Below are 66,487 nucleotides of genomic sequence, written 5' to 3'. Positions count from 1 at the left end.
TGTGGTCTCCTCGGGGCAGGCGGGAATTGAACTCATGCTGAAGTGGCTTTAGCTTCTCAGTGCTGTGCTTTAACCCGCTGCACCACCAGGGAGGGACCAAAACACGCTTTTTAAGCAGCAAAGTGTTTCTTCCCTTCCGCAACCAGGCTGAGATGGATACTTTTGGAATTTCCACTAAAAGTCATTAAAGGACTCTTTCATATAATCTACTTCAGTATCACATAACCTTCCTTCATCAGACTGATGTCCTTGAAAGAAAGGATTGGATCTTGCTCATTTTGTACCCCTTATAAAGCCCTGTTCAAAGAGGCTGCTTCCTCAGCCCTCACTGAATGAATGAATTGACCTCGTCAGTGACTAGCAACTGTAGCAAGTGCTACTGGAGAGTAAAAATGAAGAACCAAGTGATTTTCCAGTGACTACTTTAGAAGAGTCTTGGGAAGAGCTGATTAAGGGGAAGATTTTTACCAAGTACAGAGGCTGATTAACTGAACCTGAGTTCTGAGTAAACAAGCTTTTACATTGTATGCCCTCAGTCCCGGGGTTATGACCTGAAAAATAAACCAGTTTATATATTTGAATAGGTAGTATAAGCACCTATATAAAATTCTGCATACGCAAAAGATGGCGTAAGGACTCAAACCTCTTCCCTTCCAATGCCTATCCCCCACTGCTTCAGTATTCTTTTAGTATTAAAATGTACAGCTGACCTCCAGTCAGTCAGTATTGTTAAGCCAGAGGAAGAATAATGAACCTCCTGTTGCAGAAGAAACCAGATAAATAACCAATTGAAGTGCTTTTGCTTTCTCTCTTAGATGCCATTCTCCATAACGTGGTGAAGATGTACAGGAAGTAACTGTAAGCCTATGATTCATAATGTGGAAGCATAACCAAGATGAAAAAGACAAGTAAATCCTATGGTTGCATTTTATTTACATAAGCAAAATGCCAAACTCATGCTTTGTCCTGGTGACTACAGCAACCCTATCTACACTAGATGTTTAGATTGCATTTTAATTGAAATTCATAAGAGTGGGTCCTAAATAAGCTTAGAAATATGTAAGTAATGACACATATGTCTCAACATAGGTGATCAAATGAAGATTTAATGTAATTTGAACTGATCTACATTTGTAAAATATCCTTGTTTTATGCCTTATTCTTTTGGAAGTTAAAGCTATGGATCACGATTGTAGACTTGGTTGTAATGAGTTACCCATTAATCTTCATTCCCTGGTGCTTGCTGTGGAAAAAATAAATTTACACTAATTTGCTTTCTGCAAATTAATCTATTTGATTTAATTTTTAATTCTCCATTAACACCTGGAGATTTTGAATTATTATGTATGAAATTTGGACATGCACAATAACAATTCACCCTTACTACACTGAATACAGGACTGATATGTGTCTATAAAATAAGTTAATTACGACCATTTGGATATAGATTTAAAAATTAGGTAATTTTTATGAAGTAGAAAGTAGTCAAAAAAAAGCTTATTTTGTGTAATTTTACAAACCACAATATAATTAGTACAAATCGAGCATAAAACTTACTTTGGCTGCTACAAATTAGTCTGACTATTAACAATAATATCCCTGTGTTCCCCACTGTTCCTCCTACAGTTTAAAGCACTCATTAGTGCTTCTAAATTAGATAGATTTTTTTTTCCATCCCAAGGCTTCGGGTAAAAGTACTTTACTTTTTTAAAGTGTATTATGAAAGAAAGGCTTTAGGACTGTATCTTCAGGCTTTGGAGAGATATGGAACTTAGGGAAACTAATCACTACAGCAAACAGAGACTGAAAATAAAAGGTAATTTAATCGGAATGAGATTGCTTTTACTCTTCCTCTCTGAGAGTGATTGGTGGAAGTGACATCATGTCTTGTAAACAGTATCTGTGATTCTCATGTGCTTGAAAGGGCAGTAGAGAGTGGAATTGGTGACTAGGAGTTGAAAGCTCAAGGGACTAGCTTGGTCGAGGACTCAGGAGTGGCCCCTGGAAGATGAATCAGCCCTGTCACCCAGGTAGCAGCTGGCCTGCGTGGAGAATACTTTGAAGATATGATGCACCTGAGACCAGCACTCGCCTGGAAATCTAACCCGGCAGCCTGGCCCAGCATCTGCTCACTCTGGCATCCAGAATCCAGGCCAGCTGCCCCATGCTGCGGTGCTATCTTTTTATAGTCCCCTTCTGTGAATATAGTGAATATTCTCTTAAATGTTCTTGGCAAACTGCAGAACTCTGCTCATTTTAGATTCCAGTTTTCCCAAATTTATTCTTAGCATTAGGCTACTCTTTGACTTTACCCTTGGTCCCAAGACTCTCCTTATCTCATCTGTTTATATCTTTGTAACCAACAAATCTCCAAGAAAGTTCTCTAAGTGGCCCCTTGAGATGCTTCTGATCCGTTCTCAGTTTCCGGCTTGTCAAGGCCATTTTTTGTCAGAGTGTCAGGGACTCACTCCCAAGTGCATTTGAGTCATTTCCCACTTTAAAGTTCCTGCCAGAAGGTCGCATTTATCTTCAGTCTCCGGGTTTTGAACTCTGCTTCCTGACACCCCTGGTCTTGTCAGTAGGGAGGACCTAGCTAAAGTGATCATTTTCTCGGTATTAAATGCAATCAAATGAAAACAATCATATATTGATCATTTACTTAGCTCCAGGTATGTTGATACAAGGAGCTCACAGGGTTTGTGTGTTGTGGCAAGTTAAACCATAAAATGAATACTTTCAACACAATGGATTAAATGAATCAAAAAAAAAAAAAGTGTGCAATGGATAGAGACAGTGGGAAGAATGACACACTGACTTTCCAGGCAGAAGAATGTTATAATGTACATTTTAGTGCTTGACCAAGGAACACCCAAGGACCCCAACTGAAGAGATGCATGCTCTAAAATAGGGTCCTGCCATCGGCTGTATAAAGATAAAGGAAGAGGACTCTTAGTATGAAAGATCTTTAATAGACTAGTGTGCATAGAGAGGGAAGAGAAGAAAGGCTATTCCTAAAAATAGTTTCCCAATAAAATTCACAAGTTCCCCTTCCACTTATAGACAAATACCTAGTAAAACAGGGTCCACCCAAAGTAGGGCCACTAAGGCCCAAAAACTTGTCATAAGTCTAAGGTGACATCTGGTGGAGAACAGAAAAAGGAGCTAGGGCAGGTGTTAGAGAGCTGGGAAGAAAGGAGCTACCACATCAAGATAATGGCCACCATTGTCAGCATCCCCAAGTGCCTCTCACCTACATGTCTCTTTCAAGTGTCTCCACATGTCCCTCCTCCACATGTGTCTTCAAAGTTCCCTTCCTATTGGTTCCAGGGTGTGAGTAACTAGAGAGCAGGCTGCCTGCCATGTTACATACTCCATCCAGCTCTGCCCCTCCCCCAAGAAGCTCCCCTGTGCAGAATTCTACATGGCATACTGGGCCTTGTAGTCAAGATGCTGCATGTAAGTGGGGAGGGGAGAATAGGGCCTGTTCACTGCACTGCAGTGCTCCTCCCCATTTCATGGAGATGCCTCTGCAACAGGGCGGGTGGGGTGCAGTGGGGTGTTTTCCAGGTCAAGAAAGTCCCAACCAGGTTTTCTTTCTGCAGAGATTCAGTACCCAGAAAGTAATGCTGAGCATTGACAGGAAAGCGGCAGGAAGGTTAGGATTTGAGAGGTGAAACAGTCAATGAGCCTGTCTGAAAATAAGCCAGAGGAGTACAGATGTCTAGAGATAAGCCTGAAGACAGAGAACTCAAAAGGATGCCTTGTGCAGCATATATTTTTAGACCCTCTTTAAGATACTTCACTATATATCGTTCACATCTACCTGGAGACACCAATGAAGCCATGTTAATACTAAATCCAAAGTCGCAAGGCTTTCCCGCTTCTTGCTCACACAGAACTCAGCTTCTTTCTCCCAAAGCTTCCCTGGGCTATTCCTGGAAGGCAGGGTGCTGGGGATTTCACATGCATGAGGGCAAACTTACTCAAAGTGGCCTGCTCTGACCTCCAGACAAGATGCCTCAGTAGTCACAGTCTCAGTGCCGGAGAAACCTGGAAGAAATTGCTCCCCTCAACCCCAAATCCAACGGCAGGTGCCTTGCTGTGCTCTTTAGCAGCATAAGAGTATGTGTGTGGTGGTAGGGTGAGGGGAGGGGTGATAGTGGGGGTTGGGGGGTTGGCTAGAGGGAAGAACAGCCCCATCTCCAAATTTGGAGCACTGATGAATTGAACTCTTCATATTTCTCTCCCTGATCGCAATCTCTGCTGAAGTTCCAGACTTGTTCCCTGAGGCTGAATTGAAAAAATAAAGGTCACCAGTGAGGAAAATATTTATCAGCCACCCCCTGCTGTGTCCTTTCTGTTTTATCTTTCTGGTCACTCCAGAGCAAACATTGACCAACATTATAATGGACTGAATGTTATAACTAATCTCAACTCTCTGCCCCTTTCTGTATCCAAGTCCTTTCCAGTGAGACATTCAGGTCCTTCCAATGAGGAGCAGAATCTACCCCTAGCCCCTTTTAATCTGGGCTGGTCTAAAACCAACTATAGTCTACTGAATGTGGCTGAAGTGACTGTGTGTCTGATTCAAGCTGCACCTCAAGAGACCTTGAGCGATTTTACTCACTCTCCTCACCAGGCCCTGAGAACAGCTCGGGTTTGACTATTGGCTGATGAAAAATTACCTCAGCCCATAGCCAGCCCTGGGCCCAGTGGATCCCACTAGAACTGTCCTGCCACACCCAACTAGATAAGCAGAGCCCTGTGATGACCTGCTTTAATGAGTGAGGCCAAGGAGACCAGAGGAACCATCCAGCTAAACGACATACTTGTGAATAGTCTATGTCTTTTGAAATTTCTAGGTTTTGTGTTTATTGCACAACACTATTGTAATGGGAGGCAACTGAGGCAGAAGATAACCTTCTGTCTGACCTTCCAAATAAAAGATTTTTGCAGATTCAAGAATCCTTCTGAGAAGCTCAACAAATAGCCAGGTTGAAATCTCAGTCTAGATTCAGCCAGAATACCCCACTCCACTTTCCTTAGTCTGTGAGAGGGACTTTAGCAAGATGGAGCTATGTTAATTAAACAGATGACAGAAAGCCAGTCAGCCTTTTGGGTGGGACATGCATGAGTATGATTGTAAAAATGTCTGATTGATCTTCAATAGGCCCCAGAAATCACTGGAAACCTGGTAAATGGTGTTTTGTTTTTGCTTTTTGTGAAACTTTCCAGAGAGGTGAATCTCTCCCCATTTTAACTGAGTTTGGACTGAATTGAGACAAGAAGAGCAAGAACTACAGGGAAGAAGCTGAGCTGCCAGAAGTCAAAGCTCCAGTCAAGTTTTATCTACAACCTCTGAAGGGAGGGAAGCTCTCCGGAGGGAATCCGAGTGACATATTGTTAACCTCAATTTATAGCCTGTCCACACTCTTTCAGTGTTTTGAGTTGCCTGGTCTAATGTAAGCCCCGTCACACCTGCCGCTCAGTGATAACCTTCATTTGGAGACGTTAAGTGGACAATATTGTGTGAGTGATGACTCCTGGTGAAAGACCCTGACTTTCTTCCACTCTGATTGTCAGGCAAGTGTTTATCTCTCAGATTCCCCAGGCTCTTCATTGTTTTTAGAAACTTAGGCATTTTCCCACCATGAACAGATGAATTGAGGTTGAGCCACCTGGGAGTCTCTGGAATGTTCTTCTTAGGCTGTGCTGATGAGTTCTCTGGGGCCTGCTGGTCAGAGCCCAGCCACCACAGCCCAACCATGGCTGCCCTGGGGCAATAGGGCAATAGGATGGAAGTCTAAGCATCCACAGTTGGGAACACAGCTACAAAGAAAGCAGTTAAAAGTTAGCAATGCCAGATTTCTAGTTATACCTATCATTTTGGGTGACTTTTCAAAAATAATGTGGACCATACTTTTTTTTTTAAAGATTTATTTATTTATGCATACAGAACTGGGGTACAGGTCAGAGATGCGGAGGGTGAGAGGATTCACCAGGGACAGAGTGGGGGGACAGAGTGGGGAGCAGAAGGCAGATCCACAAAGTACACTGCTGGGGGGAGCAGCGGGCGGGTCAGGAGAGGTCTGCCACGCCATGTGGTCACCTCTGGGGCAGGCGGGAATCAAACACATGCAGAAATAGCTTAAGCTTCTTAGTGTTGTGCTTTAACCCGCTGCGCCACCAGGGAGGGCCTCCAGGTCGACCATATTTTTAAAATGTCCTTCTTAATAGCTTAGAGGCTTAGTCTGTTTGGCCAGGAGTGAGGGTTGGGCTGACTGAGGCTCTAGAACTGGTTAATGGGTGTCTTGTTCCCTGAGAACCTGTTATGGTCATTTCCACTATGTCAGAGTTTACATAGGTGTCCTCCTAATTGCTTGGCATCTGGTCCTGGAGTGACTAGATTTGAGGGAACATGAACTTGGTGTGTGTTTTCTAAAAGAGGTGTTTGTGGTCTAGACTCTGATTTGTCTAGTTTGCATGTTAAATTTGTGCTCACAGATAAATTGGGAATTAGCTAATCCTGGAAGGGGCTCTCCCTCCACCCAGATGGAGAGGCCCCTGCAAATCAGAGCAGCGGGAAACACTGAAAATAAATGTGATTAACACAACAAGCTAGGAGAGTAGGCATTCCTCTCCCATCCGCTGGGGCTCCAGAACTGTCAAGGACATTTCGTAGCCTCTGGGCTTTCTCTCAAGGTCACACAGTTCAGGACTCAGTATTCTGACCTCTAAGTATTAACAAAAATTTTCTCCCACTTCTTTTGAGGAGGAGCGATTCTTTGCTTTTTCAGGAAAGGAACTGGATGAAAGTCTGGGGCTGGGACTTCCTCCAGGGGGTGTTTGACTAATACTGACGTCCTCTAGTCCCTTTGAATCCCGGAAGTCCAGGACACACCCCACCTTGAGTGCAGCGTCCAGAGGGCTGAATGCTGCAGTGTAAGGAAAAGAACAGAAGCAAGAAGCATTTCAGCATGAGGGACCCTCTGATGCATTGTTCTGTGAGTATTTGGGTGTGGTGTGGGCATGTGTGTGTGTGAGTGGCTGAGGGGTCAATTTATTTATTAATGGATTTTCACTTAAGAAACTTGAGACGCTCAGCAGCCAGACATGTTTGGATGTTGGCTGTGGTATAAAAGTGTTGTGGTTTTTGTTTGATTCAATTTGAAATAGAACTTTCTAGTAAATGACAAGGCAGGTAATTGTCATCTATTATTCTCATTTTCTTGGAAAGCCTTTGAGTGGGCATTGTAGTTACACAAGCCCAGTGGCTTTGGAAACCCTTAAGACACACCAGTGGCGCCAACATCGTGGGTAGAATAATACAGAAACAGCCAGAATGTTTGCAGGCAACTTTGGACTCTGAGGATGAAGTTAGGGTGGAAGGTGTTTGCATATTTTTTAATAACATTTAGAGTCAAGAATTGCAAGTCAGGCAGAGGGAAGGACAGACTCCCCACGCTAGCCAGTCTGTGGTGGTTCTCAGACACATTTACCAATGTGTTTGTTTTAGTCCTAGCAACCTCACCAAATACAGAAGATTAGTCAAAAGTCCAAGGGCACCATGAGGTTGTTAGCATAAGTATCAGACATGTAATTTAGAAAACAAGAAGCAATTTCAATAAGGGGTGGAGGGAGGGAAGAATGCTTAATTTGGAGGAAAGTAACCAAAGATTGTCAGTAAGTTATCCCAATAAACCATGCTTAAATAGGTGGCATCAAAAATAAAAGATTACATTCATTCTCTCACTAAAAACAAGCAAAACAGAAAAACTGTAGAAATCTAGATAAGTGGAGCTCCAATAAAGTTTTAAAGAGAAAGATCAACAGAGGACTACTGCTTTCATTTGTGTTTGTGAATGAGGAACACATGGGTTTAAAGCTGGTGCAACTGTGCTATTTCACAAAACTGGTTCATGAATCAGACCCACTAAATAAGATAAAGTCACAACGACTAGTAATACTAATAAATGACAAGATAGTAACAGTCTTTGCCCATTTTACGTCTCTAAATACAAAAGCAATGTATCTAATGTGAAAACAGATTTCAACAGTTCAGTAGTATATAGCTTTTAAAAGAAACTTCCTTGCTTTTCTGCCATCCCAGTGTCCTCTCCATTGGTAAACACATATCACTTTTTTGAAGTCTTTCATTGTTTGCTGATTTGTTGTTTGTTCCCCCTTGTGTTGTGTTGAACAAACCACAGAGAGGTTTTATGGACCCTACTGCCACCCCAGACCAAAGAGATCTAAGAGAAGGACTATAAATCTCATAATGTCACTGCCACAGAAGGGAACATTGCTAGGAACTGAAGGTGGAGTTAAGCTGCCGGGTTGGGTATAAAACCAGATATGTGGGCTATGGGGGTCATTTTTTCCCACTGCTTTTCAGGGTGCTATTGGAGTTTCAATTCAGCAGAACTGAATTTTGTCTCTGCCTTTTCCTGAGTTATTTATTTCTTTATTTTCCTTTTTTTTTTTTAGTAAATAAACCCTTTTGAACCAAAAAAAGAGAGACCCCAGTTATGAGGTAACCATTTTTTTGTGTGTGCCTACAGTTGAGTCTTACTATAAGTTCCTTTCAAGTACACGTGTGAGGGTCCAGTCAAGTAACCCATGTCACGTCAGGGTTGCCCTCTAACACTTGCATCTGCTTCCTTAGTAAAATGTTGACTCCTTTCTTGCCAATGGTGCTTTGAGGATGTTTGTTTGTTTGTTTTTAAAGACTTATTTATTTATGCATACAAGAACTGGGGTGTAGGCCAGAGGTTCATGCTGCAGTGGCTGATGAGCTTGATAGTGCTGGGTCTTTAACCCCAACACCAACAGGAAAGCTCCTAGTGTTGATGATGTTTTGGCATAAATTGATGGTGTGAGACAAGAATGGAATAAATGGAAACAGAAACTTGGCATTAACAGTCACTAAAGAAGAAAGTCAGCATCAAGGCAAGATTAAGATAGAGGGAAACCAAGGCCAGGTTAAACTAAAACAGTAACAACAACAAAGAAACTGACAGTCTCACATCCTTTTCTAAAGCAGCCTTTGTTTGAATCCAGATGGGGGAAAATTGTTTCCTTCTAAGCAGACATCCCATCATCACATCTCCGTGTCATGCTCCCTCTCTGACATGCTGAAGAGTTTGTCCTTAAACCAAACTAAAGCCTCAAAGACTCCTCTCCTTGTACACAATCTTCAAGGTCATCTATGTGGGCCCAGTGCCACCAAAGTCTAGGAGGCGGATATCCCTTCAGTCAGTTTCTAAATTCTTTAAAGTCACAATGTCTTTATTTATTTGCAATTGTTTCATCTTGGTCAAGCGTTCATGTTGATTTCCTGGTTCTGTCCCAGCTTGTGCTTAGGGAACAATGTTGTGTTAAGATGAGGCTGCAGTTTGTGAACAATGTTGTGTTAAGATGAGGCTGCAGAATAAACAAGGGTGCACCAATGAAACAAACAAGGGTGAAGCAATGAAATCCTTAAGTAGTTTCATGAAAAGAAGCAGAAAGAACCCAAATTGTCAACTACCTGCAAAAGGTCCATTGCATGGCCACTCAGATTGCACAGAAGTGAAATTAATTTACAAAGCCCTAGCTCAGCCACCTGGTCTACCCCATCAGGCCCATGGATGAAAAACAGACCTCTTCATTTGTACTAGTTTCTACTGAAATTTATAATATCCTTTAATTCTGAATATAAACAATAAACTCTAGTTCTGCTGCAATGTCTGTGACTTTATGAACAATAAAAATCACGAATATTTTTATATAACATTATGGTAACTTATAGAAAAACAAATACTGTTTACATTCAGTGTAACTTAAAAATTGGGGTTCATACTTAAGACTCACTCTTTAAAATGTTAAAAAGCTCAGTATAATTCAACAATATTTAAAATATTTAATCTTGAGAATGTCAGAACTTATTTATTTTTAAAGATTTGTTTATTTATTCATACAGAACTGGGGTACAGGCCAGAGGTGCAGGGGCAGTGAGAGGATTCACCAGAAACAGAGTAGGGAGCAGACAGAGTGACTGATAGGGTACACTGCTGAGGGGAGCAGCAAGCAGGTCAGGAGAGGTCTGCTGTGCCATGTGGAATCACCTCCAGGGCAGGCTGGGATCGAGTTCATGCTGAAGTGGCTTTAGTTTCTTAAAGTTCTGTGCTTTAACCCACTGCACCACCAGGGAGGGCCCGTCAGAACTTATTCAAAGGAAATTTTTAAAAAATTCTGTTTTTGAAAAGAAAAGAATTGGCTCTGGGCCTTGATGCTTTAATGCTTGAAAGCTTCATTTTTAAAATTATGCCAAAGGAAATCATTTTGACATTCATATACAAAGAAGTAGACAGGATCAAATTATCTCCAAATGAAATAATCCAATTATAAAAGTACTACTTTTTTTATGAAACAATAAAAAAATAAGCTAGAACCAAGTTTTTGCTTTTACTTGCTCTCAAAGTTTTCAGATCAGGACCTGTCGGCACTGACCTTCTGGGTTCCACTCTGGTAGCATCTACCCTTAACATCATCAAGTAGTGAAATACTACTGGGCTGTGGGGTCATTTCTCCAGTTGGCTTAGGTGACAACCTGAGTTTCAGATGCCAACCAGCTTTCCCATCTTGGGTCATAGGCGGTTGGTAGTCATGAAGACAAAAGATGCTGATGCAGTGGTTCAAGACTCCTGAGGGACTATGGTTTCCTTTAAAGTTAAGAAGACAAGTTGGGTCTGGCATGGATGTTCTATGAGCCAGGTATCTGCATGTGCATTAATCAGATATGCGACATATCAGCCCATATTTTTCTGGCCATTTTCTCTCATTTATAAAGAGGGCACAGTAGACCATGTTCTTGCTTGTTCTTTTTCTCATAATTCATGACAGTCCACTGGGGGCACTCCAATTGTCGAACACGTGCCTAATAAGCACAGGTAATCCTTCAGAGGGACAGTGCTTTGAAGAAGTATCCCATCCCTCGTAAATCAGACTTAACAGGAAATGAGTGGCACAGTGCCTAGTACCTGAGAGAGGCAGGCAGCAAATGTTCATTTAATTAAGGGGAAGGGCTTGTTGTGGCTTATTTAACATTATCGATAATCTAGAATAAAATATGGATTTTTGTGGAATAACTGAACACATTAATCATTCAAATTGTGAAAAATCAGAAAGAGTGGCTATCCCAAGTTGATAAAGTACAGGTCACATTGTTGATAGGTCATCTGTCTAATCATTTCATGTGCCAATTGCCTACATTGCTAAGCTTGTATGCAATGACAAAATTGATACAATAGAGATGGTTTACAAGCACCAGCAGAAACATTTCCCTAGTGGCAGGATGAGAAATAACTCTATACTAGTTTACTATGTGAAGGGATTTTGAGGAATTCAGAAAGATATAAAAGACTACATCAGCAGACTGAAGATACCGTATTAGGGGGGAGGAGGAAACATGTTTTCCCCTAGTAATTAATGACCCAAAGGGAGCAGCAACATGCTAATGTAAATTCATATGGGTACATAAGATTCTTTCCTAGGGAAGAAAAAATAAATAGATTCTTCCCTAGAATGGGTATTTGGTAGAGGGTGGAAATTTGAAAGGTCAATGGGTACGCAAAGGACACCAAAAATTTGGGCCTCCCTGGAGGCATAGGGGCAAAGTTTCAGCGCCATCAAACTATCACTAGCCACTGCAGCATGAGTTTGATGCCTAGCCAGGGAGAAAAGCCACATGGTGCAGTAGCCCCTGCCTGTCCTTGGTGAATCGTTTCACCACTCCACACGCCTTTGGCCTATACCCCATTCTTGTATGCATAAACAAATATTTTTTTTTTTTAAAGAACACTGAAATTTCATCTTCCACATAACTATGACCAGAGCAAACCCTTTTAGTGCTGACCTCAGGAAGCCAGCTGTACTTCTCCTAGCACTTAAAGATAGATGCCTGTCTGAGTTAACTTATTACTTATTAGCCATTTATAAATCTTTCTGATGGGTTCCATAGTTGATTTACTCAACATTTTTAAACATAACTCTCTCCCTAACTAATGAGATTATCCTCAGCTCATTGGGCCTCGACTATGAAGTAAGGGCATTGGACTTTACTGGTTGCCAAATTATACTCTCTGGAACCCTTCAGAAGTTCCAGAGGCCTCTCTGGAGCATGAGAGTGGGATGGAAAAGAGAGGTAGGATAGAAGAGGAGAATCAAAGAAAGCCATGGTCAGGAAATTTTTGTCCCCTCAAAGTAGATATGCCCATGATTGATTTTCTGATCCCAGACACACACACATACACAAATTCACACACCTGCTGGATGAGAGGAGATGGTCTTTGAGATCTGCTTTGATAGTTATTTATGTAAGACTATCTTTTTGTCTTCAAGTGTTTGTAAAATGTACATGATGAAATATATAGAATCAGGGCCTCCCTGGTGGTACAGAGGTTACATCTCAGTGCTATCAAGTTATTGCCAGTCCCTGCAGCATGAGTTTGGTCCCTGACCAGTAAACTAGACTACATGGCACAGCAGACCTTTCCTGTCTCACCCACTGCTCCGTCAGCAGTGTGTTTAGGTGGATCTGTCTGTTCTGTTCCCCTCTCTGTCTCTGGTGAATATCCTCACCCCCACACCCCACAACTCTGACCTATACCCCAGTTCATGTATGCATAAATAAATGAAAATAAATGTTAAAAAAAATACAGAATCGTTGATTCTAAAGAAGTTAGCTAAAAAAGAAAAAGTTAGCAAGCCCTTTTTTTTTTAATTGCTGTTACCTTTATCTCAGTATATATCAGGGAGTGCCCAGTATATTGCACACTGGATCAAAGATAAAGGTTCTCCCCAGTGCAGGAATAAGCAGCGCATCCTGCTCTTAACTGGTCACTAAGTTAACTGAAGTGCATCACGACTGGTGCGTGCTTGGGTGTACGGGGGTTCTGGGAGTGAGTTACAGGTAATCCTGAAACACAAATCTTCAGCCCTCGCTTGGCAGGACTCACAGGTCAATTTCTTCTTCTTGGAACAACTTTGTGTATATTGTCTGCATACAAATATTTCATTTATGCCATGATGAGAAAAAAGCAAGTGTTATCAAATGATAGAAAATCATCTTCTTGAACCTAAACCAACAGCTCAGGGTCCACTGAAGCCATAAGATGTACTTTGAGCAGATTCTTGTTTCCAAGTTGAATTAGAATGCTTTTGGAAAATGCAGACTCTCTCCTCTCAGCCACAGTCTGCCCCCCTCCTTCCTAACTGTAATTGAGTTTTGACTCAACTGGTTTATACATTTCAGGGCACTATCCCATCTAAAATTCCTCCCCTAGAGACAGTATTTTAAAAACATGTCTTGGAGAGTTTTAATGACTCAGTAAGGTTAGGAAATGCTGCTCTCCCTGCAGCCCAGTCTTCTCACATCTATTTGGTTAGAGATGAGGGTTCCCTGACACCCGCATTCTCCCACATGATGCCTGTGAGCTCCTGCTTCCTCTCTAGGACTGAGGGATCCAGGCTGTCTTCAGGTGACAGTGCGCTGGTAGGGATGATCCCTGGGTCAGGACTCAGCGCCCCTCACTCTTACATCTCCAAATCCCACCAGTCCTTCTCTCTGCTTTGTCTTCTCCCAGCTGGAGGCCCAGCTTTTGCATGTTCAGAGCAGAAAAAAAAACACTTGCAAGCATGCATCCAAGCCTTTCTTCCTTGCCCAGGGCCTGTGATATTTGTTGGGTCTTTGCTTCTGCTTTATTGTAAACTGTAGAGAGAAGCAGTTAGGACTTGACATAGATAATACTCAGCTTAGTTGTGAGATATTTCTAAATAAATCAAATGAGAATGCGACAGAACCTGCAGAGAGATCTCATAAAATTGTATTGAACATAAAATAAGACTTGAAAAAATGAAAAGGCTTGTTATGTCCTTGGAGGGGAAGTCTAAATAACATTAAAAAATCAATTTTCCCAAATGTGTATGTATACAAATTCACATGAATATATATTTAATGCAATTCCAACTAGTATCCCAAGAGGATTTAAACAAATTATTTAGCTTGCTATTCACATGGAAGATTAAATGCTCAAGAACAACCAGAGAAATTACAAAATGAAAAAATAGTTGTTTAGAGAGCAGAAGCAAGCATTACTATTTCTGTGACTTAGCAATGTGTATCATTTTTATTTTCTGTTATTATTTTGTGAAATATAAAAATGTCTTATAAATTAAAGTAAAAAATTAAGACTCTGTATGAGTTAGAACTATGTTCAACTATATATATTAAAAAGGAAGAAATGGCTTTAGAAAACCTATCATTGTATTTCTCTGGCACATAAAATAAGTCCAAAATGGAGTTGAGGACCTAGGTGGTGCCTTCCAGGACTTACGTTTCTCTCTGCTCTATTGTCTTTGCACATAGCGCCCATCCTAAGACCACCTTAGAGAGATCAGCCATCATTCCTGAGTCCAGGAATCAGAAAAGAGGATGGAGAATCTTCACTGCACCCCACAGGAAGCCTCCCCTACTCCTTGGGCAGCATCTAGGTCTATAGCACACCTAAGAGCAGAGGCTGAGAAGTGACTTATTATAGTGCAGGTGCCTTGCCAAACACGTACCTACCTCTTCTTATAGTACTTAGGTGTGTTTGTCGGCTGCTCTTTAGCATATGGTAAGAAAATAAAAGGCTTAGAGGGGAAGTTAGTGGAAATGACTAGGTAACAGAGGAGTAAAAAAAAAGTGAAACAATGTTTACATGCTCACTATTGTAGCTGTAAGCAATGGAAGGAGATCTTATAATGTCTTTAATTCATAGATGTCAGACTGTTTTTATGGAAATAAAAAATGAGAAATCTGGGCTGCTAAATAGGGATTTTGTTCCCATGACACTCAGAGGAAAGGGGGTGATTTTGTTCATGGCAGAGGCTACACTCCAGGTATGTTTTTGCTTGCTCTGCAGAGAATTTTAAATGGCATGCATTGTTTGCTCCGGTCTTTGTAAACATCATATTTCAGGTGCAAATCCTTATTTCAACTTGTTTGGTTAAACGGGAAGAGCTGGCCCTCCTAGGCCATTTTCCTGTGGTTCAGAGAAGATGTGACAATTGTCTTTGCAGTTCATGGCTCCACCCCATCCTCCTCAGTTATGTGCAGCCCTGGTGCCTACAATCTAGAGATTTTGCAAAGGGCAATTTAGAACTAATGAGGTCCTTAGGGAGGATCCTTGCACCCTGACACACACACACACACACACTCTCTCTCTCTCTCTCTCTCTCTCTCTCTCTCTCCCCGTGTCCTAGGCAGTTTCAAGAAGCTGTTTGCTACCTGTGCATGTCTATCAAATCTACTGTCTGCCACCACAACTCCCCATGTTAAATTCAGAGGACACTTAAACTACATACAAAGATGAAAGAATTTGGCATTAGGATTGTGTTTCTACATCTTCGGTATTCCATGACATCCCTGAAGTTGTGGCCTGGATGAGGTCATGTATGTGGATTGGATCCCTCCTCCTGAACTATCCTACGTCCTCTGTTTGCTAGGCTAGAGCCCCTAAAACAGGTGTTACCAATACTATTGAAAAGTTCTTTTGGTCCCCAGGTTTCATGTGGTGAGCCTGAGTTCCTTTTCCCTGTTCTGTCTCCACATAGCTTTCAGCCACAGTCTAGAAATATATGAACTCTGGCTCTCTGAATGATGCCCAGTCTGCATAGAATTGTGTCCCCTCATGTAGAATCTCATTTTGAAACATATAATCTGCTCTCACACCTCCCCAATGGAAACTATGGACAGTGGTTTGGGATTGTTCCAGAGCCTCTATGACCTGCATCAGAATGCTGCAGAACCACCTGACATTCGTGCTGTCCATTTGGGGACTAAAACTCTATTCTCATCAATGTGTGCCTTTACATATATAATTCTCAGAATGACATTGTGGTGTTCTAAAGCAAATGTTGAAAGTTTTACTTGGAATTCTGGTATCTTTGGTAAATTCATATACAAATATATTTATAAAGGTATTTATAAAATTGTAAGGTTTGGTTCTCTCATCATTTCATCATTATAATGTTACAACTATAATGATCAATTTATCATTACAACATTCTTATCACTAAAGTTAAATAGCAGGAAGTAGTAATATATTCACTTAAATTTTCATATCTCAGCCAAGAAACATTTGCCTTGGTGGTTCCGGGTTTGTGAGGAGGTCCAGGAATGTTCTCTAAGATTTGGGGAGGAGGGGACATCCAAAATGTTTATGCAGAATATACTTTTGACCTTCTGAGAACAATGGGAGGGGAGTGACAGGAAGCCAGAATCTGAGTGCACCCTACTCCTGATGTCTGCCTTTGGCACCCAGAGAAACAGAGAGCTTTAAGTTTGAAAAGTTCTCCAGTTTCCTTTCATATGCAAGCAGAGGAGACTTAATCTTTAAGAACTCATCTAAAAGGTGTGTATTCCCCAAGCTGCACCATCATTTACAATGACAGTCATCATTATAGCAGCCTTCTGAATTTATGGGAGTTCTATCTTTGGAAGTGCTCATAATCCTTCTGTGCATCTTTTCTTTTTCAGTACAATAAAGTGTACAAGAACCTAAAGGAGTTTTCTCAAAATGGAGAGAATTTCTGCAAGCAGGTCACATCTATTCTTCAGCAAAGGTACAAAATGCCTATTTGCAATAAGCAGTTCTTCCTCTTTACCTGTGGCAAATGCAATGACTGAAGGAGTGATTACAATCAGTCCTACTTTCCAGAATGCAATGTTATATTTTGGTACTTGAGAGATTGGTTTGAAGAGAGATTTTCACTTGGGTGCCATAAAAATCAGGAAACAAAAGCAAGTAATTCTGCTTGGGAAGGCTCAGGCAAGTCTTTTTCTGACCCCTCAGCCTGCATTTATCATCCCCTTCTGGGCCCACCGCTGTACATGAACTATACGGCGATTATACTTTTCACACTCAAGACCACTGTTCGTATACCTGCCTGTCTCCCCTACAGCGGCAGGGACACGGCTGTACATCCCTCTGTATGCTGAGCTCTCAGAGCGCAGCCTTTTTGGCTTTTGAGAAAGGTTCAATGAATGATTGAATGGATAAATAAAAAGTTACAATTTTCAGTATCATCTCTTAATTTTAAATGTGATCTTCTGTAAAGCTGTTTGCTGGGCTGAAAGGAACACACTTAACTCAGTCAAGAAAGTTGCAAAATTCCTGCTTAAAATTTGAGAACCCAAGGACTGAATAGTGCCATAAATAATCTTTTAGACTATTTCTCTACATGTAGAGAATATTCTGTAATATCAACTCCAGATAGACCTTCAGAAAGGAGTGTTATTCTTTTAAAGTTATTCTTTTAATTTCAAATTTAAAGTCCAATGTGTGCCATTGGAACAAAGGTCTGTGTGTCACTTACTTCCAGTAATAGCAAGGCCAGAGCAAAAGAGAATGTCAGCTTATTAGGATCAATGACTGAAGTCAGGAACTCTCAAATAGACTTTTATAAAGAAAATAACCCAATATGTCAAGTAGAGTCAGAAAGAAAAATGTTTAAATGAGACACCACTTCTATTATGACATCCAATTTGATTTGATTGTATGATAGAAGGAAAGGGAGGATCAATCTTGGAAGGAATTTCTTCTGTAAATAATGTTTTCTTAATCTTGAAGGAAATTTTTTAAAATAAGATCAATTATTATACAAATGTATTACATTACTTAGATTACAAAAGATCTCTTTCTGGCAGATCAAAAAGAATTTGTACATATATTAACCTTACATAGGACCCGGGAGGTAGTTATCTGGGCTCTAACTATTTGGTGTCCCCATGTTCAAAATAATACCCTGTGTGTGAAGACAGGAAGCAGATTATAAATAACGCTTGGTAAGCAAACTCCACAGAGAACTGAATACATTTGTGGGAATTGAATCATCTTTCCAAAGCTGCCTTGCTATTTCTCCCTTGTCTGGTTCGTTCTGCATCTCCATCCTGCACTTCTGTGCATTTACTTAAATACAATTAGAAGCTGCATTTTGTACCTGTGTTTCTCTTGAAGTTGCTTCTTGGGTAACCATCTGCCCTGGCCCTATCCGTGCGCAGATCCTATACCCATGTTAGCTTTTACCTTGGCCAGTGTGCTCCAGTGGAGAGGAAGACATCTCCCTTCATGGCTTTAGCTTATGCAGCAGAATTTAGAATTTGGAAATTTAAAAAATGTACTGGTTAGCAAAATTATATGCATATATATGGAATAAAAACTGCATGGCATAAATACTAAAAGTATATCTTATGCTTCTCTAGAACAAAACAATGTGCTATATACTAGGTTGTTTATACAACAGATAGTTTTCTGACCAATTTGTAAAACTAAATAATCATGTACAATTCAACCATTCCCCCTTAAGCAAGGGGCCGTTTCTGTATCGCTGTATATTTGGTCAGATACATGTGCATTTTCGCAAGGCCTTCTCATACTTTCCTTTCATTTTCCCCAACTAGTTCAGTCTTTAATCATGTAGTTTACTTGAAGAATGTCATAGAGCAGGTAAAAAGTCAGTATTTTTTTTTAAAGATTTTATTTATTTGTGCATACAAAACTGGGGTACAAGTCAGAGGTGCAGGGGCGGTGAGAGGCTTCACCAGTGACAGAGTGGGGAGCAGAACAGGTTGACTGATGAAGTACACTGCTGAGGGGAGCAGCGGGCGGGTCAGGAGAGGTCTGCCACGCCATGTGGTCACCTCCAGGGCAGGTGGGGATCGAACTCATGCTCAAGTGGTTTAGTTTCTTAGTGCTGTGCTTCAACCCACTGCACCACCAGGGAGGGCCCAAAAGTCAGTATTTTTTTAAATAATTCAATTTATTTATTTTCTTACATTTTGTTCATTTGAGGACAATATTGGACATTGTCGCTCAGGTTTAGTCTGAGTTCTCCCACCACCACAGGTCCTGTGACCCAGCTCAACAGCCCTTGTGCTCTTCCTGCCCCTGATTCAGCCTCTCACTCCCCTTCCCTGCTGAGTGCCTCACGTCTATGGTCAGCTTGGAAGTTTTGTCTTTTTCCTGACCTTAGAGTCAGTATTTTGACAGAACTGTTTTGCAATGGACACCACAAACTCTTTTAATCTATGAATATGTGGCTCTGTTTTTTAGATTCTAAGCCTGTATGTCAGGTGCCAAAGATAGAGGCCGTGTTACTTTCCAGGGTCAGGTCATTTCTTTCCCATGGGAGTGACTCTGAAGTCGCTGCCTCTTCCTGTGTTTGGTCTGAGTAAACAGAATAACCATATCAAAAAGATAAGTGGCCCCCAAAGGGTTGGCACTATGCTTGTACACTTGTCTTCACTCTCCCCAATCTGTGAATTCAATAATTATTCCCCTGGATGTGCAAACTCTAACAAGCTGATTTCTACCAGCTGTCCAGACATGCACACTACCTTTATTTTCCTCTTAAATGGATGGGATAATGTCATAGAAATCAACGATATCCTTCCCTTGTATTAGAAATGTATCTGGAAAGAAAGTACTCAAAAAAAAAAAAATCCTGTTACTTGCAGTTGTAGGTGGGTGAAAGGAAATCTCCTGGACAAATAATGCTATTTCCATTGAGAGTTATGATTTAGAAAATCACAAAGGAAAATCCACCAGGCATCCTAGTGAAAGATAAAATGAGGTAGCAAACAGGGCATCTCTGAGTTAAGAGTACATGCCTCATCGTAAAATACATTCAGCAAATACTTGTAGATTGAATGAATAAATAAATAAAAGTGATAGGGTTTATTTGCTTGTTAGCATGCCCACATTATTAGAACAAGGTCATTACTGACCTTGGTTTTAACATTTCCAGACACCATGCTCAAGAGTCCACTGGGATGAGGTTCTGCTCGAGAGTTCTGGGTTAGCTGGTGGCTACAAGAGAAAGCATCGCAATCAAGCCAGAGTCTAGCAAATGTTTCCTTTTCAAGCTCAGCTGCCTTCTTGCATTTATTCTAATTGGTGGTGATAGAAAAGAGCTGTTGCTATTGAAACACCATTTTGCTCAGATCATCTGCAATTCATGGTCATGCTTAGCTTCTTTTATCCAATTACTCACTTCAGTTTCCGTATTTGTAGCAGCAACCTCTGAGTTAGCCAGAGAGCACAGCAGCTCCTAAGATGCCTGTTGCCAAAGTCATCAGGCTGGCTTTAACACAATGCTCCATCAGACTTGAAAAGACAAAGGCACATTCCCACAAACTATTTATGAATGTTTGCTTCCTTGCATCCTATCAGTTAACGTTTGAAACAGCTTTGATAGGAATATCAATTGTTCCTCTATAAGGAAGCTTAAGATAAGGTTTGCAAATAGCAAGTACCATTACTCGGGTGGGGGTTGGGGTAAAGGAATTGGAGCAGGTGTGGGAAAGAGTGAGTCAAAGGAAGGGGTCATTGATCCTTCTATGATCCATTACAGATGCTCTCAACGAGGAAGTGAATGATAAAAATGGGACTTTGATAAATTTTCACTTTTCCTACTCTATCTAAAGCCTGGGTGGCCTGTACTTCCTTAGCATCAGCTCTTTTTTTATATATTGATAATTTCTGAGGCAAAATAACCTATATTCAGCAAGCTATTGGACATTTCCACTTATGGAACCACAGAGTCAGCCTATCCAAAATGAAGTTTAAGATTTATGCACTCTTAGGTATATGGCAGTATTAATCACAGCAACCAAGTCCTGGGACCAAGCTAAATGCCCAAGGACAAATATTTGGACAAAGAAATTATACAATATACAGTCAATGGAATACTACTCATCTAATAAGTAAGATAAAGTCATGCCTTTTAGGACAAAATGAATGTATCATGAGGTGATTATGCTAAGTGAAGTAAGTCATAAAGTGAAAGACAGTCAATGAACATTGTTACTGATTTACAAAATACAAATGACCAAAGAAAACAAACTCGCAAAACACAGCAATGATAATTCTTAGACAGGTGGAGAATATACTGATAACCAGAGGGGGTGGAGCTAGGGGAGGAAGGAGACAATATGGAAGGCAAAGTGACTGAGTTGTGGTACTGGGGCTTTCATAGTAGTGAATGAAGTATGTGCACATATGGAAGTGTGAAGTTGTGCTCCCCAACTTATACAGCTGTGGAAATGACTGGCAAATCAGTATACTTGGAAGGCAAAGAAATACAAAACCAAAAAATGAAAATGCAGTTTATTAGCTCTTCCCAAAGTTAGTCCTCCTGAATTTTTACCAAAATGACTGGGATCTAATCAAGCCTCACACCAGGGATCACCCCATTATTCCCCTAGTTCAACTTGTAACCAAGTCTTCATGGTTTTTTCTTATTAACACTTATATCTTTAACTTTTAAAAAATTTCATAATCTCTGCCACTCTTCTGGCAAAAACTGCTTCCCCTGTTCTGTCTCAGAGGTCACTTGCAGCTGTGCAGTGTGTACACAACACAAAGCACCCAGCTGAGGAGCATAGAGACAAAAATCCAGTGACTCCCAACCCTTCTGTGTTAGGTATTGTCTCAGAGTTGTGTCAAACTATCTCCTTCTTCTAATTCAAGCAAAGTTGTCTCAACTACAGAGGGGTGTAGAACCTGTTCTTATCTTTGATGCATTTCTACTTTGCAACATAACCCAGTTTAAGACCCTTCTTTGACTCCCATGTCTGTTAGTATAAAAATCAGCACTTGGAGTATATTTTGCAAAGACTTTTGCTATCTGGGCCTTACCTTCATATCCACCTTTCCTCTGTCCTATCTTATTGAATCATATGTAACCACCTCCCATGAGTCCCTGCACTGTACAGGTCGTATCTTCTGCCTGATAGGCATTTCTTCACTTTCATTGTCAGGTTCCACTAATTCATTCTTCAAGATTCAGTCACCTCACTTTGATGGGCCTTCTTTTTTTTTTAAGATTTATTTACTTATGCATATAGAACTGGGTACATGCCAGAGGTGCAGGGGTGGTGAGAGGATTCACCAGAGACAGAGGGGGGATCAGAACAGGCCAACTGATGAAGTACACTGCTGAAGGGAGCAGCGGGCGGGTCAGGAGAGGTCTGCCGCGCCATGTGGGTCACCTCCGGGGCCAGGGATCAAACAGGCACTGAAGCGGCTGCAGCTAGCTTGCAGTGCTGCGAGCCCATTGTACCACCAAGGAGGGCCTTGATGGGCCTTCTTTAACTCCAGTTCTCAAGTCCTGAAATAGCATCCCTCAGCTATGTATAGGACTAGAACTTCCCTCTGCAATTGTGCTCACTGTCCTACATGGCTACTCTCTTTTCACTAATATGTCTGCTTCAGTAGACCCTGAGTTCCTTGAGGCCTTCATATGCCCTGTGACTAGGAAAGAGCCTGGCACAGAACAGGCATTCCATAGATAGTCTCTGAAGAGTGCATAAGTGTGCTTTGGAATGCATACCTGTAAGAAGTTCAACTTAGGGTATTTTTGAAGATCACAATATGAGCATGCCAGAGAATTTTGCTTACCCAGGACGTAGCATTATTTTGAACAAATACTAGAGATGAGTAATAAGGTCATGGAAGTGATCAACACAATCTATAGATCAGGCATTATTTAGGTATATCTTATACATGGTCACTTTTACTTTAATTCTCATAATACAGTATGGCACAAACATATTCTCCATTCCTGATTTACAGATGGGGGTAGGGGACATGGAGAAGATAATGCCTTTTGAGTCCCACCTCGTCCAGCCCAGGCTCCGTGGAAGGGCATCTCCAGTGGACTATCTAGACAGTTGGGGCACTCCTCTGGGAGACCCAGTATGCTCTGGGGTTCTGGTCCAACTTCCTTTCCAGTCTTAGAGCCTTCTAAGGGAAAGGACACCAGTGCTCATCAAACCTGGTAGCACAGGGGTCTGTGGTGAGTCCTTAGGGACCTCTTCAAGGGTGAGGATCCAGATAGGTAGGACTTGAATGCCTCCTCATTGCCACTCACTTCATCAGAACAACTTCCCTGATATCTATGTGATACAGAGGGACAAACTACAAAATTTTGTTTTCCAGCTAAAAAGTTTTGAAAACCACCATTCTTATCCATTTTACCTGACCACCACCACCACAACACTAACTTCAGCCCCATAAACTCACTCTGTTGTGGAATTAACAGATGCAGAGGCTCTGAAGTCCCAAAGCTGCCATTGCTGTGCCTCAGTTGCTGGGCCAAAAGTGAGCAGGGGTCAAGTGAGACCCCTGAGAGCTGGGGTCTCAGAAGAGTGTTTTCCGGGTCTCATCATCTTAGTTGACCTTCTTTTATGTTGTTCTCAGGAACCAGAATTAAGGCAACTAGAATTAATAACCATCACGTGGATATTGTGAGCCAGCCAAAGAACACAGATAACAAGCTTCCATGTAAAAGTTTCTTTGAATTGCTAATAATCAACTTTTAAATGTAGCCTATTTGTATGATGATCTTGTGACTCTCTTTCAAAAGGCAAACTAATAAATGAGTAGAAAATGTCAGCAGACCAGGCCTCAAACTGAAAGCTGTTGCTGGTAGAAAATAAGATGGGAGAGATGGGGTGGTGATGTCACAGAGATTTTCAGATTATTAAATTTCCTCAATTCATAATGAATGCCAGTGATTTCCTCCAGATGTGAGAAACCTTTATTTCAATTTTAATTAATGCCTCATAGACACAGAGATCAGCTGTAGTTTTCACATTATACCACTTTTTATGTTTTAACTTCATAGAATTCTATAAAATAGATTATATAATTTTGCACTCTTAGAGTTTAATTTACACTCAATCCAAATATTATATCTGATATCACATGTTTTCCATTCTCTCCTTTCCTTCAAAAATATAATTTATTTAAAAATCTGAGACAAATTTGGCCTTTGACGAATCGGTTGCTCTTGACTGTGTTACTAATGAATATTTATTGACTTATCTCTACATGCTGAATATAAATGGATTGCAAGTCAGTGCAAGCTATTCTCTGGCCTAGTGTCTTTAAGTCTCAGTATAATATTCTGAGATTGACTTATCCATTAATTATAGTAAAGACAATTGCTTGGTGAGGGAACCCCAACTCCTATTAAACATCAAAGTTGTAAGCGAGGGCACGAAGCACAATATTCTCACAAGCATTTACTGATCATTTTCATGAGAAATGGAATCCTGTGACTCAATTTGAGATTTGTTCTGCCTCTGTTGACTTTATTTGTGAGGCCTTTTAGACAGAAACCCTGATACAGCAGCTCTCTTCAATGGATTGAGAAGAAGCCACTATAAGCAGAGTTCCATGCATTGCCACCTCTGCCTTGGCAAAACATTCGGCAGGCATTCTGAAATTATATATGTATATATAAATCATGATCATAAGTCAGATGGAGAATGACACTGTATGATTTCACTTGTGGTTAAGTAAAGAAACAAATGAACTAAATAAAAGAAAAATAAACTTTTACACTCCATGACAAAATTAGTGGTTACCAAAAGGGAAGAGAGAGGTAAATTGAGAGGAAAAAAAAAAAGGTCAGTTTCACAATGAAGGACAAAGGCTATTAGGGGTGAATTTAGTGTATACAGACATTAAATTTGGAAAGTTACACACCCTGAACTTACACAGTGTTAAAATGCATTGTTATATCAATAAATAAATAAAAAGAACCAGGTCACCAAACCTAAAATAGTAAAATAAAACCTTTCTGGACTTCTAATAATTAGTAAGATGAAGGACACACAGGCCAGTTCACAGAAGCCATGTCCAATGCAGCCCAGCCTCTCCAGGCTACTCTGGTGACGTTCGCTATCTCCGCTCCATTCCTGGCCACTTTCCCCATCCTTTACACCTCCTCCTCATAAGAGAAAAGGCTTTACAAACACACAAGTGTTTTTAGAAGAGATGCTGAGAAGCTCATTCTGTCCGCAAGGAGGCTGCTTTGGATTCTGGGCCCCTGAGTGGTCAGGAGCTGTGGTGACTAAGAGCACTGCAATTAAAGGCTAAGTGAAAAGTGGCATCAGGTTTTAAAGTGCTTATATTTGACATCCCCCTCAATTCCTCACCTTCAGCCTTTTCCCACAACTTCAGAGACAGAAAATGGGAGGTATGTTCTAGAACCAGACTGCCTGGACTCAAACCTCATCTGTCACTTCCTCAAACTTGACCTCTGGCAAGTTACTGACTAAACAGTGTCTTGTGTGTCCCTTCATGAGATGGATAGAGAAAGGTGCCTACCACATGGGAGTTATGGGGATTCATAAGGAAATAGACACCACTTAGGATGGTGTCTAACATGTTACAAGTGCCCAGTCATTATTGGATGTCACGATTTTTTGTGGAAGCCAAACACAGGTCGAGTCTCCTGTTACATTTGTCAAGAGGGCACACTTTGGAATGAACTTCACAGAAAGATGAAAGAATTTTTTAGCCTGTAAAACTTTGAATCTTTCCTGCTGCAGATTTCTAAGATAACTGTATATAAAGAGAAGCCTGCCAAAATAAGAAGTGTTTTTGTGGCGATTGAATCTCTTAAGCCTGTCATGCCCACAAAAAGCCAACAGAAACAGTTGGACTCAATGACCAGGAGCAAAACAGAGAGGCCATCACCTCAAAGCAACCAGGCTCTTCTCCCTTTCTGGTCTCCATTATTTTTTTCCACGAGGATTCATTGAAGTTAATTTAAAGGAAAGCAACAATTCTCTTTAGTAACTCTCTATTTTATTTCTGATTAGCCTTTGAGATACCTTGTAGGGCCTAAAAGAACATTCTAAAAGAAACTGAATTACAAGGGAGAGGCTGAACTGACATCATCACCTTTCCTGTTAGAGATAATTTGGGAATGTTCTGGAGCTGATAGATGGATAGATAGAAAGCGATGGATTCTTCCCCCACATTTCTCCGACCCCTGTATATTTGGGGCATATTGAATGTTTAGAGATTCTTTTCAATATATAATAATCCATAAATTTGAAAAATTAAGATCTGTTCATAACTTAGTTGATTACCACCCAGACTTGAGTGCTAGGATGCTTCACTAAATTTAATACTCTATTTGTTTCATTCAAGAAAGAATGGAATGCTAGAAAGAAAGTTCCTAAAGAAAGCTCTCTGATTAGCAATGTACTAGGGAAGGGTTCTTGTGTCTATTTATTCCAAGTGAAAGCAAGCTATGTACTCTGGCATCAGGCATAATTCAAACTGGTAAAATGCATTTAAAATTGCTCAGCAGTAGTTTTCCAAAGTGGTGAAGTGAGAGCAGAGTTATAGCAGAGACTAGTTAAAAATTCTGTACTTCTAAGCCATATATAATGCTGTAAGCCAATGTTAATACAGTAAAGAAAAAAGAATTCTGAGAACCAATGGGAAGTTCATTCATTATTCATTCATTCAAGACATATATACTGTGTGGCTATTAGGTGCCAGCCACTGTTCTAGGCCAAGGAACATAATAATGAACAAAAAATTTCTTAGCTCTCATGGAGCTTGCATTCTAGTGGTGTCATAGAAGTGCACTAAAAAAAAAGTAAGATAGTGATAAATTCTAGGATATTAATACAACTGTAATGACATGGCTAAGCCAATTTAAGATGAATGTGAGCAAATCTGTCCAAAGAACCACGTTTGCTAGTAGAGGGCATTCTGAGAGTCCTCGCTGTGTCTTGTCTTACACGGAAGGTAATAGAAATTTATTTTTCAAATTTGATGTTGGCATTGGCTACAACTTCACGTTAGAAAGTTACTCTTCAGTTAACTGCATCTTAACATACCATTATTTTTTTGCCAATTATCATAATCTAAAGCCAACCTGAAAGTGTAGTGTCCCAGGATAAGTAGGAAAGTTTTGTGTTCATTATTAGTTGTATTCATTCATTAGGACTGCTATAAAAACATATGTCTGGTTGGTTTAAAAAATAGAAAATTATAGGCCCTCCCTGGTGGCGCAGCGGGTTAAAGCACAGCACAAAGAAGCTAAAGCCACTTCTGCATGAATTCGAGTCCCGCCTGCCCCGGAGGTGACCACATGGCGTGGCAGACCTCTCCTGGCCCGCCCGCTGCTCCCCACAGCAGTGTACTTCATTGATCTGCCTGTTCTGCTCCCCACTCTGTCTCTGGTGAATTCTCTCACCCTCCACATCTCTGGCCTGTAACCCAGTTCTGTACAAATAAATAAATAAATCTTTAAAAAAAATAGAAAATTATTGTCTCATAATTCTGAAGGCTAAAAGTATGAGATAAAGAAGGAGCCAAGTTGGAGCTTTCTGAGTTCTGGGATAGTAACATTGTTCTATGTCCCATTCCTAGCTTATAGTAGTTTGATTGCACTCTCTGACATTTCATTGTAGACCCATCACCCACCTCTGTCTTCATCTTCACACGGCCTCACCCTGTGTGTGTGTGTGTGTGTTTCCTCTGTGTCTAGATTTCCTTGTTTTATAAGGATATATCCATGTTGGTTTCAGATCCACCCTAAACACCTCTCCCTTATCACATGGTCATCTGAAAAAAAACCTTATTTTCAAAAAATGCACGTGTATATTCATAGACACTAGGAGTTTTAGGATTTGTTGTTTTGTTTTGTTTTTGTTTTTAAATATTACTCCTAAGAGGATTCTTCTAGTAAAAAAAATCATCTCTTCCTTATTCAGGTTTTACATTTTCAGCCTGAGCCTGCCTTTGTGAATGTGTCAGGGAGGTTGGAAGGGGCGTGGGGAGGGGATATTGCCTGATTTTGGCCAGTGCACCCTTTTAACAGCTATCCCTTTGTAAACAGGGCAAACTTGGAGAATAGCTATGCCAAAGGACTTCATAAATTGGCAGTCAAGCTGAGCAAAGCTTTGCAGAACACAAAGAGAAAGTAAGTACATGGAAGACGTAAGGCAAAATCATCCCTAAAGTAATATATATTCAATTCCAGCTACCTCTTATGTATCTTGGGCACATGACATCAAGAATTGTTGTTGGGCACTTAATATGTGCCAGGTACTGTACTAGGTGCTTTTACAGACACTTGTACCTAGTCCTTCCAGTAACTATCTCTCAGAAGTCTTATTAACACCGTCGATAGATAGGGACTTGAGTCTCAGAGAGATTAAGAAATTTATCCCAACTACATAGGTAATGAGTTGCAAAATTCATCTTTGCTTTTGTGACTTCTAAGATTATCATAATAGGTTTTGATCATGATATCTAATGTGGAAAACTGTTTTAAATCAAAAGCTCTTAAAAGTGTGAATGCTGCTTTTCTCAATTCGATGACCTTTAACAAGTAAGTTGGTCTCTCTATACCTTGATTTCTCCCCTCCTAGATGGAGCAACCACATGTATGTTTGCATAGGGGGTATATGTTAGATGAGATGTAGTATGTAAAGATTCTATGTTCAGTGCTGAAAAAAATGTCAGTTCATGTTGTCCATGTCCAATTGCAGCATTAAGAATAAAGTCCATTTTTTTTTCTTCTTCTGGAGCCAAAAGAAAGGGATTGGCATTACCAAAGTGACCCTTTGGTGATAATTTACTGCAAAGATTCTTGACTGATGGCAATAGGTTATCATGCTAAACTGGCAGTGCCATTGCAAAAGCGTCTTTTGATGATAAAAAAGGGAGGGAAAGTAAAAAAAGGGAGCCTTCTGGAGCTTACATTTTTTAAAAAAAAAGATTTATTTATGTATGCACTCAAAAACTGAGGTACAGGCCAGAGGTGCATGGGGTGGGAGGAGTCACCAGAGACAGTAGAGAACAGAACAGGCAGATTGGCCAAAACACACTGCTAAGGGTAGAAGCAGTCAAGACAGGAGAGGTTTGCTGAGAGGTCACCTCCCCGGCTAGGGATCAAGCTCATGCTGCAGTGGCTGCAGATTCCTTCATAGCGCTATCCTTGAACCCCTTGCACCACCGGGGAGGCCCCGGAGCTTACTTACATTTCTATTCCTCTTTAGGCACCATCTATAGTTGCAAAATTGGCCTTGAAATTGGTCTAAAATTGAGGTTGATTTTAGAGTAGTATTTTAGCAGACTACAAAAGAACCAAAAGAGCAGTCAGTGAGTGTAGATAGACTTTCTTTAGACAGCCCAGGTTTAAATTCTAGCCCTACTACCTACCAGGTGGGTTATCTGGACAATTTACTGTGCTTCTTGGTGTCAATTTAAAATGGAATAAAGTCTAACTCATATAGTTTCTGTAGGGACTAACAAGACAATATCAGAAGTATACTTAGTACTTGGTGTGCAGCAAAAGCTTGTAAGAGTGCATTAAAATTTTGATTCTAAGAGAATGGGAGCTGTAGAAATGCGGGTCTTATTGTGTTGCAGATCTTGCATCCTGGCCTACTACTCCCAAAGAGTTGGCACATCAGAATGTTTGGTTAACAGGTTTGACACAATGTTTAATAATAAGCATTTATTGAACCTCTACCTATACCTAAATCTCTGTTACATAGATGTACACATAGTCTGAATTACTCCTATTGTAAAAGACGGAATGAGATTCAGGGAAATCAAGTGGGTCTTCCCAAGTTACACAGGAAACACATAGGCGCTTGTGGCTTCAGACACAGACCCTCTGACCGAGGCCAGCCCCCGGATGTCCAGTTCTCCTGCTCAGCTCCTGCGAAAAACAAATGGCAGAGTTTCTTCCCAAAGGAGTGCACCTAGCTTCCCTTTTAACCAACACTATCCAACTTTAACTTCTTGCTATAATAAGTACCCATGATGTCTATGTTTTGGTTCACTCTGACATATGTAAGATGTCTATGTTTTGGTTCACTCTGACATATGTAAGTGCCATGACACCAAAGCAGAGGCAATGATACCACGGCAGAGCATTCTCTTGCCTGTTTATAATCATTCCTCCCTCTTGTCCAGTCAACCACTGATCTGCTTCCTGTCAGTATAGATTCATTTGGTGTTTACTGAAATTTTCTATATTTGGAAACATCTAGTAGGTACTCTGACACACTTGTTTTTGTGCCTGGTTTTGGATATGTAGAAAAGCTGGCATCCTCTGGCCTATTTCTCTAAGTCTATCTCTGCACCATCCTGATTTCAGTGAGGTCACAGATCTGTGCCCTCCCCCTCCATCAAAATCTGCACATATCTCTGTCCTTGAGCTCTGTCCCTGAAGATTATTGATGGACTTGAGCTTATGCGGTGTCTTTTGAAGGCCAACTAGATGATAGCTATGCCTTTTCCATGGAAGAAAATAACATCACACTTCCTAGTCCTCCCTCTATGTTGCTGGGGACAATGCTACCCTTGTGTTAAATTGGGACAGGATAGTGTTCTCAAGGCCATTATATATCTGAGCTGTCCTAGAAGCCAGCAGGAAACAAAAATTAGACCTGAACCCCCAAAACGTACATGGTATGAAACCAGAACTCTTAAATCCTCTGTCTCTTAACTTCTCTGAACTTTGTTCATCTATGAAATGAGGAGCCTGAAAGATTGTCTTTCAGGGCCTTCCACCCCTAGCAGCCTATCATCCACTGTTCTCAGTGCCTGCTCACCCTTGGTTACATTATTTTCCTGATTTTCTACAGTCATTAAATAGAAAATGAAAACTGAAATTTAAAAATGCAGTATATATATGTGTGTATATACACACACACATATATATATATACACACACACATACGCATACATATGTGTGTGTATATATGTGTATATATATATATATATATATATATATATATATATATATATATAATGTTTATAGAGCAAATAAATGTGTTGGCCGAATTTAATCCCATGGAAAAATTTGGAATAAGTTTAAGGAAACAAGTGCAATTGCTGAATGCAGTGAATGCATGATGATATTTTTATTTTTCAAACTTTAATGAGAAATGACACCTACCCCTGCACTCTTCCGCTTTTGCCTCCAGCTGTCTCGTCAGTGCCTGGACCTGGGTCTCGGAGGGCATGAAGTCAGCCGCAGAGCTGCATCAGTGAGTGCTCCCTTCCCCGCCTTTCTCCACCCCAATCCCGAAGGGATTTGTAAACACTTACTTTGGGTGTGCTACAAACACTGCGCTTCCAACTTGCACTGAATAGATATGCTGTTGGACACCTCATTTTATTCCCCCAGAAACTAATTTGGAAAGTAGATATAAATTCAATACTATGTTTGTGCATCTTTTATGTTCTGTTTCCAGAAAACTTGGCAAAGCAATTGAGTTGGAAGCAATCAAACCAACTCATCAAGTCCTTAGTGAACATGAGAAGAAGAGAAAATCAGTGAGTCAAAATCTTTTCTCCCCTGTTTAAGTAAGATTTCTGTCTTTGGCCTAAGAAATAAAATAAAAATCTTTTCTCCCCTGTTTAAGTAAGATTTCTGTCTTTGGCCTAAGAAATCTAAAACTGACACTAGGTTTTAGGAATTCATCAAAAAATAAACAAAAACCTAAAAATTTGTGTAAATGGGTGACTGTTAAAGCATATTTAAAATAATGAAAAACTGGGTCTAAAATTTTTAGCTCAAAATTAAATTCTAGTAAATTCAAGCAACAGAATACTATGCAACTATTAAAAATCTTTTGTGATGTATTTTTTTCACTATATGGTGTTAAATAAAAATGCCAAATGAGAAAATATAGTATCAATTTTGTAAAATAAATACCATGTATAAGTGCATAGAAAAAACCCTGGGAGAGCTCCTTTAAATGTTAGTAAGAATTATCTTTAGATAGTAGATAGATGTGATTTTAATATTTTTTTCTATTTCTACTTTTTCCTCAACAAACACGTAAGTCTTGTAAACAGATGAACTATAAACATATATTTTTAAAAGATTTATTTACTTATGCATACAGAACTGGGGTATAGGCCAGAGGTGCAGGTGTGGGGAGAGGCTTCACCAGAGACTGCATGGAGCAGAACAGACAGATTGAGGAAGTACACTGCTGAGGGGAGCAGCGGGCGGGTCAGGAGAGGTCTGCCGCGCCATGTGGTCACCTCCGGGGCAGGCGGGGATCAAACTCATGCTGAAGTGGCTTTAGCTTCTTAGTGCTGTGCTTTAACCCAGTGCACCACCAGGGAGGGCCATAAACATAACTTTTTTAAAATAAAATGCTTTCCCAGATAAACTTGGGATTAAGACAAAAGCAATAATAAATATAACTCTCAAATTGAAGAAAATCCTTAAAATTGAATAAACTACAATTCTTTCAGGGTGTCCAGTTTTCTTGTACTGCAGATCTTCTAGTCTTCAGCTTCGTTTGTTCTCATTTTGTGTGTCAAACAGTCATAAACACATCTATGTTTTCAGACAAAAAAAAGTGGTGCTTAATAAATGTTACTTAGCTCTGATGGGGTACAGTCATGATGACGGTTCGTGGAATTCAAGGCCAAGTCCAGATAAGAAGTTCAGCAGCAGAATGGGTAGTCCTTGAGAAGAGGCAGTGACTCACGGGAGGAGCCACAGCCAGGTGCAGCAGAGTCTAAAGTTAGTGAGTAGGTTGAGGGTTTGAGAAAGTTCTACTGGAAGGAGAATGATGCCCAAAAATTTCATTTAAATTTCTTAAACTGAATCAGGAAGAATTGATGTTTATGTAGACATGTGTGTGTTTAACAATAGGATGTTCTGTTTATTGTGAGGGTATTAGGGATAATGTATGGTAATTATTAGAAAGTGATATAAATGGTGTTTTTTTGCAAGGCAATCATATAAAAATCAATCCATAGGCTTTAGTTCATTAATTACAAAACATTTTTCATACCACATAATCTTATTACTAGCATTTCCTTAGTAATGACCATAAATGCTATGGTCATTACCACAATGCTTTAGATAATTAATGTCATGATCCCCCCAAACTGCTTTTCCTGTTCATAATCTTTTCAACTGTACCCCCACCACCTGCTGCACCCCCTCTGCCCAGCCTCACTTCACAATGTATAAAGGATTAGATTTTTTAAGTTAATTTCTTCTATAGTTCAGCCATACACAGTGTCAAAAGTAATATAGTACATAAAATTATTTTAATTATCTTGTTATAATAAATCATATATTCCAAATTTCCTCACCTAAAGAAATAAAGGAGTAGAGTTGCTAAATCTCAGGGTGGTTGAATGATGGCTGATCCGTAATCTGGGGAAAAGGTTCTGCCCTAATTTATATCTGATCGCAGTCTAGATTCCCTAGATTCATTTTCATCTTTATTACTACTGTTCCTTTGGCTGTTTAAAAGAGGGGGAAAGTTAATTATGATTAAGTATTTAATCTTTTTGAAATTAAAGCAATATTCACTTCAGGGACAGTGAGACACTTAGTAAAATTAGTACTGCTAGGACCATTACTGATTTTTGTGCTATTAAAATTTTAACCCCCTGAGATGATGCTGAAGAGAAGTAAAAGGACCAAAGTGATGCAAGATCCTTGCTTCACACTGACTCTATACATCAATGATGTTTTTACATAGCTGTATATTAGTTATTTATCAAATACCTGTAAGCTATATCCTGAATTGCAGAATGTTGAAATTACTATGAATTGTTACAGTGACTTGCCAGAATTAATAAGCCAGCACTATCACTTAATAAGAGCCTCATGTTTTTCCTCTTCTTTCTTCTTTACTAGCTTGATAATGAAGTTGAAAAGACAGCAAATCTTGTCATTAACAACTGGAGTCAACAGATTAAGGTAAGTATGCACGTTATCTGAGCTCAGTCTCACATAAATTGAAGCTTTTTGTTTTTGCACATGTGTGTTCTAATGTTATGTTTTAAATGCTAACTGAAGAGAAAAATGTATCTTCACCTGTGTCATTTTATAGCTGTAACTTTCAACTAAGCTCAAAGAAGACCAGGTCTCTATGGTTATTACTAGTAGCTGATAATTACATAGAATCTATTGTGTGTCAGGTGCTATATATTTAACTATAACAACAAGGTTATGTTGCCTATGACCTTGCATTGTCCCATTTTACAGATGGGTGGGGAAACTAAGATACAGAAGGTAAATAATTTGCCTAAGTTTATAAAGCTGGTTCATAGTCACACCAAGACTTGTTATAAGCCATTGGATTCAGGGTCACTGTTCTTAACCATCACACTGTGCTGTCTCCCTCTCTGTACAGTTTAGAATTTAGGGCAAACGACAAATGCCATCTCAGTTTTGGTTCTATTATTTGTGGCAAAGTGTGCATAATCTCTGTCTTGCAAGTGAGGGGAGTACTTGAGGGTGAGTGAAGGAGAATGTGTTCATTAATTCTGCACTTCTGCTGGTCCACTTTTTATGCACGACACTTGACCAATAACTTGAGATTGAGCTCTTTGGATAACATGTACAGGAAATAGTAAATGAGTTCTAAGGAGATGAATTATTATCTAGTATGAGAATTTAAAGAGTATCATATAGGCTCTTAAGCAAAGAAAAGAACAAATGGAGCACATATATGTGTACAGAAAATTATTCTAGAACAATCTAGCTTAGCAAGAATTCATTTTGAGTGGAAAGGACTAGAAGCCATTGGAGAGGGAATCTGCTAAGAAAATTCAGTTCCCTTCTTTGAGAACTTAGGCTTTAAAAGTTGAAAATGTTTCTCATCTCCATAGTGTTACTGCCCACAGAGAGCTTTCCCAAGTAGACAGCCACTAATGTCAACCAAAGCCACCCTCAGAAAATGATGGCTCCATCTCAGGCCTCCGTGTTGCCTCCAAAACTTCTGTTAAAAGCAAGGACTCTGTAAGACCAAAAACGCTAATATAAAATGTTTGAGACACAGAGTCCCTGGCCAACTAGAATGATGGGAAGGCACTCAGGTGAAATGTACAGTTAACAGGAACAGTGGTAAGTTGCATGCAGGAGGCTGATCATCACCCCACTCTCCCCCACCCACAAACCCCCATTGAAGAGCCGGTAGGCCAGTTGTGCTGTATCGACTTTGGGAAGATGAGGAGTAGTGTGACAGGTGAGAGGCAGCAAGGCCAGCTTTCTGAACTGCAGACAGAAGAAAGGAAAGAAAAAATATTTGCCATAAATGAATGTCTACACCTACAATAGGAGTATTAGTAAAAGAATGTTCATGAGAATCACTTTCATAATAAATATTTTAAAGACTCATAAACAGTATTCAATTATTTGTTTTCTAGTTTCATCCTTGATTTTATGAGTTTTCGTAAGCCCAATTTGTTTTTAAGAATCTATTCTGTAAATATTCAACTTTCACAAAAGAATTCAACATAATGGACCAAAAGAGAGAGATCATGCTCAGCAGCTGCAATTACTTTCAAGAACAAAAAGCGTCCTTTATTATTTGCCAGTTTCCACCAAGTAATTTTTCTAAATAAAACGATTTGATTTTTTATGAAGAGTGACAGAGAAATTAGAGAACTTGAAATTCTTTAGCTATAATAATTTTCTCCCCAGTTACAATCCAGGGATTCAGCACATCAGTAATGAAGTGCAGTCTATTTTGGTGACACAAATAAAAAGGGACCAAATTCTCTTGCCTCGTGCTCTCATTTTTCAGCGAGCATGTGATCCAGTGAAGGTGGAAGAAGAGGGCCAAGAGCATCTCTGTCCTTGAATTTTCTCTTTAGGGGCTTCATATGTTAGGAGAGATTCTCTCTGCTTCCTAAGGAAAGAGAGTTAAGCATTTTCTTCATGACCTGGTTTGTCAGTCCTTGCAAACCTGAGGTGAAAACCCAGGCTTTCCATCAACCCCGTTTCTGAATACACTGAATCCAAGGAACCAAATTCTTTTTATCTCTGGAGCATCATCTTCTGCCAGGTTGGTTCTGTGTTGGGGTAGGGAATGACAATCTGAACTATAGCCTACTTTGAGTCTGAGATATCAGCAGAAGAGAGAGACTTTGAATAATTCTTCCCAACCTGTAAATAAGGCATTACACAAGATACCAGGCAAACAGCAGACTCTGAAACCACGTATCTGAAGCAAAATGTCCTCTCTGGTCTAAGTTCTCAGAGAGCATCACAAACCAGCCTCAGCTGTGGCCCAGTTTCATTTAAAAGGAAGATGCAGACAGTCTTCTGTGTTTATTGTGATTTGTGTGTGCATGTGTGTGTGTGTGCTAAAGTCATTCTTTTAATAAATTAGCAAGATCAATCTTTAGGAGGCTTATGGGCCTTCAGTGATTTAGTAAAGTGGATATATCTCTTAAGTGTACCCGATTTAATGACAAAAGCACACCGCGGTTCTCAGGGCAAAATGTTAGCTGCTGTGATATTGTAGGCAAATTTTGAGGTGAGGGCAGAAATGAAGAACTAAATATACACAATCGTTCAAATTAGTACATGAACTTCTGTTTCAGATCAGAAGAGTTTTTCTCCTGATAACCAGTTTTTTGTGTGTGTTATGTTTTATTTTACTCTAGGCTAAGAAGAAATTAATGGTGAGTACCAAGAAGCATGAAGCACTTTTCCATCTTGTAGAAAGCTCCAAGCAAACTGTGACTGAGAAGGAGAAGCAGAAGGTAATCTGTCATGGCCAACTGGAGCATGTGGCTGGGAGATAGATGTGCTTCCTGCCCTCAGTCTGCATGTGGGGACGAGCTGGTGACCCTGGCTGAGGTCTCTATTAGTTGTCGTGCGTCAGAGTGTAAGAAGGAATCTAAGTCAGTCCTGATCCAAGATGTTTCTTTCTTTCTTTTTTTTTTTTTAAATAAGTTACCATATTCTCTTTTTTTTTAAGATTTATTTATTCATACAGAACTGAGGTATAGGCCAGAGGTTCAGGGGGTGTTAGAGGATTCACCAGAGACAGAGTGGGGAGCAGAATAGGCAGATGGATGAAGTACACTGCTGAGGGGAGCAGCGGACTAGACAGGAGACATTTGCCTCACCCCAAGATGTTTCTAAGAGGTATTATTGACAGATGGCAAGTTAGGCTAGTGGTATACAATTTTTTAAAATAGGGAATCCTATTAATTAAACAGCTCTTTTTTTTTTTTAAGAAAAAGAGATTGTTCAAGTAGTTAAAGTCTACTAACTAAAGTAGGTAAGATTGTTTCTCATTATAGCAGAGTAGAAAATCATAATCTTAAAAATCATAATCGTACTGTGGAACAACAGTTTCTTACACTGTGTAACCTTCAGCACTCTGCTTTGTAGATTATGGGCTTTGGGGATTATGTTAATGTTAAAACATTAAAAAAAAAGCTCAACCCCCCCAAATCATTTTAAAAATAAACAATATATTCTAAAATATACTTATATATTATATAATAGGTAATACTTTATATGTTGTACTATATTTTCAATGTAAGACATTGAAAAGTTGAAACATTTGAAAGGTGAGATAAAACTAAAATATTTTACATGATTAGCTAGTCATAAAGCCTTTATATAATCATTAGATAAAACATAGAAAGTTACATTCTTAGGTAAGATTCAGCCTTAACTATAATAAAGATAAGTTCCTATTCCTAATATCCTCTTAATAATTTAATTTTTGTCAACTTATTATCAGATATCACTAGATCATCTGAGCTTTTTGCTTTTTCACGATTGATAGTGTAGTCATGAGCAGGAGCAGGTGAAGCTTCAGTTCGGACATTTCCATGTGGTGAAATTAGTGTTTGCATTGTTCATATTAATGTCAAAGTACAGCTTCTTGGCAGACATCTTTAAGACATTTAGGCATTCGTGTGTATTAACTGAGTGAAAGGTAGATAATAAGTCTGTAAATGCCTGACCCAGGCATATTTGGGCCTCCTCCAGGCCGAAAGTGAAAACATTGGGAGTACTATATCAACTTCTCGTGTTGTAAAATTCCCTCTCCTCCCCCTGGAGACTTCAGAATCCACAGCTGTCCACATGTGTGCACCAATGCAAATTCACATATTAAATAAGGGTAAATTTTTAGGCAAAAATGAACTCAAAGTTGGTGTGGGAACAGAATATTTTCTATCTGAACCCCAAGAGGTTATCTTTTGAATACTATGTGCTCCTGATTGGAAACCTTTGAAAGAGTCTGTATCTTGCCCCCAAAGATGGAATCCCCCCTAGGAAATATAGGCAGCACCACTACACCCATTACATTCTTTCTTAAAAGAAAAAGAAAATTGGCCTCAGAGTAATGCTATCATTTTATCTGTAGAAACTATTAGTTGAATAACTTAAATGCATTGTTAGCAAGATTTTACAAGGTTCTTATTTCTGCACATGTCAATCTTCACAGTTTGAAATGATCATAACAAGAATTGAATAATGAGACAACTTCCAAGGAGGCGAAGCCACAGTATGCTAATATGCTAGGCACCAGGACCTGTCATAGACATTCAGAGGCCTCATTAGAAGCTATTCTTTATTGATGTCAAATAATAAAGGAGAAACCTGAGCAGCCAGCTGGTGAATTTCTTCTTTCCCTCATTAGCAGCTTCTCTGGGTGATTGAGGTCCACCTTCTTCCCCTGTCCTCCTCCAGCCGGTCCTTAGCCCTCGCCCCCAGGTGTCATTATATCACAAACTCCCACCATCTTCATTGCTTTATCTGGTAGCTTTTTTTTATTATTATTACTAAACTCAACTCCTAATGTAACAGTCATTTTCTGATCTCACATAGAAGTGTCCGTGATTTCCAACCTGCACTGAGTGTGTCTGTGCTGCTCAGCAAGTCTTGTTTCCCTGCTCAGCAGTCCTTGTTCTCACCAGAAACTACCTAAATCTCTATTCTCATCACCCCTTCACCCTCTCAGCACCCCTTCATTCACTCTCAGAAGACTATGTCACCTCCCACCTCACAGGGTAAGGGCAAGCCAGGCAGCCACCAGTCTACTGGAGTAACATGCAATGGGACAAACCAGTCCTTCATCCTGAGCTCCAGTTCCCTTGCCATCCTGCCATTGGGAAACCATTCTCTCCTCCTATGTCTTGGACATACCCCTCTCTAGCAGTTCTTTCCCAGCCACCTTCTCCATTCTTCTCTATCTTGGGACAGTCAGGGAGATACCTTCCCATGGCTCTATTCCTGCCCCTGTCTAGATGTTGCCATCTCCCCTTTTAAGATTGATTGTCTGTGCTCTGTCTCCATCTCTTCATCTCCTGTTCCTTCCTCAAGTTACCCCAATCAAGCCTTCCTGACCATTCTACTAAGCATGTTTTTACCATTGAAAACAATGATATCCTTGCTACAGTCAAACAACAGTTTCTGTCCTTATCTTATTAAATTTCTTAGAAGCATTGTCATTGGCTTCCCTCTTTTAGAAACATTCTCCTTTACTTTAGCAACAGTTTACTTCACCCCACCTTTTTTCTTAGATTCCCTCATAGACTGCCCTTTTTCTGTCTGACCATATATTGTTGATCCTGACTTTTGTCCTGGCTTCATTTTTTTTATTCAACATATATATATATGTATATATGTATATATATGTATATATACACATATATATGTATATATACACACATATATATGATGAATATATATATATTCATCATCTGACATTGTGCTGTGAATATCAGGTATCAATCTCAGGCACTAAAAATAAGTCCTAGATTAATATGCTGTTGGGGCTACAACTCCCATCTCTTGTTGACAATACCCAAATTTATATCTGTAGCCAAAACCAGTCTCTAAACTGCTTCTGGCATCTCAAACTCAAAATTCAAAACAAGAATTGTTTCTATCAAAAATATTTTTATTTCTGTGTCGTCTGTATCTTCCATTCATCATAAGCTTCCAATGTGAACCCCTAAATCAGATGCTTTTTGAATTTACCTAGTTTATCTATCTCCATTGCCTCTCTCTCCCAGGCCCCATCATCATTGCTTGGACTATTGTAATTAATGGATTGGGTCTCCTGGTTTTTAATGTTACCTCTTCCCTATATACAGGCCAAGCTGAATTTTCTGAAATTTAAATTTAAACATATCATTTTTTTTAAGATTTATTTATTTATTCATACAAAACTGGGGTACAGGCCAGAGGCTCAGGGGTGGTGAGAGGCTTCACCAGAGACAGAGTGGGAAACAGAACAGGCAGATCGACGAAGTGCACTGCTGAGGGGACCAGTGGGCGGGTCAGGAGAGGTCTGCCACACCATGTGGTTACCTCCGAGGCGGGAATCGAACTCATGTGGAAGCAGCTTTAGATTCTCAGTGCTGTGCTTTAACCCGCTGCGCCACCAGGGAGGGCCTAAACATATCATTTTTTTACAAGCCTTCAAAGACTTCTCAAACTTGTAGTCAGCAGTTGTGATGCATCAGTGGGGGCCTGAGCAGTCTCACTAAGAATCTAATGACAATGATTTCACAAAGCATAGTCATGGCACCCCAGCAGCTCTTTCACTATATTGTTATCAGAATAAAATCCACAAGCTCAGGTCAATCTACTAATGTGATTCCTTACACTTGGTATACAAAACCAAATGTGTCCTGTGTAGTTCCTATATCAGAACAAGGGATTGTGAATAAATGGTACATCAATTGGAACAATAAAACAAGGAGTGTTATTATTCAGCATCTAGATAAGTATTCTTTATCAGTGAAATATTACTCCAATGTTCTTAAACCAAAGAGTATTCTTAAAAACACTTGTTTTTATCCTTGAAATTCCTTTGGTCTAAATTAGAGGGATTCTTACTATTTCTTAATCTGTGATGAGGCTGTGAAAATTCAGCTTTCCTCATCCCCCTTCAGATTTACTGAATCAGTATTGCTACTCATGGAAAATCTGCAACTTTACAATCCCTCAGGTCATTCCTTAATATATTAAAATTTGAGAATCATTTATGTAGCCTAATTCCCTCCTTTCTCAGAGATGTAAAATTGACAGAACATTTTAAGAATCCATTTCAGCTGCCCTGGTTCAGAGAATTCTGTATTACTGGCTTTCCAGAAGATTTCATAGTCAGAATGGCCAACTTTGGTGGTTGGCAAGTGGAGGTTTCTTGTGAAAGAACAGATGACTGGGGAAGAGGATGAAGTAGAGCATCTGTCAAGCACAAGGTCGCAACTTCCAGAAACTTTATCATGTGACACAGTCTCTTTCTTAGTCATACTTGCTGGTCTTTGAATGCTATACAGCGGTGAGGTGATGTGCCATGTGCCTCAGTGCATCACTCTGAATCCTCAAAACAGCCCAGTGAAGTAGGAAAATCCACATTCCCTTTATAGAGATGAGAAAACCATGACTCATAAAGGTTAAGCAATTGCCTATAGTCAGAACCAAGTCTCTTATCCTAAAGTCTGAATCTGAGTTATAAGGCAGAGTCTGTAGAGTACAGGTAAGTCAAATTGTTGGACAGGATGCTAGGCAGGCTAATTCTAGTTCTAAATTTTACCTGAAGCCTACATCTACAGATAAGAAATTCAGGGCTCTAGGGGATTTTCATTAAGACCTCCAGAGTCATGGACAGACTCATTCTTACACTGGGCATTCCTGGTCAGCACTTGCTTCTTTTTACCTTTTATCTGGCCTCCTCTTTGATTTGATTAATGTGGACACAACCCATCCTGCTGAAGGACCTCAACCTCCTCATGTGAAAAATGGAAGGAATCAACCCCCCAAAGCACTTGGGTTTCCTTTCAGCTGATGTCTCTTTTCCTAGAAATATTTTTAATTTTGTCATCCATGGTTATGGTCTGAGAGATGAGAAACATGTCATTGGAATATGTATCATTTTTATATGGCATTACTAGGGGCTTTTAAAAATGAGCTAATGAGATTCTGCCATTTTACTTTAGCTCCTCAATAAACTGAAGAAGTCGACTGAGAAGCTGGCAAAAGAAGATGAAAATTATTATCAAAAAAATATGGCTGGCTGTTCTACCAGATTAAAATGGGAAAACACACTAGAAAATTGCTACCGGGTAAGTTATCATGTATTTCTTTTCCCTAGAGTTTCATGCAGCCTTAAATTGGAGGTCAGAGCTATATTACACCACCTTAAGGGTCCTTAGCTGTGGCCCTCCTTCAGTCGTGACTTTAGGGAAGTCGCATTACTAACTGGTGCTCACCAGGATTTCACCCTCTTTGTCTTTCAGTTCAAGAGTTCTGTTTGCACCTTCCTTAGAGTTACCCTCTGCCCACTAAGTGCCAAACCCAGCCCAATAGACCCAACTTAGGTCTACTCTGTCAAATTCTTTCTTCATTGTTGTCCCAACCAACAATGATTCTTTTACATTGTCTAACATGGTTTGTATACTCTCAGTCTATACTAACAAGTCATTGGCTCACATATTGCATCGTATTCTGTATCTTATCTTGTTTGTAACCCAAGAATAAAATATTATATTCACGAAGACACAACAAAATTGGGATGTTGAATTCAAAAAGAATTTTGTTATGAAAGTTTCACTTTCTCTCTATCCTCCACCATAATTTTCTAAAACTGGAATACATGAATTCACTGTAGTAGTCCATGAAGTATCCTTTTACCCTTCCTTACTATCCAGGTAAGCTTTGCAAATCCTTTCTTAAAATACTCATTTAACAAGGAAGTTTACTACTATGAGAAATATAAGATCTCAAATTTGTCTAGTAAGTAATGAAACCCATTCCATGAATCACTTGTCAGAACTAGTCTTGTTACTTCATAATAATGCTACATTCAAGCTATATTTCCTCCCTTCCAAGAAGAAACATTTGGTATAAAAATTTATAATATATTTTGAAAAACAATAGCCACATTACCACTAATTACTAAGACTCAAAAGCTTGGTACTATAGTACTTATTCTAGCAATTAGTTTAGAAAATCATTGGCCATGTCAAAAGCCTTAGAAATGTTTATGTTCTCAACCACTGCTCCTCATCTTCTCAGAAAATAATCTGAATGACTGTCTTCTCAGTTCTCCCAAGGGCTATGTGCCCAGTAATCTATTTCCAAAATGAATGCCTTCAGACAGAAAGGCTTAATTTTTGCTTAGAATCACTGTTAAAAAATAAAAGTTCTTTCCATAAATTCCTCTTGAGGAAGTAGCAAGAAAACAAGATACACATTTTTGTTCCAAATGCTTTAGAAATAAAAGGGGGGAAGCAACCGAAATGGCCAGCTTTATAGGAATGACTAACAAATCAATAAATTCTACATAATCCTATACAATGGCCTGTTCATTTAAAAGGTTTTTAGAGACAAAGTGCATGGAAAACTACTTATATACTATTAATGATAAAACAGAACAGAAATTTAAAAAAATTTGATAGGTAACTTGAATGATAAAATCAGGCATGCACACATTATTTGAAATAATTCAAAATGTTAACAGCAATTAACTCTGGATGAAAGAATTAGAAATTATTTTAAAATGCAAGTTGGGTGGCCCTTCAGAGCTACAGAACAATGTCTCACAGTGCCTAGGGCACTTGTTAGAATTCAGATTCCTGATTGCAACCTCGAAATAATTTAGGAAAGGGTCCATGTGGTGGCTAGGCATGCCAGAATTTGAGAATTCCTGCTCTAGAAAAGAGCAAGCTATTTCTTTGATCAGAATTAAGAAAACAGTCTTTCCAAGTTCTGCCTGTAGTACAAACCAGAAGTCCATGATGGGAGGAAACTGAAAAGAATGAATGAAGATTATGAGTATGGCAATGCCTGTGTCCCAAACTGGGGCTGAATCTGCTGTTCCTTGATAACACTCACCCCACATCATATGCGCTGTTGTAAAAGCACAGGGGAGTCTGAGGTCCTTCAAAGTCTCTTGCTTCTCTGCCACTTATTTCATATAAAAGAACAAGATAACAGAAAGTAATAATTTGTTAAATGAGATATGGATTTCCCTTTGTCCAATAGAATTTATCCTTGCCTCTTTTCATGAGCAAACATAGATCAATTTAATGATTTCCCTGAAATATAATAAAAATGGTTAAACATTACCATCTCCACCAAGAAGCAATAGGTTTGGTAGGCTACTCCTTTATGTCTTTAATCCTTTATCTGGGAAACTGGGTGTACATTCAGAGTGCTAGGGCCTGTGATTTTGGAGAAAAACCTCACACCGACAGTGGTATTGATTGGCTCCCATTGTCTTACAAAAATCGTGCAGCTTCTCACTCAACAAAGAAGCATGTGGGGAGGAGCAGAGTGCCGGGTCTTTCAATTCCAATGCCAGGACACTTAGCACAGAATCTAAATGTGCCTGTAATTGACATAGATGTTCACATACGCCTGAGCCGAGAAGCACTAAAATGACTACATTCTGGAACATAAAAATGTGGTATATATACACAACAGAATGTAGTTAAGCCTTAAAAAGGGCGGAGATTCTGAAACAAGTTACACTGTAGATGAACCTTGGAGACTTCATGCTAATGAATTAAGCTAGACGTGAAAGGGCAAATCCTGTAAATTCTGAGGAGATGAACTTAGAGAAGTCAACCTCTTGGAACCTGAAGGTAAGTGGAGGTTCTCAGGATGGTTGGAGGAACTTGCAACAGGGAACAGAGTTCAATGGCTATAGAGTTTCAGTTTTGAAAGATGGAGAATGTTGTGGAGAAGAGGAGAGGGCGGTGGCACAACGATGTGAATGTGTTTAGTGACACCAAACTGGACACCTAGAAAGGGTTGACGTGCTAAATCTTTGTTGTGTAAGTTATACCACAATTAGAAAACAATATTATTTTTAAAGATTTATTTATTTATGCATACAGAACTGGGAAGATTCACCAGAGACAGAGTGGGGAGCAGAACAGGCAGATTGACTAAGTACACTGCTGAGGGGAGCAGTGGGCAGGTCAGGAGAGGTCTGCTGCACCATGTGGATCACCTCCAGGGCGGGCGGGGATCGAACTCATGCTGAAGCAGTTTTAGATACTTAGTGCTGTGCTTTAGCCCTATGCACCACCAGGGAGGGCCCAAAAACAAATTATTTTTTAAAAATTACTGGACAGGCCCTCCCTGGTGGCACAGCGGGTTAAAGCACAACACTGAGAATCTAAAGCTGCTTCCGCATGAGTTCAATTCCCGTCTGCCCTGGAGGTGACCACATGGCACGGCAGACCTCTCCTGACCCGCCCGCTGCTCCCCTCAGGAGTGTACTTCGTCGATCTGCCTGTTCTGCTCCCCACTCTGTCTCTGGTGAAGCCTCTCACCACCCCTGAGCCTCTGGCCTGTACCCCAGTTCTGTATGCACAAATAAATAAATCTTTAAAAAAAAATTACTGGACACCTGAGATGCAGTCCATTCTTATTGTAATGTCTCCAACAATTTGCCCAAAGGCATCTGCATGATAGACTATTGCTGAGTGTTCTTTTTACTTGTAGGAGGGATAGAAGCTTGTGAGAACCACTCTGGATAGAGGATTGCCCAGGCCTCTGGGAGGAACGAGTGGTTTGGACACTTGCCACAACTGTCAACATACCCAGCATATACCCAGCACATACCCAGCACCCCCTGGAAAGCAACCCCTGAACTCCACCTGACCCCACCTTCTCACATAAAGCCTCTGGGCTGAACTTCTCTGCACTCTCTGAAGCAATAGTTAACAGCTTGGCCAGCAGCAAGTGGCAAGAGCTAATAGCTAACCTTTTCTAAAATGTTAACGGCTAGCAAAGCATATTCTATCTCCCTCTCCTTATTTACCCTTCTTGCCAAAACTATGAAACTCCGAATGGAATTTGTAATCCCACACAAAATGGGAAGCTATGTGCCCACCTTCAAGTGGTGACCTCAGACTTCCTCCCCTGCCTGCCTTATTTTAGGCGAGGGGTAGTGATCAGAGTTTGGGCATCAGCACTTATCAAATTTCCTTAAGCAGAAAAGTTTGTACCCCATTATCTTTGGCTCTGCAGAGCCTAGCAGGATACCTTCTATGTAACTGTAAATAGCTCTAAAATATTTAATATCTGACACAGCTCCAACGTATGGGCATAGATTTTGCTGGCATTCATTCTCTTTCTCTAGAACTCATGGACACATTTCAAATGGTCTCTTTTCTCGCCCTCTTTGTGAGTGTAAGGTGACCCACTACATCTACCCCTGTGCCTTTTGGATAAAAAAAAAAAAAAGATCTATTTGTGAAGGGTATAAGTTGAATAATAAGAGACACCCACTCACATCCCCCTACCACAGTTTACGAGACTTAATCAAGAGGTGCGAACACAGACTGCTTAGGCATCCCAAGGTGCTGCTGTCAGTGCTTGCTGGGTGACTTTAATTGTGCATAATGGACTAGTCTTGCTTCATTTCCATCCTTTTCAGAGTATTTTGGAGCTGGAGAAGGAAAGAATTCAACTTCTAAGCAGTAACTTACAGCAGTACACTCAACATATTTCTGTTTTCAGCCAAACTTTGACCACGGTGAGTATTCAGACATCCCCCACTTTGGTGCCTACTGTTCAAACTGGCAGCACAGGTGTTTTCAACGACCTTGTTCTGTTATCTTGGTCCTGCAGTGCCACACACAGGTCCACTGTGCCATCAGCCAGATAGACGTTGAAAAGAATGTCCGAGCTCTGATGGAAGAAACTGCAGTTTCATCTACAGAAAATAAATCTGAATTCCTATTAACTGATTATTTTGTAAGTATAGAATGAAAGTGCTATGAGTGGGGGAATCTCAGTCAGATGCTGAGGAAATCATTTGAAAAAAATGGAAAGCAACTGTAATTGGGAACACTTTATAAATGAAAATATGTTCATGTTCCATAGAAATTTAAAGAAATAGTGTGTGACTTACAGACTGGGCAATGGAGACACATCATTGTTATTCTCTGGAAAGGAAAAAGTTAAACAGGATTTTAGTCTGCATTTTCATATTTAGTCTTTTATAGGAAGAATGCCAGCAGAAATGTTTTCTGATCTATAAATAAATCACACAGTATATGGTGTTGGTTGTCTATTGCTGCATAGCAAATTACTCCCAAACTTAACTTCTTAAAACTTACTTCTCACAGTTCTGAAGGGCCAGGAATCCAAGCAGAGCTGAGCCAGGTACCTCTGAGTTCCTTTCAAAGCAGCAACCAGAGTCCTTCAGCACCATGCCCCGGTTGCCTTAAGGCTCAGCTCAGCTGGGAACTCAGTCACATGGCTGGTGGCTGGTGGCAGGTGTCTAGAAGGTCCTTGCTTACTGTTGGCTGGAGATAGCAAGTCCTTGTCAGGTGGGTCTCTCTAGGACAGCTTATAACACATCAGCCTGCTTCCCCTAGAACTGGGGATCCAAGATGGATAGAGCCAAGATTGTCCAAATGGAAGAGTGAGATCTTTTATAGCTAATCTCAGAAGGACACCCATTATTTTCTATTTGTTAAAAGCAAGTGAATGTTCAAGAGAAGGCAACTGATTACATAAAGATGTGAATCCAGATGTAGGAAGCATGGTCCTTGCCTTTGAAAAACTGGGACCAAATTACAGAGGCTTATTTTGAGGGCATTTGGGGAAAACTACTATGGAGACTTCCTTGCTAAAATGAATTAATGACTCTGGTGAGAGCTCAGGCATTTTCCCTTTTTGCTTTCTTGTGGTAAAGTCTGTGATTTCTTAGGTCATGCCTCAAAGATTTTGTCTATGATTCCCTCTTTTCAGTCTTAATTGTCATGTTCTTGGAGGTGATTGGGCGGAAAGAATTTCCGATGGCTCCTCCCGGGCCTTCTGTGTTTCATCCAGATTGGAGTCCTCATCCCTCCCCATATGGAGAACCAGCACAGAGGTCCTGTGCCATAGGATTAAAGGTGTAACCAAAGTCAACATCCCAGGACCCAAACTCAGGGAACAGATGGGGGAAAGGAAAAGTCAGAACTGGGCTCAGCAGTGAAGTCTCAATAAGCAGTTAACTTATTGTTTTACCCTCTCATTGACCTTTCTGAGATTCACAAGTGAAATGGGGAGCATAAAACCCAACCCATAGAACTACTGCAAGAATTACATGTAATAGAAAATATAAAGAAAATTTATATGTATAGTGCATAATATTATATATATGTAACATACCATATGGAAATAAAATAGTCATATCTATGCATTATATCTTAGTAGACTATTCTCTTTTCTTCAAATCCCTGTACTTCCCTTTCTTCAAGACAATTTTTCATAAGTTAATCTCTCCACCAGTATTCAAAACCCTGGCTTTTCAGAATTTTACTGACACGTATAATACAGTGCTTATAGATGTTAATATATGACTGTACACACACAAAAAAATCTACATGATATTATAAACCAATGTCACTTTACCCCCAAAAGGAATAAAGTAGAGCTGCACCTTTCCTAGAATAGGACCTTCTACTCTCTATGGGTAAAATAATTGTACGTTCAGTCTTGGGCCCTAGGATTGGATCTCTGAGCTTTTGTGAAACTCAGTGCTCTCATGTATAAGTGGGGATAAAATACTCATGTAGAGAGTTACTGAGAAAGCTGTAGGAAAGCCATGTAGCTTTTGATAAGTGCTCAAAAAAAAGTTTTAAAAAAACTAGCTTTTCTCCTTTTTACTGTATGTCCTCATTTTTCCAACTTCCATCTTGAGTCATTAGTTTCCCCTTTCCATGGGTTTCTGTCCCTCTGCTACAGTAAGTTCCCTCCCACCCACCCCTAGTTGTTTTTTTTTTTTTCCATTAAACCCTTGAAGTAATGTATGTGAAAGCTGTTAGAATTAATGGTTTGTCACATCTTATCTGATATACTTTTACTTTGGTCCAAAAATCTGGCCAAAACTACTTAGACAACTTTTCTTCCATTATGTTTATTCAAATAATTGGTCTATTTTTCCTTTCACCTAGCCCTGCCTCTGTTTTTCACTTATGCTAGTTCTAGTGCCTGCTGGCTAAGCCTTCTAGCCTCCTGTAAGGTTTTGTCTGTCCCTGCCCTTTGGCAAACCACCATTCATTCATGGAAGAATGTAGCCTTGAATTGCTAGATCACTTAATGTTATGCTTCAAGTCCTAACTAAATCATGAAGCTGTACTGGGGAGAGCTGTGCTTAAGCTCAGGTGTTCCCAATAGACAAGCAGCACTCAGTAAGTCTTTGTTTCCCTGCCGAGGGTCCTAGCAGAGGCAGACAGGATACATGGACCCTTAAAGGACTCAAACTTACATAAACATAAAACAGAAAGTATACAACAGTTTTGTTTATCAAGATATTATGAAATTACTATAGCAGTGCCATCCTTCAAAAATAATTTGTTCTATTAAAGAAAGTACTTAACTATGTAAGTACAAATTGTGAAATTTGGTGGTTTTGCTTTAAGCAGGTCCAGAAGAATTAGGACAATCTGTACAAAACCAAAGCTTATTCTTTTATTGTTGTTTTTCCTTTTCTTTTTTTCTTCTATCAAATTAAGTCAACGAGTCTCAGTGCAGCTTAAAGTAGGAATTCATTCTTTTTTTTCCCCCTTAAATTGTTAAACATCCTGTGTTTTTTCCTAAAGGAAGAAAATCCTAACAACGCTATGACTAAAGAGCGACAAGTATCTTCCATAAAATCAAAACTGCTGAGACTGCAAGGAGACATTGACAAAGCCTTGAAAGACCAGGAAGGTACTTGATGATCTCTCTGAATGGCAGGATAAGGGAAAGTGTTCCACTTGTAGGTTTCATTCAGAAATAGGATTAAGTCTGTTTTTTCTAACCAGGGTGGGAGTCATCTCATTTAAAGAATTGCATATAAGCCTAATTTATGTGAATAAAGAAAAGTAAGAAAAAGCAAAAAATTGAAAGATATTTGGTCTATGAGAGCTATCTACGTATTATTCAGTGCCACTTCTCCAAAAATGTAGTGTTTGACTTTATTTCTGAAGTTGAGTGGAATGAAGGACAATTTGTTTTGAACCATGGCAAGTCTACTATGAACTATTGGCCTTCTTGTTTGTTTCTTTTTAAGCTAACTTATAATGATAAAGTTAGGGACATTAGGAAATGAAGTCGCTCTAGAAAGATTTATTCAATAAATAAATAAATAAATAAATCTACCTGGGAGATTTTTATGGATATAGCTTATTTTCTGTGGACCAAGAAACTTGTGACAACGTCAGACTGGCTAGGAGCACAGTCAGAGCTACAGAGAGTATAGCACTGGCGTGAGTCAGGAATCACTGTGGACAGAATAAGCAAGAAAGGATTAAGTTCATCTTGATGCACCAGTATTTCTTAAATTTCATTGAAAGAAAGTACATTCACCCACACAAACAGAAACAGCCCAGCCTTTCAGGAAATCCTGGGGTCAGGCTTTCTCTGAGCATGACCTCTGAGCTGCATCCCACGAGGACAGGATGTGTGGTGACCGCTGGCCTCTCTTCATTTTCAGGCCTGGAACGGATGCTGAAAACCTACTCCAGCAACTCCTTCTCAGATGCAGAAAACCAGAAAATTACAGCAGCCTTAATGGATGAGGTAAATATTTGTGGAGTGCAGTTTCCTAGATTTAAGGATTGAAAGAGTTATTTTTAGAATGCTTGCTTTCTGGCCCATTTGGCCTGTTTGCCTTTCCTTTCTCATGACAGAGAACAATCTAGGCAGAGAACTGTAGGGTCAGCTGCTTGACAAGGATCTTGAGAGATGTGGAAAAACCAAACTACTTACAAATATTTGCTTGGAAAAGAATTGTGCCTCAAATAGAATTTCCCAAAATAGAATCATTCCTTCAGCATCTGGAAACCTGTGTACCTCAACCCAGTCATAAAAAGAGATTGAAAATGCAGGGTCTGCATTCAGATAGGCCTGTGGTTGGATCCAGTTCTGCCATCTCACAGACCTGGAACAACTTCTGTTTTCTCACCTGTAAAATGGGCATATCAGTATATCCCAAAGAGTTTTTGTGAAGTGGAAATGGTTAAAAAATGCTAGGATGGTAGATAGAGGATAACTTTGAAAAGGTAATTATTATTAGAATACTCTTGCCTTTCATCCCTCAGCAACTTCAGGGTATAATTTCAAAAGGAAGAAGGAAGTCTGTGTGTGAGGTGAAGCTTTCAGAGAAACAGGATCCACTTTAGTAGCCAAAGTGGTTGTGAGGAGTGCAGATGTGAGGGAGAAATGATACCACCAGACCTTCTCCTGGATTCCAACAGTCCCCCAGACATACCCCGGATATTTGTGGGGATTAATGGCAATGTGACCATTTTAAAGAAACCGAGGTGAAAAGGACAGTTAACAAAGACCCCTGAATTTTCTATAAGAGTAAGAATTAATAGCTGCATGTGTGTAAGATAAGGGATTTCTGCTGTGATTAGGGTGAAAGGAAGGAGGCTGGAGTTAATCTAAGAATTCAGGAAGAGATAAAATTGTTATCAATATTTTGAAGGATACAGGAAACATGGCTAGCTTCCAACTTGCTCCAGCCTGCTCTCTTGTGAAAACCGGTACCCATTCATTCTGTCCAAAATGACAATTTCAATAGCTCTTTGCTGAACTTAAATAGATGCCTTCAGAAATGGCTGATTTATTTTATTAAGAGAGGCTTCCTTTAGTGCGGGTGCTGTTACAGAATAAAACCTAACACTTCTTGTGAAAAGAAAGGCCTGAATTCTGTTCACTTGGGAACAGAAAACTAACATCCTTGTGAGGCACATGACTATAACTTTGATGAAATTGCAAAACAGACTGTAGGACATTTTCTGTGACAATACAAAGTACCTATTTCACTAATTTAGTGCAAATACTGTTTACCAAAATAAAGTCACATGGGACATTTTATGCTATATTAAATTATATCTTATTTCTTTGCTTTTGCATAGAGTTTGTCAGTGTCATTACCATGTATTAGAAATAGAGTTTGTCGGTGTCATTACCATGTATTAGAAATATCTGATTACACAACTGGCCTGATTCACAGTGGAGGATGCAAGGTGAATGAAGAGCTGATCCCTAAACTCATTGATGAGCTCGCAAAGGAGCAAATAGGAATTTTCAAACCATAATCCAAATACCACATGCCTATATAATTTCCTTATACACTTCTATATCTGGGTGAGGAAAACACCTGATAATGCTAGATTTCTTTTTTTATTATTATTATCTAGGGAAGGTTTCTAGCAGGAGAAAACTGCTTCACTTAAATTCTTCCTAATTCACTGCTTCTTGGACCTTGCAATGCCATATTTGCCAGAAGAATGTTGAAAAGATGTGTTCTCTGGGAAATTGTCTGGAAAACCAAAAGTAGCTTAGAAGACATGTGGTCTTCAGATAGGAACAGAAGAGATGCACAGTGAGAAAAAAAGGTGTGTTCTGTGGTGCTCTGACATGCAGGCTAGGTTTAGAGGTAGAAGGCATGGGGAGATTTTGATCTTCTTACATAAGCTGCCCCACAATTCAGTGGATTGTTCCAAGATTTTGACCCTTCCCCATTTTTTGGCAATGTTTGAGCCATGACTTTGTCTCTAGTGGAGATGTGAGAGCTCGGAATCCCTGTGCTGAAGGTGTGGAAAAGGGAGCAATGATGGTGAAAAGAATGGAGAAGTAGAGTCCTTCCCATGTTTAAGTTCTGATATTTGATTTATCTGGCCTGAACACGGCTTGACAAGGAAATAATTAAGTTTCTAGTTTCAGGTGGAATCAGAGTAGGAAGAGACTAGGAGTGTGTCTTTAGTTTCACTCCTTTTTATATTCAAATATCTCATTGTTTCAAGTTTCTCGCAGTGTTACTGCAAACTCTCTGGAAAGTACAAGAGCTCGTCAACATCAACAAAACCCACCTCAGTTCCTTTCAGTTTGATCTATTAAAGCTGGTTCAATTTTGTTCACAGAGTTGAACACCTAAGGCCCATTACCTGTCCTCACAGCTCTCTGAAGCTCTGTGTTCTACTATTGACATTTGTTATCCCTTTCTTGTTCTTCAGCAGAAAGTTGAGTAAAGTTATTGATTGCCATAACACACTGAGTCATATACAATAGATATGAAGTTTTCCTGCTTACAAGAGTCCAGAATAAGACATTCAGTAACTAAGCTTTTCTTCTAGACTGCTTTAAAGGGCTCGTTTTGTCTTTCTTGTCAGGATTCACTGGGCCTATCTGCAAGTAAGTTGAATGTGCACTTTTCCAGAATATTTTGTCATTTGAAAGTTACCCTGATTTCCTGCCTCACTTTCTAGAAATTTAATGACATGGTCAAATGATATATCCACAGACCAATTTGAAGCTAGACCTTTTGCAAGCAAACTCCTATAAACTGTCATCTGTGTTAGCAGAAGTTGAGCGAAGACCTAAACCCAGCCATCCCTGCAGTTCCTACATCTTCAAGTGGAAAGAAAAGGTAAAAAATTAAGAGATGGGTTGTAATTTATCAACTGGGCTTGCTAGGTGGAATAGCTTAAAATAGCATCAGAGTTAAGCGGGGAAAAAAGCTGAATTTTTATTCTTTATGAGCACAGTAACAAGAACTAACCACAATTAAATACATCTTAATAGACTGATAATATGAGGAGTTAAAAACACTTTGGATTGTTTCTTCTCCCTCACACTTGAACTTTATCCTTTGTGCTTTTATAGTAAAATTTTTATAAAATGAAATTATAGTATTCACACAAGCCCAAATTATGAGGTTTTGATAAACACTAGCTTCATCTGTTTAACACAGTAGATGTCATGAGTATGGTTTTAAAATTCACACGTTTTTTTCCCCAGTGTTAGATTTCTAAGGGAATCAAGGGTTTGTGCATATAGAGGGGTGGCTATTGCTTGTGGTTATTTTCCATTCAGAGCTGAAGAGGAACCCAAATAATTAGTCTGTATAAGATGGGATGAACTCAAACATGGTCTCAATCATGTCACATTTGACAATTTCATGACAATTACACTTTCATTGAAGCCAAATAAAGTTGAATTTGTAGAATTAATGCTGGGAATGCTTTTATTTAATAAGAATAGAAGTGTGGGTCAGGATTGCAAACATAGGCTATAAAATATAATTGTTTCATTCTGAAAAAAACATAAGACTTCAAAAACAAAAAAGCATGATAACAAGACTTAGGCATATGGCAGCTAATTTACTTATAAACAACACTCCCCCATTAAAAATATTCCTGAAGAAAACATCTTTAGAAAAGTTACTTTTCATGAATATTTATGGTGAATGTTTTGCTAAAAGTGACTTTTTTTTTGTACAAAACTATTTGAACAGCAGCAGACACATAGTTATTTAAAAATATCTCGGCCATTTCTGATGAAGAGATTGGAGAATGTTTTGAACAGGGCGTCTTCTGGTGGGCACAGCAACCCAACCACCTCATCTACAGGTAACCCCCCCTTACCACTCTATTTTTGGGCTGGGAACTATCAGTCAAGTATAATGCTATGTTGATATTATTTTCCAGTCAATAAAGTCTACATTTCATTGGGACAGATTAATTTGTTAGAATTTGTAGTTTTCTGTGAAACTATAACATGAATGTGGGAAGGAATCAAGAGAAATGGAGAGTTGGAGAAATGAATTTTATGCTGTGAGGACATCTATCAGATTGACTGGCACTGTTGTTATTCAGTCTGTAGTTTGCTACCCATAGAGTTGGCTAGATACCATCGGGAAGAGCTTTGTACCTGTGTCCCCATAGTCTCCTTTAAACTTCCATGGAGGCCTCTCTCTGTGAGAAACAGTGATTCCAAGGTCTTGGATTCCCACCCTTTTATTAAGTCATCTAACAGTAATCATTTGTGTGCACTCAGTCATTTGTTTGTCCACATCATTCACCCCTACATTGTCCCCCATTGTTCAACTGTATTTACCCTAACTGTGACAATATAGTTACTTGATTTGAAATTGGCAAAAAGAAAAAGAGTTCATTCAAACCCAGTATTTTATGGTCCACATGACATATTAAAGATTCACCATTGCTCTGTTTGAGAAACAGTTCCTTAAGTGCCTAGGAAGCAGGTGCTTCAAACACCCCTACCTACATCTGCATGGAAAACTGCCCTATATTTTCCAAAAAAACACATGCAACTACCCCATGTACTAGCTAACAGATGTTAACAAGCACATGTGGGAAACCAAGATAGTCATGCATTATTAAGGATAGGAGTATGTTCTGAGAAATACATCAGTAGGCAATTTCATTGCATATGAATACTGTAGAAGAACAGTGATGTAGATGTAGGTGGTGGGCTTGTAGGTGGTGGGCTTATTACACACCTAGGCCTGGTGATATGGCCTTTCAGGTCCTCCACATTGATGCTGTCAGTCAAATGTCAGGTTACACATGACTGTAATTTTAAGTTGATAGTATAATTATAACTTTTGTCTAGACTCATGATTTTCTATATCATGGCATGGTTTTGGGTTATATAACATGTGCAGTTCATATAGAAATATGTTATGAATAGTTGTGAATAAAGGAATGAATATTAAATAAAATTATAAATTTTCCTTTTGAGAAGATTTCAGTGTATTTTAGCTTTGTACCACACTGCTAAATAGCTACAAAGATTCTCATCTTCCCAATGCCTACAGAAACAGCATTAGTAATTATAACTTAATCCAACTTTCAGCTTCTGGTGTGGTCCAGCTTGGCAATGGCCTTTGTAAGGCCTTATATTCCTTTCAAGCCAGACAAGATGATGAATTGAATTTGGAAAAAGGTAAGAATCATTCTCAACTGATTTAGTTACTTCCTATGTTGAAATTCCTAACTTGAATTTTCTGTTTCAGTACAGCAGCCTTAAAAAGTTACTATCAAAAAAAAAAAAAAGTTACTATCATGTCAGGTTGGTTTAGGTGTATAATCAACCTTCTTAGAAGATGAAAAAAAAAAGCACAACAAATATAAATTCACAAAATAACTAAATCTGTTTAAGGTTTGTTAAGTGTTGAGCGTTGTTAGAGGCACATGGTCCAATTTATTCATTAAAAACCCTGCAGTATGTATGGTTATTTTATTTATTACCATTCTGCTGAGGAGACTGAGGTGTAGAAAAGTAGAGTCACGGTCACTGGCAGTGTCAATGCAGGATTTGAACTCGGAACCTCAAGAGTCATGCTCTTAATCAAAGTGCTATATAGGGCAGAATGTCAGTGATAGATTATCTTTAGAAGGTGTCCTCTCAGAGAGCTAGACACGCAGAAGTGTGAAATGACTTCCTCTCATAGCTTAATATAAAAGAAAAATTCTAGAACCAATGTCAAAGGACTCAAGGAAGGAAGTCATAGTCCTCCTTGCTTAATCTTTTTTGAACTTATCTCTCAGAAAAGTGCTTTAATGACCAATTTAAGGAATCATACATCCTTTGTTCATAGATTTTTGTTAACATGGAAAGGTGGCATGCCCTGAGTTTTGTAGACTTCAATGTGATTATACACAAGAAAATCTCAGCAGTTTCAACTTTCTTTATGTGTCTAGTTAGCAGCTAAGGCCTAGATTTGAAATGAAAAGGTTAGTGAGAAAATGCTGTGTCATAAAGGAAAACTTATTATCCATGACCTTGCCCGATGTGGGGCCCGAAGCCAACAGAAAATCAAGATGGATTGTGCAGTCAAACAGTCGGGACACCACCTATTTGTTATTGGTTAGTGGGTGCTTTCTTTCAGTTTGCCAGTCATTTTTCTGTAGGGAATTACTTTTCCTTCTAGCCCAGAAGTAAGTAAAGATGAGGAGAAAAGGGGAAATTGAAAGTAAATCCCTATTCATCTGAAATCAATGTTGCCTTTATTTAAAAGTTGTAAGTGTTCAAGGTGTCACTTGGATACTCATATCAGGCCAGCGGTGCTTATAGCAGTAAGTAGGTAAATGAAGTCTGAGATCCCACCTTCCATATGAACAAAAAAATCACAGTCCCAGATGCCATCTAGAATTGAGAGGTCCTGAGTTTAAGAAACAATAAATTGATCACTTTTCCTGTTTTCAGTTTTCTGTTGGTTGCAAAGCCTGTTAACACTTTGTATCCTAAATGGTTTCTTTAAATTAAAGGAGACATTGGAGGCTTAGGAAAACTGGCAAAAGCTGTTAAATTATTTGTTTGAATTCCTGATAGTAGAGTGTGTTTATCTATTGACCTCCCACTAACTCACTGAAGGGAGAACTTAGACTAAGAATGAGTTCCTTCCAGAATAAATTATGATTTGTGACCAGTGGGAGATAGAAGGGGAGTTAGTAGTTTCTTTTGCCTAAGAAAGAAAATTGCTAGGAAGAGATTGAAAAGCTAAAAATTTACCTTTAAGTCATGCTAATGATAAAGTAGCTCTTGAATCCAGAAGGAAGCAAATGTTCTATTTGGATGTGCAGAAAGCAGCCAGAGAGATGGGACTTTGTCAAGAGAGGGGCTTAGCGAGAGGATTTGGGGCACCAGTTTCAACTGTCAGATTATTTATATAAAAACTGTACTTTTAAACACCAGACAGAAAAGAGCCATGTGTTTCTTAGGAATTCTATCTTAATTATTGCTTTAAAAAGTATTGGTTTTGAATTGACAGTTTAATAAAATTATCTAGAATGTTGAACAGGGGGTAACATTTCTGTGCAAAGTTGTGAGGTGGAGCTTTGGGCTGTGAAGTTGGTCAATATGGAGGAGAGAAGCTCTCTCGGTGAAAAGAAAGGCCTGGTAGCTGAGACACAGTCACAGCAGTCAACATAGCACACCCTTAAAGCTCAGATGCCACAAGAGAGTTGGGTGACACCCCATCAGCTGCATCCAAACAGGCAGCCCAAGAAGAATGCAGGCTCCAACATTGTTTTTTATCACAAGGTTTTATGGTACAATTCAGTCATCCATTATGTTACTCTTTGTCCCACCCTCCACACAATGCCTACTTCACACGAAGGTGTTCAAGACTCTTCAGTGTATGTTCAAATTGCAGAGACTCATTTAATTAAATGATCCTTTTCACAGGTGACATTGTGACAATCCACAAGAAAAAAGAAGAAGGATGGTGGTTTGGCTCTTTAAATGGAAAAAAAGGCCATTTTCCTGCCGCCTATGTGGAAGAGCTCCCCTAAGATGGCTAGCTCTCAGCTACACTGGCATACAAAATCTAAACACACGACCTTACATGCTGTATAAACATTTCAGTGTGGAGCAAATAAAGAGAAATACTGTGACCATATGATGGAGTCCTACCTATATATTTCTGCACTTTGCACTCCTGGTTCTTTGCTGGAAACAGTCAGAAGGTGGCAGTCGAGGGAGGCCGGGCTCTGAGAGTTTACAAATTCTATGAAATCCTAATGGTGACTTGTAGAGCTCATGGGGTGGCAAGGAGAGCTAGAGGGACAGAGTCCAGGCTCTGCTTGGTTGCTAGCTGACGGTGTGCTATTTTCTGGTAGCACATCACAGATTGAGACGCTCTTCTTGGGTGGCAACAAGCCACTGCACGCCTGTGAGGTGTCAAGCAGGCCATGGGAAAGAGAAAGAACACAGATTAAATCTATGAAGAGCTCAGTAGAGACAATCAATGCACCACTGAGAGGGACACATCTTAGGAGCTGAGACTACTAAAGAGTTAAGAGGGGAGGCCCAGAGTCTGTGGGGTCAGAAGAGGGTGTGGGAGACATGCAACCCACAGGAGCAGAACAGGATGGGGTTCCATTCTGAGGCAGTGACTTCTTTTGTGTACTGTACCTTCTGCCCACCTTTTTGGCATGAAGCTTAGTGTGAGCCAGAGATACTTGGGGAGCTAGGCCCAGTGGCTAGGAAAGGGTTAGGCAGCAGTCAGTGCCTGAGATTTCATGTGTCCTTGACATCTGAAAGCTTCCTACACCAAAGTTCTAAATAGAAGCTAGGAGTTCTGCACTTCCCATCTAGGTCATTATGAATGAAATACCTACCCTAATCAGCTTCCTAGAGAAAGGAACATTAAATGTAAGTCAGTCTCTAGCTTGGATGGAGTTTTAGAAACTCATGTTACTGTCAAAATCGAACACTTAGAAGACTCATGTTGCTTCCTCAAGTATCCATTGTAGGAAAAGTTTGGAAATGAGAGAGGGTAGGCCCGAGACTCTTCCCAATGGGGATGTTTTTAAACGAGAGAGGCCGTGCAGAGCAGCAATGACTGAGTCAGCCTGGAGATCACACACTCCACAGATAGGAAAGCCGCGGTCTTGATAGAGACCTTGGGCTGGTTTACCTTTGTACAGAATAGAGACTCTGGCATTAAAGGACTAATTAATATCCATGCTGTTACTCTCCTGCCTCCTGTGTCTTTTTTATTTGTCAAATTGAATAATTTCAAAAGGACTTTTTTGAAACAAGGTATTTTTTTTAATAGCTGCACAATTCCACTCCTATAGCAGGGTATACCAATGTAGATATTTATAGATGGAGATATCAGACCTGAAGGAACTCAAGCAAAATATGTTACATGAGACAAAACTTAGAGCTCAGAAGAACAGATGAGAAGTTTTAATGACATCTTTAGTAGTGTATTAATGAAGACTTTCTGCATGAAGAAAGTTGTCTGAATAAAAGGCCATTAGACCATGAAGAGAGATTTTGAATCTTTTTCTTTTTCATCTTACTTTTTTCCATTAAGTCTTGATGGATAAAAAATTGTGTTGTAACTTACTGAAGCCACTACTGGATCATTTGTGTAGAGAAAATTGATGATAATGATGGTTAGATTCTGAAACTCTTTGGAAGTAATTTTCAAAGGAAAAGACCCCTCTTTCTTCATAAATCAGTTTCACTTTGTGAAATGTGAATGGTTTTTCCACTTTTGGAATGTTGTACAAATTCTTCTTGCAATGGGATGTATAATGTTTAAACTTCAAAGAAAACTATAATCTTAAGTTTGATAACATCCAGGTATAGTTGGAGATCGCAGTCTTGGTGAACAGCACTTTAGCAGGGCATGAATTTTCTGGTTGGAAAGACAGAGATGGTTCCACTTATATTTGGGTAAAAATTAAGTGCCTCTTGTGAAGATTAGTAAGGTGCTCAAGTCTTCCAGAATAAAATAATCTTTAATATTAATATTTTAAAACTGTAATTGGGCTTTCATCATTATAATCTACTAAGCTGTTTCATGTCAGAAAGCTTTTTGCTTTCACAACTTGAAATAAAGGCAGTAGAGGTCTGAGCCAGATTTTCTCTGAAAACATCGAAAGGTATTATTCTACTTCATGTCTTTTCTAGTAAAAGTTGATATATCCATCACGCCATTAACCAGAAAGATCTATTAATTACATTTTCTTGCATTTTCCATTACCTACAGTAATTAACATTCACAAAGACAAAAGGCACTTCAATCACTTAACGTGCCTTCTGAGCCATCAAAAAGTAATATAATATTCAGGAGTGGATAAAAGTAAATTTTATTGTACAATATTATAAAGTTTTAACTGATAAGTAATTTGTGCATAATGTATCTTTGTTCCTCCCTCCACGACAGAAATCCCTCTTTTCACATATTCTTGTCAGCCTGGGGGAGAGTCAGCCTGATCCATAGAAGAGCGATAGAATCAAAACATCATTATTGTCCTTTGCCATGTTACATAGGATGAATGCATAATTCTAACCCAAAAAAGATGGGCCTGGGGCCTGGGGATTGAGAAGGTGGGACACAGACTTAACCACAGGAATGTGGGGGCAATGGGGAGAAGACCAGGATGCTGTTGGAAACAGAGTGCAGTTACATGGATGTAGCTGAAGGGGGCAGATGAAGGGCGTGCCAGTCTGGTATGCTGTGGCCTGAGGAGAGGCTCTGTGTCTCCCTGGTCTCCCACTCAGCAGTAACAGGGGTTGGATGAGAGTGTGAACGCAGCAAGCTAGAGAATCCAGGTTGTGCTTATGCAGCTGGGAGTGCAGCTCAGCTCAAAGAAGCTAAATGGACATTTGGGTGCTTGAGGTAAGGGAATGTTCTGAGAGAGCCCCACTGCTTACTAGCCTGATGAGGAGTTATGGGAACAGGAGAAAAGAAGCAATTAGAATGAAAATTTCTGAGTCAAAGGAACTAGGAGCTGGAAGAAGGTGGCTTATATAATGGAGAGATGTGGGGACAACAGGAGGAGTCCCCCAAGAAGTGCCTAAAGAGTCTGGGCAGGATGGTAGGAATAACAAGTGGCACAGGTGTTAGTAATTGTAGTTTCAACGGGCTTGTACATTGAGTTTTTCTTGACATGAAGGCAAAAAGTAAGTGTGATGCCGGGACCAGCTGCACCAATGAAATCCTGGGCTATGTCAGAAATACCCACTACCAGGCCCTGCCTGATACTGAGACAGAAATCTATGACTTGTGGTTTAACCAGCACTCTAAGTGATTCCCATGCTCGTTTAACTTTGAACACCACTGGCTTGTTTGAATGAATCCTGAGAATTGTCTAAATTACAGCAAACTCATCAGGGAGTGATCATTGATGGAGAACTGGAGAAAAACTTAACACAGAAGCTGGCTCTAAAAATTGATCATCTCCTTCTTTTGATCCAAAAACTTTTTAAAGATGAGTGCTTTCGGGGACCTCACTGGAGAAGTTTCTTCATTATGGGGATTGTCTAGTGAGGAGCCCTCTTTTCTTTCTCATGGTTCTTCCTTAGCCTAGGAAAGGATTACTTGGGGTTACATTATACTTTCTCATTAAAAAAAAAAAAATCTTCCTCCTCTAACATGGTCATCTCATTCATTGGCAGTGTGGTCTGGGTCATATCTTATGCTCTAGAATGAGAAGCATACAGCTGTCTCCCCTCAGTCCCTACCTCTGTGTCTTCCTACATCCACATTGGCTCCCATCCCCTTCACCCTCTCCATGCTTTGTCCATCCTGCTCACACTAGATTGTCTAGACCTACCCTCTGAGGCTTCACGTTATCCAGCTGGGTCCCCAATATCTAAACCAGTTTCTGAGCCCAGAAATGGTTAGATGATTTAGGAGAGAGGAAGAAAAAAAGCATTTAAATCATCTAGATTCTAAACTCTGTACTCTACTTCTGATTTACAACTAATATCCTTCCCATTTTGGCTCCCTGAGTCTAATACTGCAGCCAGGGGAAACAACTACAAATATATTCAGAGGCCAGGCAGGCAAATTAAAAAGACAGAATTTTAGAAGTGGTAGGGATGGATTGAACTGAAGAAAATATACCCTACCCAAAGATATTTTTAAAGTAATATAGTACTCAGCTTCATGTAAATTTTATTATACAGTGTAATAACTCCTGAAATATTATATTGTGCACTAAACTTGTGAGTCAAATTCGTACATTATATTCTCATGTATTAATTGGTATTCCTCTAACTCCATTATGTTACTTGAATTCTAATATACTTACCAGAGTATTTGATGAGAGTATTTTTTTTTAAGATTTATTATGTACCTGGATAGATGCAGAGACGGTGAGAGGATTCACCAGAGACAGAGTGGGGAGCAGAACAGGCAGATTGACAAAGTACACTGCTGAGGGGAGCAGAAGGCAAGATGAGAGAGGTCTGCTGTGCCATGTGGGTTACCTCCCTGGCCTGGGATTGAACTTGCACTGAAATAGCTGCGGCTAGCTTTGCAATGCTGCACTTTAACGTGTTGTGCCACCAAACTTGCAGAAATAAACAGTAGGGTTGATTTATCCAACACATGAAAAAAATGCTTTGGAATTTAAATTTACTCCCATTTTTTTCCTGATTATGCCAATTTTTTTTTTTTTTTTCAAAATGATTAAGGAATAGCCATAGCTTGTAAGGTGAAAGTCCCAGAATCTCAGAGGCAGAAAGAGATTTCAGAGAACATATAATCCAACTCATCAACTCACTCATCCATCTGTACATTTACTCCACCACATATTCTCTGAACATTCTAGAGTTGTGCTAAGTTCCAGATAATGGGCTAAGTAATATGATTCAAAATACATAAAAAAAATTCTGAATATTGCTTTTTTCTGTTCTTTCCTTCTTCAGACTTGTTCTCTCATTGTAAAATCATGAAAGCCTGTGTGAGTCATTAAGCTTAGCAATTTGCCTGATTCCAAATAAATAAATCTGGCACTACCCTGAAGGATTTCAGAATCTATTGGAATAGACAAAATTGGAGATAACATATTGCAGTACAGTATAAAAAAGTTTATATAAAATCATGGTTGAATTACTTTCCATTTTAAAAAAGCTTTTTGAGTTATAGTCTACATAGAATAAAATTGCTGTTGAATCAGTACAGCTTATTAGTTTTGATAAGTGACCACCATAATCAAGAGGTAGCCCCCCAAACTTTCCTCTTTGCAGGCAATCCCTTGCTCCTACCCAACTCGAGATGCGCATACTTAAGTATATTTTTGTCTTCTTAGGATTTTGAATGAATGCAGTCATCTTTTATATAATGACAGCGTGATGCTTGAGTTTTATTCACATTTTTGCATATCAGTTCTTTCTTTATTGCTTAATAGCACTTCATTGTGTATATGTATTTACATTTCAGTTGAACATATGGGTTATTTCTATTTTGTTGGTCAGAATGAACAATATTGTTATAAACATTTCATGAACAAGTTTGGGAGAGACATGTTTTCTTTTCCCGTGGGTAGATAGCTGGAGTTGTTAAGTGTTTATTTAGCCTTTTTAAAAAAACCAGTGACTCCCCAAAGTAGCTATCTTTATCATTTTGCAATGTATAAAGTTCCAGATGCTATAAATCCTTGTCTATACTTGGTATTATTAGTCTCAAATTTCAGTGTCTAGCAAGTGTGCTTTAATTTATTGGGGTTTTTATTTCTCTTTCCCTAGTAAGTAATGCTATTGAGTCTCTTCCTACTTGTTTGCTGGTTATGAATCACTATTCTCATGCAATACATTAGCAGGTTTTCATGAATAAACACTTCTCAAGCTATTGTTTACCTTTAAATTGACTGTTGCTTGAAATGGTCTTCAAAATTGTCCAATCTGAAATTCTTCTGTGGAGGCAGAATACCTGAGCCTTCTCATACCACCATTATAAAGGGAAGGGCCTTAAATTGTGTGTTGAAATGTGAAGAGCAGTTACCATACTGAGTTGTTGGGACACTGTGAATATCACTTAAAGACTAGGTACTAAACACTGTGAGTTTTTTTGCCTTAAAAAGTCATCAGTTGAGGCCCTCCCTGGTGGTGCAGCACTGAGAAGCTAAAAGCCACTTCGGCATGAGTTCGATTCCCGCCTGCCCCGAGGTGACCACATGGCGCGGCAGACCTCTCCTGACCCGCCCGCTGCTCCCCTCAGCAGTGTACTTTGTCAGTCGGCCTGTTCTGCTCCCCACTCTGTCTCTGGTGAAGGCTCTCGCCGCCCCTGAGCCTCTGGCCTGTACCCCAGTTTCATATGAACAAATAAATAAATCTTTAAAAAAAAAAAAGATAATTTAAAAATCCCTTTACATTTGGGGTGTCTGAATACATGCACACACACACACACACACTTCTAAACAGCCTGGTCAAAGTAAAACTCTTCAAAAAATAGAAAAAAGGAAACACAGATTAACTATTTTCAAGGGCACAGATCTTAAAATAATCTTGATGCCAATAGACAAGTAAATATACATGATAAAATTAAAAGTCCATCTTATTCATGGCAAGGGGTGAAAAATTTGAAGCATTCACAAACCGAATCCAATACTACTGGTTAGGAAAAAAAAAATCAGAAAAGAATGCACATTGTATTTCTCTTGGAAATATAAACTTGATCAACATTTAAAAGTTTTTAAATGTCTATTAATATAAATCACATTAACAGATTAAACATGAAAATCTATATAGGTACAGGAAAACATAATAAAAGTTAATATGCATGCAGAAGTTCTTCTATTAACTGAGAATAGAAGAACATCTTCTAGGCTTGGTTAACAAAAAAGAAGAGAGAGTATGGCCAGATGAGAAAAAGTTAAAATCAGAAAAGTTAAATGACTTGTTCATATAGCAATTTTAATGGGACAAAAAATGGACTAGACGTTAATTCTCAAAACTTTCCACAATACAATGATGCTGGTGGGGGAGGGGGAGTAATTTCACACAAAATTTGGAAGTGTACAAGATTTATCGTTACATAGATTACATTTTTTTTGAATCTCACATACTCTTTCCAAGTTCTTGTAAAAATCTATTAAACAGTATTAAAGAATTTCTTCCTTGAAATTTTTCCATTTGTTAAAACTTATCTTCAGTTTTCCTAGTTACTAAGGGAAGGGGATACTGTGTTTAAACTCAAAACTTCACATCCTCATACCAAAAACATGCATTGCTTATACTTTGTAACTAAATATGACATTACTAAGAAAGGAGATTTTTAAATAGATCATATATCCTCCAATCTATTTTAACTGATGGAATCTTTTCCTACTTAAATGAAACCTTCCCTACTTATGCTGAACCTTGTTCTCTATTAGCTTGTCACAAAATGAAGTTACCTGTAGCCATCTTTACGTTCTAAAAATGACCAAACATCTCAGGAATATATCTGAAGGTATTATTGAACAAACCAGCTCCCTTTAACTATTATTAAAATAGTAATTTTGATTTTCTCATTAAATAACTTCCTATTGAGTTTGAATAATGTATTCAGCATTAACAAATATCTATTAACTTTCTACTGTGTGCCAGATGTTATGATATGTAACAGATAGCCAACTAGGCAATTTGTCATCATGGTACACAAATCAAAACACAATCGTCTGAATTATTATAAAAATTATTTATTTTCTGCATTGGAAAAGTGCTACACTTACTAATCCTCCCTAGCATGAAAATTGAAACTTTAATTCCATTAGTAGATTTTAGCAGATATTGTACTGATTCCTCTTTTATTCTTAAACCATCATTCTCTTTAATTACAAAACATGGAATATTTAGTCAACCCCACTTGGATTCTATTTCAGTCAGATTTAGTATGTGTATATCTTTTCCATTAACAAAACTTACCTTTGTATATTTCATTTTCATATGTTCAAAAGTTATTGCTTAAGTCTTACAATATAACATTAAATGTATAGTGTATAAAAGGGCAAGTTAAATAGGATAGTTTGCTTTCATGTGTATTCTTAATCATTCAAATTGTGATTTTCAAGACACATCTACTTTAAGTTTTAAATTCCAGCTCCAGAATATTTCTAGGGTGATAGAGTTAAACCTCAAAACTAGGACTTATTTTATTGCACAGATACAGACTGATATACAAGTGAATAGCTCTCCATCCACAATTTTCACTAACACCTGGGCTGATGCCTAATCTGCGTGCCTAGTCACTGGTCTCAGTGAGTTGTGCAGCTGCTGACCAAGCCCTCTACTCTATGTATTCCAGGGCTCCACAGCTGTTGTCATTTTAATAAAACTGTACTCTAAGGATTCTGGTAAAACTTATCCCCTCCTTCCAAGAGAGTCTACTCTAAGTGTTATGATTCCATAGAAACACAAAAAGCTAAATTATAGAAATGCATTTGGTTAGAATCTTTATTAGTAACCCCTTTTACTCCTTACTTATACTGCAATATGGAACAGAAAGTGAAGGTCAGAGACTCAGTGCCAGGCAGTCACCTACACTTGCACCTCAAAGCTCAAATTCCCAGCTATATGACCTGACATTAGGAAACTCTCTGTATGTTGGATTCCTTATCTGCAGAACAAGGTTATGGAGCATATCTACCTCACACCTTGTTGAGGAACCACACACAGGCAGACACATGTAAAGTTAATGGGAATATGATGGAAATTTCAAAATATTCTTTTCTCAGTTACCATTCTTACCTAGAAGGCTCAGAGAATGGTGTATGCTAAAGGGCTAAAAAAGCATTAACTGTTATTCAAGGCAGTCACCCCTAACCAATTCCAATTTTGGAAG

General features: G+C 39.3%; 1 protein-coding gene across 2 annotated transcripts; it reads left to right on the top strand.

The window, feature by feature from the left end:
* The first annotated feature begins 6,926 nt into the window (after window positions 1-6,926).
* NOSTRIN (nitric oxide synthase trafficking) lies at window positions 6,927-57,803 on the top strand. 2 transcript variants are annotated; one of them, XM_012725968.1, is made up of 16 exons: window positions 6,927-7,004; window positions 16,562-16,647; window positions 27,739-27,822; window positions 30,845-30,907; window positions 31,115-31,196; window positions 33,538-33,600; window positions 36,297-36,395; window positions 41,607-41,732; window positions 46,061-46,159; window positions 46,255-46,380; window positions 49,221-49,329; window positions 50,096-50,181; window positions 52,913-53,038; window positions 53,909-54,020; window positions 55,270-55,359; window positions 57,604-57,803. In XM_012725968.1, the coding sequence occupies exons 1-16, from the start codon at window positions 6,933-6,935 to the stop codon at window positions 57,708-57,710; spliced, it is 1,530 nt and encodes a 509-aa protein (XP_012581422.1). In that variant the 5' UTR covers window positions 6,927-6,932; the 3' UTR covers window positions 57,711-57,803. The 2 variants fall into 2 exon arrangements, with proteins under 2 accessions (XP_012581422.1, XP_004674630.2); XM_004674573.2 differs by having other exon boundaries at window positions 53,906-54,020.
* The last annotated feature ends 8,684 nt before the right edge of the window (window positions 57,804-66,487 follow it).

This window comes from Condylura cristata, unplaced genomic scaffold (genome assembly GCF_000260355.1).
Source record: "Condylura cristata isolate star-nosed mole 26May11 unplaced genomic scaffold, ConCri1.0 scaffold00002, whole genome shotgun sequence".
NCBI classification, from domain to species: domain Eukaryota; kingdom Metazoa; phylum Chordata; class Mammalia; order Eulipotyphla; family Talpidae; genus Condylura; species Condylura cristata.
The sequence above is the reverse complement of the archived record's forward strand: the minus strand, read 5'-3'. Positions and strand labels throughout refer to the sequence as shown.

Bases quoted from the DNA above. Each gene is read 5' to 3' on its own strand.
- NOSTRIN (XM_004674573.2), top strand. From the start codon at position 6,933: ATGCTGCAGTGTAAGGAAAAGAACAGAAGCAAGAAGCATTTCAGCATG. The intron at 33,601-36,296 runs GTAAGTATGCAC...ATTTTACTCTAG, and splicing joins ACTGGAGTCAACAGATTAAG to GCTAAGAAGAAATTAATGGT. The intron at 36,396-41,606 runs GTAATCTGTCAT...ATTTTACTTTAG, and splicing joins CTGAGAAGGAGAAGCAGAAG to CTCCTCAATAAACTGAAGAA.